The sequence below is a fragment of the Nicotiana tabacum genome, chromosome 15 (assembly GCF_000715075.1).
Source record: "Nicotiana tabacum cultivar K326 chromosome 15, ASM71507v2, whole genome shotgun sequence".
Classification (NCBI taxonomy): domain Eukaryota; kingdom Viridiplantae; phylum Streptophyta; class Magnoliopsida; order Solanales; family Solanaceae; genus Nicotiana; species Nicotiana tabacum.
Window position 1 is genome coordinate 75548931 of NC_134094.1, and position 72089 is coordinate 75621019.

Sequence of the window (72089 nt, forward strand, 5' to 3'; positions counted from 1 at the left end):
GTCCGTAGCCAGGAGCGTGGAGAGAGGGAGTCCAAGAGGGCTCGTGGATCGGGTGGTTTCAGCGGTGTTCCTTCTGGAGGTCAGTTCTACCACGGTAGGGGTCGTCCTTACAAGCATGCTTAGACGGCTCGTCCAGTTCACCGTGGTGCATCATCCAACTATGGTTCATATAATACTCATCAGGTCACTCATCGCCTAGTGCCCTTCCAGCCCAGAGTTTGTCCCGTGCTCCTTCAGTTTAGGGTTCATCTGCACCGAGTGCTTCTAGCAGTTATTATGGTTCTTGGGGCCCAATTCAGTCCCCACCACCACCAGTACCGGGGAGTTACTTTGAGTGCGGGGAGTTTGGGCATATGTGGAGGCAATGTCCTCGTCACTCGGAAGGCCCAGTATAACAGAGGAGTCAGGTTGTGACTTCAGCACTGGTCACTTCACCACCCGCCCAACCAGTTTGGGGTGGGGCTCAGTCATTTAGGGGTCGCCCAAGAGGGGGAGGCCGATCAGGTGGAGGCCAGGACCGATTCTATGTTATTCTTTCCAGACCAAATATTGTTGCTTCCGATGCAGTGATCACAGGTATTCTTTCCAGACCGTATGTATCATCGTATTTTGCTCATTATATGGATATTCCTCGTGAGTCCTTAGTTTCATATGTTCATGTATCTACGCCGGTAGGCGATACTATTGTTATGGACTGTGTGTATCGGTCGTGTGTAGTGACTATTGAGGGATTGAAGACTAGAGTTGATCTTTTATTGCTTAGTATGGTTGACTTCGATGTGATCTTGGGGTATGGATTGGTTGTCTCCATGTCATACTATTCTGGATTGTCACGCTAAGACCGTGACATTGGCGATGCCGGGGTTGCGAAGGTTTGAGTGGAGAGGTTCTTTAGACTATGTTCCCAGCAGATGGTTGGGAAGGGTTATTTATCTTATTTGACCTTTTTGAGGGATGTTGGTGCTGATACTCCTACTATTGATTCTGTTCCGGTGGTACAAGATTTTCTAGATGTGTTTCATGTAGACCTGTCAGGCATGCTGCCCGACAGGGATATTGACTTTCATATTGACTTAGTGACGGGCACTCAACCCATTTTTATTCCACCGTATCATATGGCACTAGCTAAGTTGAAGGAATTGAACGAGCAACTTCAGGAACTTCTTGATAAGGGGTTTATTAGGCCCAATGTGTCGCCTTGGGGTGCACCCATACTGTTTGTGAATAAGAAGGATGGTAATATGTGGATGTGCATTGATTACAATCAGTTGAACAAAGTTACAATCAAGAACAAGTATTATTTGTCGTGCATTGTTGATCTATTTGACCAGCTTCAAGGAGTGAGGGTGTTCTCTAAGATTGACTTGAGGTCTGGGTATCACCAGTTGAAGATTCGGGACTCGGATATTCTAAAGACAACATTTAGGACTCGTTATGGTCATTATGAGTTCCCCATGATGTCTTTTGGGCTGACCACCCCCCGGTAACATTCATGCATCTCATGAACAGTGTATTTTAGCCTTATCTCGACTCGTTTGTCATATTGTTCATTGATGATATCCTGGTGTACTCTCGTAGCCAGGAGGAACATGCCCAGCATTTGAGGATTGTGTTGCAGCGGTTGAGGGAGGAGAAGCTTTATGCTAAGTTCTCCAAATGTGAGTTTTGGCTTAGTTCGGTGGCGTTCTTGGGGCATGTGGTGTCCAGTGAGGGTATTCAGGTGGATCCGAAGAAGATAAAGGCGGTTCAGAGTTGGCCCGGACCATTCTCAGCTACGGAGATTCAGAGCTTTCTCTGCTTGGCCAGTTATTATCGTCATTTCATGGAGGGTTTCTCGTCTATTGCATTGCCTTTGACCAAATTAACCCAAAAGGGTGCTATTTTCAAGTGGACGGATGAGTGTGAGCAGAGCTTTTAGAAGCTAAAGACCGCCTTGACTACACCTCCAGTTCTAATTTTACCTTCAGCTTCAGGCTCTTATACAGTGTATTGTGATGCTTCTCGGATTGGTATTGGATGTGTTTTGATGCAGGAGCGTAGAGTGATTGCTTATGCTTCGCATCATTTGAAGCCCCATGAGAAGAACTACCCTGTCCACGATTTGGAGTTAGCTGCCATTGTTCATCCATTGAAGATTTGGAGGCATTATCTTTACGGTGTGTCTTGTGAGGTGTTTACAGATCATCGGTGTCTCCAGCACTTGTTCAAACAAAAGGATCTAAATTTGAGGCAGCAGAGATAGTTGGAGCTACTAAAGGACTATGATATCACTATTCTGGATTATCTCGAGAAGGACAATGTGGTTGCCGATGTCTTGAGTAGAAAGGGAGTGAGTATGGGTAGCCTTGCATTCATTTATGTTGGTAAGAGACCTCTTGTAGTTGATGTTCAGGCCTTGGCCAACCAGTTCGTGAGATTAGATGTTTCGAATACCAGTCGGGTTCTAGCTTGTGTAGTTTCTCGGTCTTCCTTATATGATCGCATCAGAGAGCGTCAGTATGATGATTCCCATTTCCTTGTCCTTAAGGACACGGTTCAACATGGTGATGCTAGAGATGTTACTATTGGGGATGATGGAGTATTGAGGATGCAAGGTCGGATTTTTGTGCCTAATGTTGATGGGCTACATGAGTTGATTCTTGAGGAAGCCCACAATTCGCGGTATTCCATTCATCCGGGTGCCACAAAGATGTATCAGGACTTGAGGCACCATTATTGGTGGAACAGAATGAAAAAGGATATAGTGGGGTTTGTAGCTCGGTGCCTCAACTGTCAGCAGGTGAAGTATGAGCATCAGAGACCGGGCGGATTGCTTCAGAGGTTAGAGATTCCAGAATGGAAATGGGAGCGGATCACCATAGATTTTGTAGTTGGCCTCCCACGGACTTCGAGAAAGTTCGATGCTATTTGGGTGATTGTGGATCGGCTAACCAAGTCCGCGCACTTCATTCCTGTTAGGACTACTTATTCTTCGGAGCGGTTGGCTGCGATTTACATCCGAGAGATTGTCTGCCTCTACGGCGTGCCAGTGTCCATCATTTCAGATCGAGGCACACAGTTTTGGAGAGACGTGAAGCGAGAGTTGGGTACCCAGGTTGAGTTGAGCACATCGTTTCACCCTCAGATGGACGGACAGTCCGAGCGCACTATTCAGATATTGGAGGACATGCTACGCGCTTGTGTCATTGATTTTGGGGGTTCATGGGATCAGTTTCTGCCGTTCGCGGAGTTTACCTACAACAAAAACTACCAGTCGAGTATTCAGATGGCTCCATATGAGGCTTTGTATGGGAGATGGTGTAGATCTCTTGTGGGTTGGTTTGAGCTGGGTGAGACTAGGCTATTGGGTACTAACTTGGTTCAGGATGCTTTGGACAAGTTTAAATTGATTCAGGATCGGCTTCGCACGATGCAGTTTAGACAGAAGATTTATGCCGACAGGAAGGTCCGTGATGTTTCTTACATGGTTGGGGAGAAGGTTCTGCTCAAGGTTTCACCCATGAAGGGTATTATGAGGTTCGGTAAGAAGGGCAAGTTGAGCCCTCGATATATTAGGCCATTTGAGGTACTTCAGAGGATTGGAGAGGTGGCTTACAAGCTTGCCTTGCCACGTAGTTTGTCTAATGAGCATCCAGTATTTCATGTTTCTATGCTCCGAAAGTATGTTGGCGATCCGTCTCATGTTTTGGATTTCGGCACAGTTTAGTTGGATGGTGATCTGACTTATGATGTGGAACCGATGGTCATTTTGGATCGATAGGTTCAAAAGTTGAGGTCAAAGGACATAGCTTCGGTGAAGGTGCAGTGGAGAGGTCAGCCAGTTGAGGAGGCTACTTGGGAGACCGAGCGGGAGATGCGGAGCAGATATCCACACCTATTTGAGACTCTAGGTATATTCCTAGACTCGTTCGAGGACGAACGTTTGTTTAGGGGGGGGGGGAGGGATGTAACGACCCAGCCGGTCTTTTTGAGAGTTGTAGCCCCGTTTCCCCATTTACTGCTCATTTTGTAATTTATAGCTATTATGTGACTTGTTGGGATAGTTGGTTTGGGTCCGGAGTGAATTCAGAATGAAATGAGACACTCAGTCTTAAAGTTGTAAGCTTAAGTTAAAATAATTAACCGGTTGTTGATCTATGATTAAACAACTTCGGAATGAAGTTTTGATGGTTCCGTTAGCTCTGTTGGGTGATTTTGGACTTATGAGTGTGTCTGGATTATGATTTGGAGATCCGTAGTGGAATTAGGCTTGAAATGGCAAAAATTAAATTTTTTGAAAGTTTGACCGGGGATGGACTTTTTGATATTGGGGTCAAATTCCAATTCCGGAAGTTGGAGTAGGTCCGTAATGTCATTTGTGACTTGTGTGCAAAATTTGGGGTTAATTGGACGTGTTTTGATAAGTTTCGTCGTCGTTTGTAGAAGTTGAATTTCCCTAGTTTCAATAGGCTTGAATTGGGGTGCGATTCGTGTTTTTGAAGTTGTTTGATGTGATTTGAGGGCTCGACTAAGTTCGTATGAGGTTTTAGGACTTGTTGGTATGTTTAGTTGAGGTCCCGGGGGCCTCGGGTTGATTCCGGATGGTTAACGGATCAAAAGTTGAAGTTGAGTGATTGCTGAAGTTGGACCTCTACCGGTGTAACCGCACCTGCAGAGCGCAGGTGCGGGCTGGCTTGCGCAGGTGCGAGTTGGAGGAGAGTGTGCAGGGGGTCGCATGTGTGAGGAGTTTTCAGCAACTGCGTGGCCGCATGTGCGGTGAGAGGTGCGCAGAAGCGGAAGGCATGCGGGTGCGATAGTGAGTTCCGCATCTGCGTGACCGTAGATGCGGCAGGGGAACCGCAAAAGCGAAACTGGGCAGATGGGCTTGGTCGGCAGATACGACTTGGGTTCTCGCAGAAGCGAGTACACAAAAGCGGAGTGAGGGACCGCAGGAGCGGAATGAGCTGCAGATGCGTGTGTGATGTCGCTTCTACGACGCCACAGAAGCGGAAGTGCTGGGCAGCTTATTAAAACAAGGGTTCGTGAGGCAAGATTCGAGGCATTCAGAGGCCGTTTCGCGAGGCAAGAGTGTATTGGAGTAGAGATTTTCTTGGATTGAGGTAAGTAACAGTTCTAAATTTGGTTCTGAGCGTACGAAACCCCGTATTATGTGTCATGTATTTGGTTTTGAGGTGACACACATGCTAGGTGATGGGCGTGTGGGCGTGCACCGTAAGAATTGTGACTTGGTCAAATTCCATGGAATTGTGTAATTGAGTAATCTGTTGTTGTCTATACATTTTCCATATATTAGAGAAATTGAACCACATATCATGTTAGCAATCATGTTTAGACTATGTGTTGGCACTGTAGGGACCCATAGAGGTCGTGTACATATTGAATTATCTGCTAAATTGTTGTTTTGTACTCAGTCACAATTATACTCGTATATTACATCTCAGTGTCTATTGTTCATCATTGATGCATCATATTATTGCTGTTTGGGCTGCTTATTATGATTTCTGAGAGCCTGAGAGACTGGAGAGGTTGATGAATGAGTGAGGCCGAGGGCCTGATTGTGAGGATGTTTATGGGATCGGGTTGCACGCTGAAACATGTTTCACTGAGGTATGCCATGATTGGATTGTTATAGTGCTTGGGCTAAAGGAGCCCCTCCGGAGTCTGTACACATCCCCAGTGAGCGCATGTACCTACTGAGTGCCGAGTGCCGGGTGCTGAGTGATTGAGAGAAATGAGTGACTGTGAGCAAAGAGTGAATGTGAGGTTGGAGTGAATGGGAGGACTGAGTGACTGTTGCTCTGAGAGGATGCATTGACTTCTTTATTTTTGCACTTCAGCTGTCATATATCACTGTCTTGAAATTTCTGAGAGATATTATCTTCTGTTTTAGTTGAACTTGACATGAATTTACTGTTTTGGTCTTAATTGTCAAACTTGAAAGCATGCCTACCTCCCTATGTTGAAATTACTGTAATTGGACTATAACTGTGAAGCTCGTCACTATATTCAGTTCTTTATTTAGTATTGTTAATTACTGAGTTGGTTGTACTTAAGCTACATCCTGTACTTCGTGTGCAGATCCAGGTATTCCGGACATGGTGGGTGTTGATTCTATCGCACAGTTGATCTTTTGGAGATTCCAAGCCCCAAGGTAGCTGCCCGGCGTTTCGTAGACCTTGTCACTCCATTCCTATCTTTCCGTTTATTGTATTTAATTTTAGACTATCATAGACAATATATTATAGACTTGTGATGTATAGATGCTCATGTACTCTGTGACACGCCGATAGTTGGGAACTTCCGCGTTGTGTTTTGGGTTTCTATCCCTGTTTTATTAGAACTTTTATTATTAAAACTGCTTTAATTTATTTCTATTAAAGGTGTTGGAATTATTTCGAAAGGTCGGCTTGCCTAGTACCACGATAGGCGCCATCACGATAGTTTAGGATTTTGTGTTGTGACATGATGCAATTAAGAAAATTGGGATTCTAATCCCTTCTGTTTGTAGTTGTTGTACTAGACACAGGAGGAAACAATGTCCCATATATTCAGAGATAGCCAAATTGCTAGACAGGTTTGGTTCTTCATACGTAATTATTTTTTGGGGTTTGATTTAGCACTGGTCATCTAAGACAAACCATCATGAATTGGTGGTTAGCTAAAGAAAGAAATGGAGTTCACTCAGTGTTACTCCAATGTATACCGTCTATGATTTGTTGGAAAATATGGTTGAACAGATATGCAGCAATTTGATAATAAATCCATGTCAGGGTGGCATATCATCATCTCAAAGTGCTTAACATTAATCCTTAACTGTTAGTTCCCTAGTCTAAAACTTTCACAACTCTGGATCGACAAGTGTAAGTATGTGGAGAAGTTACAACTTTCTATTCACTCCCAGGCTATTAAATGGAACAAACCCGATAGAGATTGGGTAAAATTGAATGTTGATGGGTGCAACAAATATAATCTTGGTTCAGCAGGAGGAGGGGGTATCATAAGTGATCATCACGGCAACATGATGAAGGCTTTTGCAGAATTCTATGGCCAGTTTAATAGAAGCCAAGGCACTATTGCATGGCATTAAGTTTATGTAGTAATTCTGGTTTTTTGAAAGTTCATATGGAATCCGATTCAATGTTTACTATCAATATGATTAATAGAAAGATGGTATAGACCTTCTTGGCAAATCAAACATATTATTGAGCAGATTTGGGAGGTAATTACGACTGGAGATTTTAAGTTTACACACGCATTTAGAGAAGGCAACATGGTCGCAGATCAACTTGCGAACCTAGGAGTAAACTCACATAATTGTGTTATCTTCAATGAAGTTGTTTCACTACATAGAAATGTTAGGGCTTCAATGAAGTTAGAACAAGATGATTTACCAAATTTTCGATTCGAGCCCAAAAGAAATCATTTTGTTGTTAATGATGATATCTCTTGACAGTACATTGCTTAGAGTGCTTATGACTAGATTGTATGTAGTTATGTATGATATGAACTATCCAACTTGTAAGGAGGTGTCCTCAACTCTCAAAGAATTCTTTGTGATCAACGACAAACTAGATTGGGTTCCACCAATCTATACTTTGTAATTGAGGTCAAGGTTTATATCCTCCTTCATGTAATTGTGATTTTTGGAATACGTATGTTGGAGTCTGGCCTAACTCCTCTATCCCTGTGATGGAACTTTGATTAGAAAAACAGTTCAATTGTCCAAAAATTACAATTCAAACTTTAGCAAACTTCCATATATAATAGCTCTTCTGAAACTGAAAGAATTATCCTAAAATTCTGCATCTCTGCCTTGCAATAAACAGGCAGGATATAGCACATAATTTAACATCTAAAAATTCAAATTGGCAGTATCGATCAGGTGTAGAAGCGATAAGTCTTGGCTGATTTGATGATACTCAATAATCCACCAATAGGAGATGTAAGAGTCAAAAGTACACCCACTATAATGCAAAGCTGCAACATGAAGAGAAAAAAAGAAGAGATAGTGGTAAGTAGGGAAAAAGCTTGCACGAAACGTTGCATGTACAAAATTATATTAATTTATCACAATTAATTTATATATTGATGTGAGAATCTACATTTATTAACAATGATAAGATGCTATATCTTATGCAAAAGACACTTGTTATGTACTTATTGCTTTGATGCATATCATCGAGTGTATAAAAAGTTTTCCCCTAAATAATTTGTATAGACATCGCTATTTATATCAAATCAATAAATATGTAAGATATTTGTCTTTCATAAATATATTTTTAACTTAACTATGGTGAAGTTATATGCACTCTCATTTTAATTTTTAATCGCTGAGTTTTATTGATTAGTTTGATGTAAACACGTAAATTTCATGATTACATTTACAAGTTCTGGTAAACTTACCCAGTTCGTACACCATGACAAGCCAAACCGTCTGGGCTTTTTTATAATAAGCCAGATGATGCATGGAAGCTGTAGGTAGAAATCAAAAACATAGTAAATGTTAAATATGTTTGTCATATGAGTATTATATAGTCATAACTTCTGATTTAATGAAGTAAAAATTTAATGAGTTATCTATGAAATATACTTACATAATACGAGGTTGGTGCCAGAGCAAAACCTCCAAAGAATCCCATCAAACCACCAAAGAATGGTATTGTCATGCCCACAACCAATGTAAATGCTACAATAACAGAAGACCATAGCAAGAATAAAAAAAAAATACATAGAAAAGAGCAATTAAACAACTTTTTCAGTTTATTTTCTAATTGTGCAAAAATATTTTCTGATAAACAAGTAAATAACTTACCAACAAAAATCGTACGCACACAAACACGTAGAAGAGTGGAAGGATTATATTTCAATAACTTCACAGCGTATGTCTCTATCATATCAAACACTGGCATTGCATAAACCTGAAATGTAAATTAAGTAATATACAACAGATTAATTAGGTAAATTACTAACATCTAAGTTGCTCATAATATATTATCAATTGAGGCACATCAAAGACTTAAAGAGTCTATACAGTTGAAGTAGGTTTCCTCAATTACATATAAAGGATTAAATTTATATATATGCACTGACAATGTAAATTTTTTATTATACTAACTATTTTAGTCTATTAAAACAAGTTATGTACTCTTTTTTTAGGTTAACATATTTTATTTGTATTGAGTAGTTACTTGTTATTATTGTAGACAGTGGCAGAGACATCCCTTAGTATGGGGTGTATCTGACACGAGTTAATTTGCAACGAACTTTTCTAGCTAGTATATATGAAAATCGACACCATTTGAAAATTATGCAGAGTCACTGTTAGATTAAGACGTAAAGACTTAAAAGAACCACAGTCCTAGGTCTAAAAGTTGCGGCAATAGACCTATACTACTTGATTAAAACCTCTTTATAACAGCCTCATTTGTTCCAGATTATTTTGGTTGTTATAACGAATTGTTGTTATAAAGAAAATATATTATAACATAGCATAAAAATTGGTTCCATAAAAACTTGACTTTTACGGTGAATGGTTGTTATATTGCGATGATGTTATAGAGAGGTCTGACTGTAATTAAAAGTAGCGAAAGATACCTGGTAACTCCCAATGACATGAGCGACAACAAATATGTTAGCAGTTGCAATAAGCCATGTAGGTCTATGTAGTGTGAGCAAGATGTTATCATCAACTCCATTACCAAACACCCAATATCCAATGAAAGTCACAGGCAAATAACACAAGGCCACTATAATATAAGCTGTGAATACACCTTTCCACATTGCTTTTTTTTGAAGGTGCATCTTCTGTCGAAGGAATTGTAGCTTGAATTTTAAGAACTACATTATGTCCAGCATATGCAAATGCTACATTTCCTAATGCACTCAGAAACATAAACACATTATCTGATGTTTTTTCACTTTTTGGACCATAACTAACTTCTCTCTCACTTTTTCCTAATTCCTTTAGTGACACAGTCCATGCTATAGCAGAGTGAGTCATGGACAAAATCGCCGCGACGAAGGAGACAGAAGAGATGGAGTTGAAATTTGGCAAGTGAGAGAGGACAAATTGGAAAGAGGAGAAAATCATAATGAAGTAAGTGAGTTTGATAGGTTTGGCATTTGGGAAAAGAATTTCTTAGAATTTTTTCAAGGATTTGCCACCAGTGACCATGTAAATAATGCAAGTGCTAACTTCAACTACAATTTGTTGGGGTACAACAATCCAGAGACCAAGTTTATCACCAAAAGCATATTGGCCAAGCTCATGGTACCTGTCAAATCTCTTGCCTGGTATCATTTCATGACAGTAACATTATAATGTAGAATGTTACTGATAATTAAAAAATAGTCACAGTTTCAAAAATAATCGAAATTTAGTTACTTTTTATGTAAAGATAAAATCTGAACAAAAATACTCTTAAAAATCCGGAAATATTCCAGTATAATATGCTGAAGTTCAAATTTTTTACATACGAACTTCCACCATAATATGCTGGAATTTTATAATGTACTGGAGTTCCATCATGATATGTTTGAAGTTTATATGCAAGAGCTCCATAATCTCGCATATTATGCTGGAACTTTTCATGTGCTGGAGTCCCAACATAATATGTTGGATGTTTATACGCAGAAGCTCCATAATCCAGCATATTATGCTGGAGCTTTTCGTGTTTCAGTAAAATAATGATTATTTTTTAATTACCAGTTCGAAAACTAGCTAGCCCATGTTATTTTTACCCAAATATGCCCATGCACTATTTGGAATTGCTCAACCTTTAGATGCCTTTCGTTTTGCTCCATTCATACTTTTACATTTAACAAATCATTTTGTATTTGCCCTTGCCATAAACGAAGCTCCAGCATATTTGCCCTTCTCATAAACGAAGTTCCAGCTTAAAATGGGTGGACATCACGTACCCAAATTGTTCAAGTAATTATTTTAAAAAAAAAATCTATATCAATTCAAATTAAATCCATAAGATCAAACTATATCACGGAGAAAGTTAATGGCTCCTTTGTTGGATAAAAATAAGTTATTTCTTAACGTCTCATTGGCGATTAAATAAGCCGCGATTCTATCGACCGAAACTGGTGAGATAGATAAAGCTATTTTAAGGCGAACATAAAAACTAAGTACTGGTTGTCTCATTCAAAATTGGACCACTGAAATTTGTCAATTGTCACAGTCACAGGCAACGGTGCCTAAGCTATATCTACCACTCCAGTTTTCCACCACATAGCCAAAAATAGAACACAATTATTTCACCTTTTGGATTAATGGAACAAAGTGTAATACACCACATGAGTACTGTGTAACGTTATGATCCTTTTGTTCCTGATATTTCGAGTTTGAGTCCTAATAATATAAAACTTATGCTCAATAGGCCACTTTACTTCTGTATCTACTAGACACAAATTCAAATTAATCAAATTAATGAGCAATGATTGAGATACTTCACTATTCTTTAATCAGATAGGAATGTTTCACGTTTTAGTCTTGTGATACAAAAAAAAAAAAATCTCAATAGGAAGCTCTTTACTTCATAATTGGCCAATTTGGCTCTAAATTTAATCACCAAAATTACACTCAATAACCTTGAAAATGAATTGTGTCAATTGTTTAACCCCCACTTGCTTCATAGGTAAACTTTTAGGGTGAAAAGTCAAAGTGTTGCTAGTTGGATTTCGCCAAACTTCTCGACATGCCAAAAGTTTTTTTTTTTCTTTTAAAAATTATTTTTTCCCTAACTTGATTTGCCAGATTGTGTAGAATGTTATAATCCATGACAGTAACATTACCGTTACACCAGCTCCCCTGCAATATTTATTATAATTTAATACAATGATTAAATAAATGTGGTATCACTTGCAAATTTTAATTTGATCTTTCAGACAACAAATTTGTATAACAAGCTATAATTACCAAAATTAAAAAAGAAACAAAAGGAGATATCCTAGAATATATGTATGTCGACCGTAACTTTGGGGACATCCGATAAAAAGGTATATCAACTTAATTACCACAAATTTATTCATTATGTCAATAGTCGAAAGGAAAAAAAAAACTATATCATTAACTCAGAAGATATGCGCGCATGGATGAGGTAAAATTAATTGCATTGGGTGTTTGCATCAAATTATATTAACTAATTAACATGGTTAAATGACTTAATAAAATGATTATATATATAAAACTGCTAATTAGATGGTATCAAGCAGTTAGTTATACAAAACCGGAATTTGAGTATATCTAAATTTTAAAACATTCATAGTCAAGGCAATTCCTTATCAAAAAATTTGATAATGAAGAATAAAAACAAATCCCAAAGAAAAAGGAAGAATACAATACTACGACTCATGCATTCCCAAACTAATTTGTGGTTGAATCCTAATAAATTCAACTAATATAAAAAAAAAAACAAATTAAATAAAGAAAAGAAAAAGAGAAATAAATAAAGTTACCATCCCATCTCAGACATGGCATAAGGTAGACTAAGAACAGCAGCACCAACCATGGCAGTAACATTGTGCATGGTTGAATACCACCACTTTGCATTCCGGTCCGACGTTATCGGTAGACATTCATCTATTGCTTTCTCCCTCCTCTTTTCTTCACTATCTCCTCCCTTTTCCATATTAAATTAAACTAACTATGCTTAGGCAATAGAATAAGAATGAAAAGTTTGTGACTCAAAGAGTAAGGAGATTTAACATCAATTTCGAGTCCTTTAAAATAGACAAAGAGAAAGTCTTTTCTTTTTCTCGATATGCCTTTTCCTATTTATATAGGTGATTGCCATAAAACCTAAATCTAGTAGTAATGACCTAAATATTTCCTAATCCTTTTAGATATATGCAATATGTAAAGTTTTTATGTTTTTAAGGAAAATAAACTACTTTCTATACTTACTCTGTACCTGTTATCCAACAATATTTGGAATTTTTTAAAAAGCGAATCGTATTAATTATGCACTTGTCCTTTCCAAATGCTCTACGTGTGAAATATATGTGGATATAAATAAATAACATCATATCTTTGTTAAAACTACTGCATTATATGCAAATTATTGAGAATAATTCCTTAAGTGTCTCACAGGCTTTTTTGCTAATTGATCGAACAATAGAAAAGGTGATGATATTGACAATTTAAACCAATTCTACTTAAAGAAATAACAAATTTATGTGTTTTTACTTTTTATCATGCACTAATATTATACACCATTGATTTCTGAAGATTTACATTTCTTTAGTTGTTTTTTTTCCTTTTTCTTTTCAACTGGTGAACCGGAAAAAAAAATTAAGAAGCACACTGATATTTCACGTTGAAAAATTAAAATACAAAATTCAGTAAAGACGCAAAAGAAGTGATTTTTTTTTTGAAAATTTTACCTCTTATAGAAAAGCTTTATACCCTATTTATTATAAATAAAAACCCTTTAAAATATTATTTTCTTATGGTCACTTCCTACCGTGAAGCCATTAAATACGCTGTCTAATATTTTTTTCTCTCATTCTTTCAGTTTATTCTCTCTCAAAATCATCGTATCTTATTTCTCTCTACACGATCTCTCTCTCACAGCGCCATTGTCTTCCCCATTGTTGAACCACGATTCTCCTTTATCTTCAGGTTCTCTCTCTAGATTGTTCTCAAACCCTAGATCTCGATTTGTTGGATTTCATCTCTGTTAACATGAGTTTTAAAATGTCTTGATCAAAGTTTCTGATATGAGTTGTATCTTTTCCCAAAGTGGAGCGGACATGGTCTGTTCATAGCTGAATTGATTTTGAATGTTGATATGGAAGAGGTGATCACGCCCAACTATGCCTTATAAAAAATACAAGCGGTCGTCGCAAATATATTCTGGCTAATAAGTCCGGAGTCGAATCTCACAGGGAATTAACCTATCAACCACAGTTGCTAGACCCACATAAATTCACGCAATCAATCTTCAGAAATATTTGAATAATAATTTAGATGTTTATTAACTAAATGTTACGTAATGAAAATGCACTAACAAATGACTAACTACGAATTTTGTAAACAAGAATTGGAAAGATCTAAGGTTGTTATTTTTCCTATTGTCGGAATCTTTCTCGCTACGTTTTCTATAAATTTGCCTAAGTCTTCTCTATCGATCATGAGCACTATAACTGTCGTAACTCTCTCCCGAATAATTACCACAATTTACTAGATATATTCTGCCGAATTACGCTAGCTGGCATTAAGTACGGCTCACTCAGATCGCACCAAGGTTTTATTATCTCTAATCCCACCTTTAAACCCTTCGTATTGATCCCTCATATACGTTAGGAGTGATGTTATTCAACAACTACCTAAATATGCATTCTCTCCCGAGTAATACATACTAAATAGGCACAGCTAATTGAGGGCCCTTCAATCAACCACATGAATAGTATAGTTGAACAAATAGAAAAAATACTACGGCAAATTTATATTAACGTAACAAGAAAATTATCCTTCAATAGGTTCCATCAAAATTCTAGATTAGAAATTTTAGCTACTCATACTCATAGTAACAATATCACAAATATTTTTGCATAATTAAAGTACAAAGTAAAGATGAAAGGATATAGAAATCGATGATTCTAACTCCCAACAGGTGATTCCACAAGCTATTCTTGCCTCCGGTTGCAAAAGTCCCCCCAAAATGGCATTTTTAGGTCTATTTATATGTGTAGAAAAAGACCTAAACATGCAGGCAAAGTCCTAGTCAAACCCGGAGAGAAATAAATCTTCAAAACTCGGACTGTGCGTGCCCAGACCTGGCCTCACGAGGCCTAACGCCTGGTGGACCTCGCCCCAAGCCTGGCGTCGCCAGATATAAAGCCTGGTCTATCTCGCTCCTGCCTCACCTCGCCAGGTCTATCACCTGGCCTTAGCCTGGTGTCGCCAGGTAGAAGGCCTGCACTAGGCCTGGCTTTGCCAAGTATAACGCTTAGCGTACCTGGCTTCGTCAGATTCTCCTTTTCAACTCCTCCCGAGCACGCTTTCGACTTTTAAGTATCCTTTTTTCTCTACTTTCATCTCCAATTCACTTACACACATAAAATGGCATTCATTACGAGTAAATAAAGTGTAATTTATCATTAAAGAATATAAAATGCAAGGCGAATAGTGTGCTAAACCATGAATTATAGCCACACATCAATACCCCACACTTAAACATTGCTCGTCCTCGAGCAATCAGACCAACTTATAGACACAACCTCACTAAGCAATTCCCTTAACTCCTTGCACCAAGAATATTTAAAATAGTCTAAGCACCACAGTGTAATATCCTCGCCTCAAGATTTGACTCACATACCGTGACTTATTCACAAATTACTTACTTAGTCTAACATGGAGGTCAATGACATTACCTTTCCTTTATGAATCACGTTCCCTCACCCAACAAAGAGCTCAGTTCCAGACACGATGAATTTTAAGAACGTAGGAACTCAAGATAGGAAAAAATTCACTCGCTCTCAGAAATAACATTCATATGCCACAAATGATGCACCATAGGCTTGCCCGTAGTGTAATACTCTATTAATCGAGCTTATTTAGTCTAAGATCAAATAGGACTTTGATTGGTTGTAATGTACGCCGCGGGTCGGGTAGGATATATTTGGATATGTGAGTGACTACACCTCCCTAAGCACTTTAATACATATACTTTAACATTCCAGCCCATACTTATGTCAAATCAAAACTCCACCTTAACATCAATGTATATTACCCCATACTTCTTTAAGCACAATTACATTAAGAGTCACCACTTATCTAAGAATATTCTTTTTCATAGCAATACAACTATTTTTCTTTTTTTTTTCTTTTTTTTTTCCAATTCAAGCGGCTCTTAATTTTTCAAAACAATGCACCTTTCTCCTTATTTCATTAGTTCCACTCAAAAGCCAAACCAATCATCTCACTCTTTTACTTTTATAAAGTTCATAACAATTCAAGTGCTCATTAGAGGTTAAACGGTTCAAATAGATGGTTAATTCAAATAATTGGGTAAGGCTTGTAGTGTGGTTGCCAAAGAAACAGGATTACAGGCTCAAAGGGGTTAACTACGTTATATAACTTTTAGGTGGGTAAACTATATATATCTGGCTTAACAAAGAAACGCCTATATCACTTCTCAGAATGAACAAGACTACTATTTCGCTTTGCACACACACAGGGCAAGTTCTAGACATCAAATGCAATGCACAGAATACATACAAAACTCTCACACACATGGCACATAACTCACTCGGGATTGGTTTCATCGCGACACTCCAGTCAAAGCAGTTAAGCAAAATTAGGAATCTACGATTTAAGGTATTTATGCTAGAGTCAAAAATCGAGCCTAAGCGTCCTCTGAGGCTCTCCACTCTTCATCATGTGCGTCCTCCTCCTCATCATCATCGTCCTCATCATCTGACTGCTCCGGCTCAACCTAAGGCTGCTCAGGAGTGTTGATATCCTCATCATCGGGGAGTCTGTAGCCATCACCTATTCCAACCAGCTGCTGGCTATGAGCGTTGAGCGGGTACCGCTGCTCCAATAAGGTCCTCTCCTCAGATGTGGTTGGCTGACCTCCTATCCTTAGCTGCAAATCCATCATCCCATAGAGATGGGCCATAAAACTATCATATACCTGGTAAATTGGACAATGATGATATACATTGGCAAAATAATAATTAGTTGAAGGAATCCATATCTTGGTCTAGAGATAGATGATACACCTTTATGAAAACATATAAGTTTTCATGTGTAAACCCTGCAAGTGGATTTTGTATCCGTCACATGATATAAGTTAAGCAAAAGTCTAAAGGAAATAATCAATGAATTAAATTGTCAGTAATTAAATTTATTTGATTAGTATCTGAATCTTAACACGGGGAGCTAAATAAGGTTTAATGAAAGAATTTTAAAATTAAACTGAGAAGTGCAGTTACGAATTTTTAGTGGAATAATTCGTAATTTATTATGGCAGTATAAATTCAGATATTTTGAATTAATTCCATAATAAGAAGTCTCGTTAATTCGATATTGTGGTCTCTGTTGTGCCTGAATAATTAGGAATTAAAAAAAATCATATTTCTTGGTGGGAAAGGAAGACCCAACAGGTTTAGAAAAATATTTTAAACCCTAAAACCTGTGGCTATATTAAGAGGTCTTATTCCATAAGGAGGAAATATTTTTACTACATGGTTTTCCAAGGAGAAATTCGCCCACACGAATTTTGCTAATTTCGGGCATTATTCGGATCACACAATAAAAGACTGTGGAATTGAAAGATGACTTGAAGGCTCTTTTCGCGATAGCGGTCACGCTTCAAGAGATATGTTTGAGTAAAATCAGTGATTATGTGTTGTTTATATTATATGCAAGTGATCTTGGCTATTTGCTTCCGCTGTTCATACTTGTTTTTCATCAGTTGGTATCAGAGCCTGCTTGCGTCTAACTAGATAACATGATGTATATTTGTATATGTGGTCTGATTATTACTTTACTATTACTACTATATATAAGCGACTAAGGCTGTACAACACATCAATCCTGAATTGTACAAAATGCATTGTGTATTATACTTTTATTTGTGCATGTCTTATTAGCGAATTGACATGTGTACCGCACCTTTACTTTACCAAAACCACGTGTACTTTACTATTTCATATACAAACTCTCTGATTATCCATCTCTCCACTCCAATTCTCTCTCCTCAATTCCTCTTTGTGATTTTCTACTTGCTTCGCTATTTCAAGAATTCAAGATATAATCTTTTTGTTTTGGTAAGTTTTTCAATTATTGTGGGCTTCTCTGGATCTCTATGTTGGAGTTTTCTCCGCTTTCAATGTTCAGAATTCTTTCATGAGTTTTGTCCTTTTTTGCTTTTACCTTCTGCTTGCTATAATCTTCTAGTATGGTAACTTTTCTCTCTTGGTTCTTTCTCTTGCACCGTGTTCTAGTTTCACTTCTAATTTTTTCTGAAAGTTTGTCCATATTTGATTCAATTTTTTTTTTTTTTGCATAATTTATTGCCTAGATTTGCTACATGCATGTATGGAATTCTATCTGATTTTGATATATATGTTTGGCAAGAAATACTTAGGTTATTTTTTCTGTTATTTAAATTTTTGGTTGTGTTTAGATTTTGGTTGTGTAAAATGGTAATTTGGTGTAAATGTTTTGTTCTTTTGGAGTGGGTACACTACAACAAATATGAGCTACCACGATATTTAATTAATGACTTTATAATAAATGTCGGAAAAAGATAATTTATCGACATTTATTAAAAAATGTTACAAAAATACTGACATTTAATTAAAAATGACAAAAATGACATTTAGTTAGTGACATTTATAATAAATGTAAACAAATTACTATTTTTCCTTCCTTGGTAAAAAATAAAACTACTACTTACTTATTAATTTCAAAAGAGAAATTGTTTTGCAAAACTTCTCCCCAATATTTCCCTCTGAAAATCTCCCCAGAAAAAACCCTACTCCCTGCGATATCCCTCTCTCAGAAGTCATAATATTGTTCATTTCCCCTCCCCAATTTCTCTATCTCATCCAAATCCCTCCTCCCCCCACCACCGTGAACCTCAAGCACCTTCAGGAATAGCAGTATGAATGTATCATAGTGAACTATCTTCTTGCTTAATGTATCACTCTCTCAGAAGTCATAACATTGTGTATTGTCCTCTTTCTTCTTGTTAGGTGACGGGCGTGTGGGCGCGCACCATAGAAATTGAGACTCAGTCGATTCCGTAGAGTTGTGTAGTCAATTAACCTGTATTTTTCCAAGTATTTGTCATGTGTTAGAGAAACTGAGTTGTGACTCATGTTAGAAATCATGCTTAGGCAAATGCTGGTATTATTGGGACTCACTGAGGTCATTTCTGATGTCGAATTATATTTTTAAATTATAATTTCGTACTCAGTCATATACATTCATTGCATATCATATCTCAGTCCTTGTTGTTAATTGTTGATACATCACATCATCATTTTGGGCTAGTTTCATGATATAGTGAGCCCGAGAGACTGGAGAGATTGATGACTGAGTGAGGCCGAGGGCCTGATTGTGAGGTGATTGGCTTATTATAGCACGTGAGTTGTCCGTGCGGATCCAGATATTGATACTATAGTACGTGAGTTGTCCGTGCAACACGTGAGTTGTTCGTGCGGATCCAGATATCGATACTATAGCATGTGAGTTGTCCGTCCGGATTATAGAGCTTGGGCTGAAGGAGCCCCTCCGGAGTCTGCACGTCCAAAGTGAGCGCATGTACCTATTGAGTGCGAGTGCGAGTGCCGAGTGATTGGGAGGACTAAGTGGATTGATACTCTGAGAGTATGCATATGGTTGTTCACTATGTTGTACTACATTCGACATTCGCACTTGACATACAAGCATATAGATGCATTTTTCCTCATGTTGTACGGTATCACGTTATGCATGAATTCTCATACACATTGGCATCTAGGCATATAAATGTAATTTTCCTCATGCCATTTGAGAATGAAACATTTACCTGTAGAAATGTTTTGGAAGGAAAATCATGATTTTACAAACCTTATCATATTTTGGTACTTTCAGATAAAAGATTTGGGTTTTCATTGTTATACTTGAAAAGCATGTCTATTTTCTGAAATCGTGAACGAGATGAACATTATATTTCTGAGTTATTTTTTGTACCACTTTTATTATATTGTTATGAGATGTTATTGGCTATTGGTGTTGGACTTTGACATGTGTTCCAGCTCGTCACTACTTTCAACCTAAGGTTAGGTTTGTTACTTATTGAGTACATGAGGTCAGTTGTACTCATACTACACTTCTGTACCTTGCGTGCAGATATTGGATGTTGATGTTGCTGTGATCGATGGGAGCGGGATTTAAAGACGTACATGCGTTTCGATTGTAGTTGCTTCTTGTTCATGATAGCTATATATTTATAAAAAACTGTTTATGTACATTTCAAACAGATGATGTATTTATTTCATACCAGCTTGGTAAATTCTAATCTTAGAAGCTCATGATTTATACTACCAGTCCTTAGGGAATGTATAAGATTCTGATATTTTCTTTCACTTAATTGTCTTATTAAATTTCATGGAATTGGATAGTTGTTATTTGGCTTACCTAGCGAGTTGGGTTAGGTGTCATCACGACTAGTTGAATTTTGGGTCGTGACAAGGAGGTATCAGAGCTCTAGGTTCATAGGTTCTACAAGTCATGAGCAAGTGTCTAGTAGAGTCTTGCGGATCGGTATGATGACATCCATACCTATATTCGAGAGGCTACAGGGAATTTAGGATAATTTTCCATCTTTCTTTCCTTATCGTGCGGAATTGATTCAGTTTGAAACATAACTCTTTGAATTCCCTCCACGCATCCGTGTGCGCATGTAAGCGCTCGATATCGGTTGGTGATTCCATGGATGAGGTGCAAGTTGTCATTTCTGGGTGCTGATGATGGGCCAATCTGGAGGACTTGAGGCCGGGTTTTGAGTGTAGCTCGAGCATGCAGATTTTGGTTGTGTGGGCACGGTCTTTTGGGAACTTATGTGATCGATAGCGTCCCTATGAGTGGAATTTGTGACTCGGTGAGTGGCCAGATGGCTATATGATGAGCATGATGTGATTGTGGAATGTGTTCAGATGGTTTGATTGTGACGAGAATAGTTTGCTAGGGATGTAAGAAGGACAATGGGGTGCTAGATTGCTGTCTTGATGTGACACATAGCCTCGAGTTATGAGTGTGTTGAAAGATTTTTCGTGTTGATTAATTGTGGAGTGAAATAGATTTTCATGTCTTGTTGTGGGTTCAGACTCAGGAAGATTCAGTGATGGTGTAGTAATCATGGCTGCGAAAGGGTATAAATGTCAATTTTAGGCTAAGCAGGTGGGTTATCTCCTGCGGAGTAATCTACGGAGGTGTGATCATTATAATGTTGTGTGGAGAGTTTTCTTTCTACCAACGGGGTATATGTGTTAAGATTTGAATTTGAATTTGGTTGAGAAAGTTGACCTGATCGTCATGTGGATGTATGTGAGCTTAGTGGATTATTTGAGGTACTATATGGTTTGTGTTATGTGAGCTTTTGAAGGATTTAGTTGAATCTTCCTGCGGTATTATGGCAGTAATAGAGTATGGGTTTGGTGAGTTATCAGATGTTCTATTCTATGGCATTGAGTTAAGTGGGGGAGTTTGCTATCAACGATTTGATTGCATGGTTACGTGTAGTATTGGTTTTGGTCTGAAGCATACTTGTGGATCGGTTATGACTTGCAGAGGTTGAGATGAAGGATGACTCGAGTAAAGGAATTTCTGGATACGGGTTATGTTACACCTTATGGGTATATGGAAATCATGGAATGATTGAGTCGTTATTCGTGAAAGATGTAGTGCGCATGCAGTAGGAAATTGCTCGGTTTCTTAAAGGTGTGGATTACTTCTTTGGGTGTTTTTGTTCTAATGGGGCACATGTCGTTCGACCCGTTTGGCCGGTACAATTGAGATTTGAGTAGAGTGGATGACTCTCGAGAAGGTTCTAATGGGTTCAAGATTTATATGTAGCAATTGAGAATTTTGCGGAATTGTATATGGCTAGAATGTGAGATTTAAGTTGGATGGTGTCGAGGCTTGTGGCATTTCTATATTATTATGGATTCTACATTTCAGCATCAGTAAGATGAAGGAAATAGTTTTGGATTTACAGAAGGTCTCTTTAGAGTGGCTGTCTCGGTTGTGGCACTTTTGGGGTGCTTAAGAGGGAATGCAACGTCTTATGGGCCTTAGGATGGTGTTGTTTTATTTTAGGATCTCGCGGGGTGAGTTTTGGTTAAGGATCGTGGTGTTCTGGCAATAAGAAGTGTCACCTTGAGGGTAATTCAGAAGGAACTCAGAGGAATAGTACAACTTGATATTAGGTTGGAGCAGCAAGGCAATAAATACAATTGGTTCCTTGGGGTATTTATGATGTGGTGAGTCTCTACAGGTGTTTCGTGGCAATACTCTTGGGTTTGGAGACCTGTATGGCTTGGTTGAGTTAGAGGGATTCGGTTCTGATGGATTGGTTGCGTGTTAATGAGTTTCAAAGAGTTTCGATGTTTGCTACCACAGTTTGAGATGGATATTTCCTACCGGTGTGAGGAGCATGTTGCGTGTTGTGATTTTCTCCTGGATGAGATCCAATAGAAGGTTTCTGGCTAATTGAGTATGTAGTTTTCTTGTGACTCAGAATTGATTATGAGACTCTCGTACTTTTCATATTCATGATAGATGCGGTTTGTTGTGGGGAATTAAAATTTGAGTGTGCAAGGTCACAGTTTAGTTTTGAAAGGAAGGGCATGAATTCTTAGACAATATGGGCGGTTTCAGATGACTAGATGAATGATATTACCACTTGGTATTTCCTGAGGAGAGCGTACATTTCAGAAAGTGCACTAAGTGTTGACGTACGGATACTTCATTGGTATTGCGGTACTCATATGGTTGATCGGCTGCTGATATTCAGATTTTGTTATGTGGCACGGAAGGATTTTAGAAGTATTCCTCGTGGGATGATCGTGTATGAGAGACGTGTTAGACATTCGGGCGGTGGAGTTGGGATAAGATATGGTGATTCGTGTATTCTACGGATTCGGAGACCAGGAGTTCTCATAAGCAGATCTATTTGTGGTTGTGGACTGTGGAAACGTGGCCAAATCTATCCAGATGATAGTATATGTTATGGTTAGGTCATTATGGACTTTCGGAGGATTATTTATCTAATTCTGGATGACCATAGTTGATTTGGGGCCCATTGGTAGGCCCAACGATGATTTATATTCTACATCGGGTCATGTTGGTCGACTACATACTGCTATTGTTGGGGGATGTGCCATTCAGTTAGAGTGGTGCTTATTCGTGCTCTGATATGATCTATGTGTTTCTTTTCTATGCCACTAGGGGTTTGGATTTGTTGTTTATATGCACACATAGTGCGGTCCTATTTGGGCCTTATAGCAGAATTCGAGCAGAATGGTTATTGGGGTTCAGAATGGTTGATTACGCTTTGGTTATGGCCTTTGTCCGGTTATGATGTATGGTGCTATTTTCTTCTCGGTGGTTGCGGTCATGCACATTTGTTACTAGGCGTCAAATTGCACGTGGTTGTTGATTTTGAGCATGGTGGCTTGAGGTATTTCATATAGACCAGTGTTTGGATGGGGTCACGCATGTTGAGATATGATCCTTTGTGTTAGATTCGTGCATCTTGGTACTACTATGTAAGATGTCTTTGTAGCTTTGCGGTTGTGGTGGTACTTGTTGAAGATGTGGGATGGTTCTCTTATTTGAGTCATTTTCCATTTTGGGTACATTTGAGTTGTTGCTTATTGTGCACGGATTGCACAGGTCGTGATTCTAGGTAGTATTGGTGTGGCATGTCGATAGGATAGTTGGGCCTGATAAAGTTAGGTCATTGGACCTAGAATGGGGTGCCATCAGATTTGTTTGCAGCATATTTGGAACGTTAATATCGCTGATCGGCTTAGAAATTGGCTATAGTTCTTGTCAAAGGAGAGGGAGCTCCATGGATTGTTGATCTGATGAGTGGTTATGAGTTTCTGCGTGCTTATTTTATCGTCGACAGTGTACGAAGGTTTTTTAACGAGGTTTTGTTTGAAATGAGGTTATTACCGGTAATGAGTTGTTTTGAGTAGCAATTGTGATCGGAAGTAATTGCTATTAGTATTTGAGTTATGTGGTATATCATGTGATTTTGTTCTAGGTTATGGTTATGATTTGATGCAGTCGGTTCAGACTAATACAGTGTATAGATGCGAGATTCGACACTTATAGAAAATTTCGGATGTTGGAAATTGGATTATGTGGTTTACGGGCTTAGGTTGAAGTAATGATCTTAAGTTATGTTGGGTTGTCAGGCCTATATGGAATAGGGTGACGTGGGTTCACCCCCGAGTATGTGCAGGGTAAGGTTACATGGAGGATTGATAACTTTGGAATGACTCTTGGCACGTTCGAGGACAAACGTATGTTTAAGTGGGGGAGGATGTAACGACCCGACCGCAGAAGCGGCATGTGGCACAGAAGCGAAAATTGTTTGGGGCACCTCCCCGTGCGCAGAAGTGGAAAATGTCCGCAAGTGCGAAAGGGACGGTTTTCATGGGGCTTAGCAGAGGCGAGATTTTATCCGTAGAAGCGGAGGTCGCAGATGCAACATTTTGACCGCATATGCGAAAACCGCTAGGCAGAAGCTATAAAAATCGAGGTTTTGGTTCTTTTTTCATATTTTGAGATGTGGGACTCGGATTGTGGCGACTTTTGAAGCAATTTTCATCACAAGGACTGGGGTAAGTGTTCTACACTTGGTTTTCATTATATTCCATGAATCTATCTTCGTTTTTGGTAATTGGTTTGTGAATTTAAAGAGGAATTTGGGGGGGGGTGCCTAAAGTTTCATAATGTGAATTTTTGAGTTTTGAACATCGATTTGGAGCCGGATTTGAGTAAAACTAGTATGGTTGGACTCGTAATTGAATGAGTTATCGGATTTTGTAAGTTTCATCTGGTTCCGAGGCGCGGGCCCGGGTTGACCTTTTGGCTGATTTTGGGCTTTTGATTAAGGATTCGATCTTTACCATTTGGAATTGTTTTCTTGGGCTTTATTTGATGTATTTGAGTTCCTTTTGGCTAGTTTTGAGCCGTTCGGAGGTCGGTACGCGTGGGATGGCATTTTTGGAGCATCGCTTGGCTTACTCGGTATTGGATTTGGCTTGTTCGAGGTAAGTAACACTTCTAAACTTAGTGTTGAGGGTATAAAACTCTAAATTACGTGTTATGTGATTTGTTTGGAGGTGATGCACATGCTAGGTGACGGGCGTATGGGCGCGCACCGTAAAAATTGAGACTGAGTCAATTCCGTAGAGTTGTGTAGTTAATTAACTTGTATTTTTCCCAGTATTTGTCATGTGTTAGAGAAACTGAGCTGTGACTCATGTTAGAAATCATGCTTAGGCAAATGCTGGTATTATTGGGACCCACTGAGGTCATTTCTCCTGTCGAATTATATTTTTAAATTATAATTTCGTACTCAGTCATATACATTCATTGCATATCATATCTCAGTCCTTGTTGTTAATTGTTGATACATCACATCATCATTTTGGGCTAGGTTCATGACATAGTGAGCCCGAGAGACTGGAGAAATTGATGACTGAGTGAGGTCGAGGGCCTGATTGTGAGGGTATTGATACTATAACACGTGAGTTGTCCGTGCCGATCCAGATATTGATACTATAGCACGTGAGTTGTCCGTGCTATTTTCTCCGCATCTCCCGCTCGGTCTCCCAAGTAGCTTCCTCAACTGGCTGACCTCTCCACTGCACCTTCACAGAAGCTATGTCCTTTGACCTAAACTTTCGAACCTATCGATCCAAAATGGTCATCGGTTCCATATCATAAGTCAGATCACCATCCAACTGAACTGTGCCGAAATCCAAAACATGAGACGAATCGCCGACATACTTTCGGAGCATAGAAACATGAAATACTGGATGCACACTCGACAAACTACATGGCAAGGCAAGCTTGTAAGCCACCTCTCCAATCCTCTGAATACTTCAAATGGCCTAATATATCGAGGGCTCAACTTGCCCTTCTTCTCGAACCTCATAACACCCTTCATGGGTGAAACCTTGAGAAGAACCTTCTCCCCAACCATGTAAGAAACATCACGGACCTTCCTGTCGGCATAACTCTTCTGTCTAAACTGCGCCGTGCGAAGCCGATCCTGAATCAATTTAACCTTGTCCAAAGCATCCTGAACCAAGTCAGTACCCAATAGCCTAGTCTCACCCAGCTCAAACCAACCCACAGGATATCTACACCGTCTCTCATACAAAGCCTCATATGGAGCCATCTGAAGACTCGAATAGTAGCTGTTGTTGTAGGCAAACTCCACGAGCGGCAGAAACTGATCCCATAAACCCCCAAAATCAATGACACAAGCACGTAACATGTCTTCCAATATCTGAATAGTGCGCTCGGACTGTCCGTCCTTTTGAGGGTGAAACGTCAACTCAATCTGGGTACCCAACTCTCGCTACACGTCTCTCCAAACCTGTGTGCCTCGATCTGAAATAATGGACACTGGCACGCCGTGGAGGCGGACAATCTCTCGGATGTAAATCGCAGCCAACCACTCCGAAGAATAAGTAGTCCCAACAGGAATGAAGGTTGCGGACTTGGTTAGCCGATCCAAAATCACCCAAATAGCATCGAACTTTCTCGAAGTCCGTGGGAGGCCAACTACAAAATCCATGGTGATCCGCTCCCATTTCTACTCTGGAATCTCTAACTTCTGAAGCAATCCGCCCGGTCTCTGATGCTCATACTTCACCTGCTGACAGCTGAGGCACGGAGCTACAAACCCCACTATATCCTTTTTCATTCTTTTCCACCAATAATGGTGCCTCAAGTCCTGATACATCTTTGTGGCACCCAGATGAATGGAGAACCGCAAACTGTGGGCCTCCTCAAGAATCAACTCATGTAGCCCATCCACATTAGACACAGAAATCTGACCTTGCATCCTTAATACTCCATCATCCCCAATAGTAACATCTCTGGAATCACCATGCTGAACCGTGTCCTTAAGGACATGTAAATGGGAATCATCATACTGACGTTCTCTAATGCGATCATATAAGGAAGACCGAGAAACTATACAAGCTAGAACCCGACTGGTATCCGAAACATCTAATCTCACGAACTGGTTGGCCAAGGCCTGAACATCAACTGCAACAGGTCTCTCACCAACATGAATGAATGCAAGGCTACCCATACTCACCGCCTTTCTACTCAAGGCATCGGCCACCACATTATCCTTCCCGGGATAATCCAAAATAGTGATATCATAGTCCTTTAGTAGCTCCAACCATCTCCGCTGCCTCAAATTTAGATCTTTCTATTTGAACAAGTGCTGGAGACACCGATGATCTGTAAACACGTCACAAGACACACCGTAGAGATAATGCCTCCAAATCTTCAATGGATGAACAATGGCAGCTAACTCCAAATCATGGACAGGGTAGTTCTTCTCATGGGGATTCAACTGATGCGAAGCATAAGCAATCACTCTACGCTCCTGCATCAAAACACATACAATACCGATCCGAGAAGCATAACAATACACTGTATAAGAGCCTGAAACTGAAGGTAAAACTAGAACTGGAATTGTAGTCAAGGCGGTCTTTAGCTTCTGAAAGCTCTCCTCACACTCATCCGTCCACCTGAAAATAGCACCCTTTTGGGTTAATTTGGTCAAAGGCAATGTGATAGACGAGAAACCCTCCATGAAACGACGATAATAACCAACCAAGCTGAGAAAGCTCCGAATCTCTATAGCTAAGAATGGTCTGGGCCAACTCTGAACCGCCTCTATCTTCTTCGGATCCACCTGAATACCCTCACTGGACACCACGTGCCCCAAGAATGCCACCGAACTAAGCCAAAACTCACATTTGGAGAACTTCGCATAAAGCTTCTCCTCCCTCAACCACTGCAACACAATCCTTAAATGATGGGCATGTTCCTCCTGGCTACGATAGTACACCAAGATATCATCAATGAACACTATGACAAACGAGTCAAGATAAGGCTGAAATACACTATTCATTAGATGCATGAATGTTACCGGGGCGTTGGTCAGCCCAAAAGATATCATGGGAACTCATAATGACCATAACGAGTCCTGAATGTTGTCTTTAGAATATCCGAGTCCCGAATCTTCAACTGGTGATACCCAGACCTCAAGTCAATCTTAGAGAACACCCTCTCTCCCTGAAGCTGGTCAAATAGATCATCAATGCACGACAAATAATACTTGTTCTTGATTGTAACTTTGTTTGGGTCGAATTCTAATTTCGAAAGTTGGAGTAGGTCCGTAATGTCATTTGTGACTTGTGTGCAAAATTTGGGGTCAATCAGACCTTTTTTGATAAGTTTCGTCGTCGTTTGTAGAAGTTGAATTTTCTTAATTTTAATAGGCTTAAATTGGGGTGCGATTCGTGTTTTTGAAGTTGTTTAATATGATTTGAGGGCTCAACTAAGTTTGTATGAGGTTTTAGGACTTGTTGGTATATTTAGTTGAGGTCCCGGGGGCCTCGGGTTGATTTCGGATGGTTAACGGATCAAAAGTTGAAGTTGAGTGATTGCTGAAGTTGGACCTCTACTGGTGTAACCGCACCTGTGGAGCTTTGATAGCAGCTGCGGGCTGGCTTGCACAGGTGCGAGTTGGAGGGGAGTGTGCAGGGGGTCGCATGTGCGAGGAGTTTTCAGCACCTGCGTGGCCGCATGTGCGGTGAGAGGTGCGCAGAAGCGGAAGGCGCGCATGTGCGATAGTGAGTTCCGCATCTGCGTGACTGCAGATGCGGCAGGGGAACCGCAAAAGCAAAACTGGGCAGATGGGCTTGGGTTCTCACAGAAGTGAGTACACATAAGCGGAGTGAGGGACCGCAGGAGCGGAATGAACGGCAGATGCGTGTGTGATGTCACTTCTACGACGCCGCAGAAGAGGAAGTGCTGGGCAGATTATTAAAACAAGGGTTTATGAGGCAAGATTCGAGGCATTCAGAGGCCGTTTCGCGAGATAAGAGTGTGTTGGAGTAGAGATTTGCTTGGATTGAGGTAAGTAACAGTCCTAAATTTGGTCCTGAGGGTACGAAACCCCGTATTATGTGTCATGTATTTGGTTTTGAGGTGACACACATGCTAGGTGACGGGCGTGTGGGTGTGCACCGTAAGAATTGTGACTTGGTCAAATTTCATGGAACTGTGTAATTGAGTAATCTGTTGTTGTCTGTACATACTCCATATATTAGAGAAATTGAACTACAAATCATGTTAGCAATCATGTTTAGACTATGTGTTGGCACTGTAGGGACCCATAGAGGTCGTGTACATATTGAATTATTTGCTAAATTGTTGTTTTGTACTCAGTCACAATTATACTCATATATTACATCTCAGTGTCCATTGTTCATCATTGATGCATCATATTACTGCTGTTTGGGCTGCTTATCATGATTTCTGAGAGCCTGAGAGACTGGAGAGGTTGATGACTAAGTGAGGCCGAGGGCCTGATTATGAGGATGTTTATGGGATCGGGTTGCACGCTGAAACATGTTTCACTGAGGTATGCCATGATTGACTTGTTATAGCGCTTGGGCTGAAGGGGCCCCTCCGGAGTCTGTACACATCCCCAGTGAGCGTATGTACCTACTGAGTGCCGAGTGCCGGGTGCTGAGTGATTGAGAGAAATGAGTGACTGTGAGGAAAGAGTGAATGTGAGGTTGGAGTGAATGGGAGGACTAAGTGATTGTTGCTCTGAGAGGATGCATTGACTTCATTATTTTTGCACTTCACCTGTCATATATCACTGTCTTGAAATTTCTGAGAGATATTATCTTATGTTTTAGTTGAACTTGACATGAATTTACTGTTTTGGTCTTAATTGTCAAACTTGAAAGCATGCCTACCTCCCTATGTTGAAATTACTGTAATTGGACTATAACTGTGAAGCTCGTCACTACTTTCAGTTCTTTATTTAGTATTGTTACTTACTGAGTTGGTTGTACTCACGCTACATCCTGCACTTCGTGTACAGATCCAGGTATTTCCGGACACGGTGGGTGTTGATTCTATCGCACGGTTGATCTTTTGGAGATTCCAAGGTAGCTGCCCGACATTTCGCAGACCTTGTCACTCCATTCCTATCTTTCCGTTTATTGTATTTAATTTCAGACTATCATAGACAGTATATTCTAGACTTGTGATGTATAGATGCTCATGTACTCTGTGACACCCCGATAGTTGGGAACTTCCGCGTTGTGTTTTGGGTTTATATCCCTGTTTTATTAAAACTTTTATTATTTAAACTGCTTTAATTCATTTCTGTTAAAGGTATTGGAATTATTTCGAAAGAACGGCTTGCCTAGTACCATGATAGGCGCCATCACGACAGGTTAGAATTTTGGATCGTGATATGATGCAATTAAGAAAATTGGGATTCTAATCCCTTCTGTTTGTAGTTGTTGTACTAGAAACAGGAGGAAACAATGTCCCATATATTCAGAGATAGCCAAATTGCTAGAATGGTTTGGTTCTTCAAACGTAATTATTTTTTGGGGTTTGATTTAGCACTGGTCATCTAAGACAAACCATCATGAATTGGTGGTTAGCTAAATAAAGAAATGGAGTTCACTCAGTGTTACTCCAATGTATACCGTCTATGATTTGTTTGAAAATATGGTTGAACAGATATGCAGCAAGATTTGATAATAAATCCATGTCAGGGTGGCATATCATCATCTCAAAGTGCTTAACATTAATTCTTAATTGTCAGTTTCCTACTCTAAAACTTTCACAACTCTGGATCGACAAGTGTAAGTATGTGGAGAAGTTACAATTTTCTATTCACTACCAGGCTATTAAATGGAACAAACCCGATAGGGGTTGGGTAAAATTGAATGTTGATGGATACAACAAAGGTAATCTTGGTTCAGCAGGAGGAGGGGATATCATTAGTGATCATCGCGACAACATGATGAAGGCTTTTGCAGAATTCTATGGCCAGTTTAATAGAAGCCAAGGCACTATTGCACGACATTAAGTTTATGTAGTAATTCTGATTTTCTGAAAGTTCATGTGGAATCTGATTCAATATTTACTGTCAATATAATTAATAGAAAGATGGTACCTTCTTGGCAAATCAAACATATTATTGAGCATATTTAATTTGGGAGGTAACTACGACTGGAGATTTCAAGTTTACACACGCATTTAGAGAAGGCAACATGGTCGCAGATCAACTTGCTAACCTAGGAGTAAACTCACATAATTGTGCTATCTTCAATGAAATTGTTTCACTGCATAGAAATGTTAGGGCTTCAATGAATTTAGAACCAGATGGTTTACCAAATTTTCGATTCGAGCCCAAAAGAAATCATTTTATTGTTAATGATGATATCTCTTGGCAGTGCATTGCTTAGAGTGTTTATGACTAGATTGTATGTAGTAATGTATGATATGAACTATCCAACTTATAAGAAGGTGTCCTCAACTCTCAAAGAATTCCTTTGGAATACGCATGTTGGAGTCTGGCCTAACTCCTCTATCCCTGTGATGGAACTTTGATTAGAAAAACAGTTTAATTGTCCAAAAATTACAATTCAAACTTTAGCAAACTTCCATATATAAAAGCTCTTCTAAAACTGAAAGAATTATCCTAAAATTCTGCATCTCTGCCTTACAATAAACAGGCAGGATATAGCACATAATTTAACATCTAAAAACTCAGATTGGCCGTATCGATAAGGTGTAGAAGCGATAAGTCTTCGCTGATTTGATGATACTCCATAATCCACCAATGGGAGATGTTAGAGTCAAAAGTACACCCACTATAATGCAAAGCTGCAACATAAAGAGAAAAAAATAAGAGATAGGGGTAAGTAGGGAAAAACCTTGCAAGAAACGGTGCATGTACAAAATTATATTAATTTATCACAATTAATTTATATATTAATGTGAGAATCTACATTTATTAACAATGATATAAGCTGTGAATACACCTTTCCACATTGCTTTTTTTTGAAGATGCATCTTCTGTCGAAGGAATTGTAGCTTGAATTTCAAGTCATGGACAACATCGCCGCTACGAAGGAGACAGAAGAGATGGAGTTGAAATTTGGCAAGTGAGAGAGGACAAATTGGAAAGAGGAGAAAATCATAATGAAGTAAGTGAGTTTGATAGGTTTGGCATTTGGGAAAAGAATTTCTTGGAATTTTTTCAAGGATTTGCCACCAGTGACCATGTAAATAATGCAAGTGCTAACTTCAACTATAATTTGTTGGGGTACAACAATCCAGAGACCAAGTTTATCACCAAAAGCATATTGGCCAAGCTCATGGTACCTGTCGAATCTCTTGCCTGGTATCATTTCATGCATCTCCACCATTTGCCAGATTGTGTAGAATGTTATAATCCATGTCAGTAACATTATCGTTACACCAGCTCTCCTGCAACACTTATTATAATTTAATACAATGATTAGTTGAATGTGGTATCACTTGCAAATTTTAATTTGATCTTTCATACAACAAATTTGTATAACAAGCTATAATTACCAAAATTAAAAAAGAAACAAAAGGAGATATCCTAGAATATATGTATGTCGACTGTAACTTTGGGGACATCCGATAAAAAGGTATGTCAACTTAATTACCACAAATTTATTCATTATGTCAATAGTCGAAAGGTATGTCATTAGATGCACCTAGTATCAATTATTATTCTTTGAAACTGAAAACCTGGACATAAGCAATTAGTCAAGATTTGCAGACTCAGTTTTTAAAAAAACAAATAACGAGATCTCCGGAGTCCCAAAAAAATAGTTCTACTATTTTCCAGATTTCCAGAATCAGTTTTTTAAAATTTTAAAAAATTATAAAAATAGGTTAGAAAAACTGCTAATTAGATGATATCAAGCAGTTAGTTATACAAAACCGGAATTTGAGTATATCTAAATTTTAAAACATTCATAGTCAAGGAGATTTAACATCAATTTCGAGTCCTTTAAAATAGACAAAGAGAAAGTCTTTTCTTTTTCTCGATATGCCTTTTCCTATTTATTTAGGTGATTGCCATAAAACCTAAATCTAGTAGTAATGACCTAAATATTTCCTAATCCTCTTAGATATATGCAATATGTAAAGTTTTTTATGTTTTTAAGGAAAATAAACTACTTTCTATACTTACTCCCTGTTATCCAATAATATTTGAAATTTTTTAAAAAGTGAATCGTATTAATTATGCACTTGTCCTTTCCAAATGCTCTACGTGTGAAATATATGTAGATATAAATAAATAACATCATATCTTTGTTAAAACTACTGCATTATATGCAAATTATTGAGAATAATTCCTTAAGTGTCTCACAGGCTTTTTTGCTAATTGATCGAACAATAGAAAAGCTGATGATATTGACAATTTAAACCAATTCTACTAAAAGAAATAACGAATTTATGTGTTTTTACTTTTTATCATGCACTAATATTATACACCATTGATTTCTGAAGATTTACATTTCTTTAGTTGTTTTTTTTCCTTTTTTCTTTTCTACTGGTGAACCGGAAAAAAAAAATTAAGAAGCACACTAATATTTCACGTTGAAAAATTAAAATACAAAATTTAGTAAAGACGCAAAAGAAGTGATTTTTTTTTTTGAAAATTTTACCTCTTATAGCAAAGCTGTATACCCTATTTATTATAAATAAAAACCCTTTAAAATATTATTTTCTTTAGCTACCTTTTAGTTTTTATAACAATATATGTACTTATGGTCACTTCCTACCGTGAAGCCATTAAAGACGTTGTCTAATATTTTTCTCTCTCATTCTTTCAGTTTATTCTCTCTCAAAATTACAGTATCTTATTTCTCTCTACACGATCTCTCTCTCACAGCGCCATTGTCTTCCCCATTGTTGAACCACGATTCTCCTTTATCTGCAGGTTCTCTCTCTAGATTGTTCTCAAACCCTAGATCTCGATTTGCTGGATTTCATCTCTGTTAACATGAGTTTCAAAATGTCTTGATCAAAGTTTCTGATATGAGTTATATCTTTTCCCAAAGTGAAGCGGACATGGCCTGTTCATAGCTGAATTGATTTTGAATGTTGACATGGAAGAAGTAATCACGCCCAACTATGCCTTATAAAAAATATAAGCGGTCGTTGCAAATATATTCTAGCTAATAAGTCCAAAGTCGAATCCCACAAGGAATTAACCTATCAACCATAGTTGCTAGACCCGCATAAATTCACGCAATCAATCTTCAAAAATATTTGAATAATAATTTGGATGTTTATTAACTAAATATTACATAATGAAAATGCACTAATAAATGACTAACTACGAACGGTTTGTAAACAAGAATTGGAAAGATCTAAGGTTGTAATTTTCCCTATTGTCGGAATCTTTTCCGCTACATTTTCTATAAATTCGCCTAAGTCTTCTCTATCGATCATGAGCACTATAACTGTCGTAACTCTCTCCCGAATAATTACCACAATTTACTAGATATATTCTGCCGAATTACGCTAGTTGGCATTAAGTACAGCTCACTTAGATCGCACCAAGGTTTCATTATCTCTAATCCCACCTTTAAACCCTTCGTATTGATCCCTCATATACGTTAGGAGTGATGTTGTTCAACAACTACCTAAATATGCACTCTCTCCCGAGTAATACATACTAAATAGGCACAGCTAATTGAGGGCCCTTCAATCAACCACATGAATAGTATAGTTGAACAAATAGAGAAAATACTACGGCAAATTTATATTAACGTAACAAGAAAATTATCCTTCAATAGGTTCCATCAAAATCCTAGATTAGGAATTTTAGCTACTCATACTCATAGTAATAATATCCCAAATATTTTGCATAATTAAAGTACAAAGTAAAGATGAAAGAATATAGAAATCGATGATTCTAACTCCCAACAGGCGATTCCACAAGCTATTCTTGCCTCCGATTGCAAAAGTCCCCCAAAATGGCATTTTTAGGTCTATTTATGTGTAGAAAAAGACTTAAATGTGTAGGCAAAGTCCTAGTCAAACCCGGAGGCGAAATAAGTCTTCAAAACTCGGACTGTGCGTGCCCAGACCTGGCCTCGCGAGGCCTAACGCCTGGTGGACCTCTCCCCAAGACTGGCGTCGCCAGGTATAAAGCCTGGTCTATCTCGCTCCTGCCTCACCTCGCCAGGTCTATCACCTGGCCTTAGCCTGGTGTCGCCAGGTATAAGGCCTGAACTAGGCCTGGCTTCGCCAGGTATAACGCTTAGTGTACCTGGCTTCGTCGCTTCTCCTTTTCAACTCTTCCCGAGCACGCTTTCGACTTTTAAGTATCCTTTTTTCTCTACTTTCATCTCCAATTCACCTACACACATAAAATGGCGTTCATTACGAGTAAATAAAGTGTAATTTATCATTAAAGCGTATAAAATGCAAGGCGAATAGTGTGCTAAACAATGAATTATAGCCACACATCAATACCCCACACTTAAACATTGCTCATCCTCGAGCAATCAGACCAACTTATAGACACAACCTCACTAAGCAATTCCCTTAACTCCTTGCACCAAGAATATTTAAAATAGTCTAAGCACCACAGTGTAATATCCTCGCCTCAAGATTTGACTCACATACCGTGACTTATTCACAAATTACTTACTTAGTCTAACATGGAGGTCAATGACATTACCTTTCCTTTATGAATCACGTTCCCTCACCCAACAAAGAGCTCAGTTCCAGACACGATGAATTTTAAGAACGTAGGAACTCAAGATAGGAAAAAATTCACTCGCTCTCAGAAATAACATTCATATGCCACAAATGATGCACCATAGGCTTGCCCGTAGTGTAATACTCTATTAATCGAGCTTATTTAGTCTAAGATCAAATAGGACTTTGATTGGTTGTAATGTACGCCGCGGGTCGGGTAGGATATATTTGGATATGTGAGTGACTACACCTCCCTAAGCACTTTAATACATATACTTTAACATTCCAGCCCATACTTATGTCAAATCAAAACTCCACCTTAACATCAATGTATATTACCCCATACTTCTTTAAGCACAATTACATTAAGAGTCACCACTTATCTAAGAATATTCTTTTTCATAGCAATACAACTATTTTTCTTTTTTTTTTCTTTTTTTTTTCCAATTCAAGCGGCTCTTAATTTTTCAAAACAATGCACCTTTCTCCTTATTTCATTAGTTCCACTCAAAAGCCAAATCAATCATCTCACTCTTTTACTTTTATAAAGTTCATAACAATTCAAGTGCTCATTAGAGGTTAAACGGTTCAAATAGATGGTTAATTCAAATAATTGGGTAAGGCTTGTAGTGTGGTTACCAAAGAAATAGGATTACAGGCTCAAAGGGGTTAACTACGTTACATAACTTTTAGGTGGATAAACTATATATATCTGGCTTAACAAAAAAATGCCTATATCACTTCTCAGAATGAACAAGACTACTATTTCGCTTTGCACATACACAGGGCAAGTTCTAGACATCAAATGCAATGCACAGAATACATACAAAACTCTCACACACATGGCACATAACTCACTCGGGATTGGTTTCATCGCGATACTCCAGTCAAAGCAGTTAAGCAAAATTAGGAATCTACAATTTAAGGTATTTATGCTAGAGTCAAAAATCGAGCCTAAGCGTCCTCAGAGGCTCTCCACTCTTCATCATGTGCGTCCTCCTCCTCATCATCATCGTCCTCATCATCTGACTGCTCCGGCTCAACCTAAGGCTGCTCAGGAGTGTTGATATTCTCATCATCGGGGAGTCTGTAGCCATCACCTATTCCAACCAGCTGCTGGCTATGAGCGTTGAGCGGGTACCGCTGCTCCAATAAGGTCCTCTCCTCAGATGTGGTTGGCTGACCTCCTATCCTTAGCTGCAAATCCATCATCCCATAGAGATGGGCCATAAAACTATCATCCCGAGCATTGCGTTCAGTACTTGTCAAAGATATCTTGATTATGGGAATGATTTAATTTTGACTTCTTGTGCTACTACAATTTGTATGTATTGAACGGACCAAGTAGGGATAAGTATTTTATACTGACTTAATAAAATAACTTCTCTAGCCACTAAACGTACTTATACTCTTAATCTTGATATAATTGTTATTGGTTGTGTATATTATTTATTGTTTTGATTTATTAAAAGGCGAGATTTTTTTGTGGGTCAATATACCTGGTAAATTGGACAATGATGATATACATTAGCAAAATAATAGTTAGTTGAAGGAATCTATATCTTGGTCTAGAGATAGATGATACACCTTTATGAAAACATATAAGTTTTCATGTGTAAACCCTGCAAGTGCATTTTGTATCCGTCACATGATATAAGTTAAGCAAAAGTCTAAAGGAAATAATCAATGAATTAAATTGTCAGTAATTAAATTTATTTGATTAGTATCTGAATCTTAACACGGGGAGCTAAATAAGGTTTAATGAAAGAATTTTAAAATTAAACTGAGAAGTGCAGTTACGAATTTTTAGTGGAATAATTCATAATTTATTATGGCAGTATAAATTCAGATATTTTGAATTAATTCCATAATAAGAAGTCTCGTTAATTCGATATTGTGGTCTCTGTTGTGCCTGAATAACTAGGAATTAAAAAAATCATATTTTTTGGTGGAAAAGGAAGACCCAACAGGTTTAGAAAAATATTTTAGACCCTAAAACCTGTGGCTATATCAAGAGGTCTTATTCCATAAGGAGGAAATATTTTTACTACATGGTTTTCCAAGGAGAAATTCGCCCACACGAATTTTGCTAATTTCGGGCATTATTCGGGTCACACAACAAAAGACTGTGGAATTGGAAGATGACTTGAAGGCTCTTTTCGCGATAGCGGTCACGCTTCAAGAGATATGTTTGAGTAAAATCAGTGATTATGTGTTGTCTATATTATATGCAAGTGATCTTGGCTATTTGCTTCCGCTGTTCATACTTGTTTTTCATCAGTTGGTATCAGAGCCTGCTTGCGTCTAACTAGATAACATGATGTATATTTGTATATGTGGTCTGATTATTACTTTACTATTACTACTATATATAAGCGGCTAAGGCTGTACAACACATCAATCCTGAATTGTACAAAATGCATTGTGTATTATACTTTTATTTGAGCAAGTCTTATTAGCGAATTGACATGTGTACCGCACCTTTACTTTACCAAAACCATGTGTACTTTACTATTTCATATACAAACTCTCCGATTATCCATCTCTCCACTCCAATTTTCTCTCCTCAATTCCTCTTTGTGATTTTCTACTTGCTTCGCTATTTCAAGAATTCAAGATATAATCTTTTTGTTTTGGTAAGTTTTTCAATTATTGTGGGCTTTTTGGATCTATATGTTGGAGTTTTCTCCGCTTTCAATGTTCAGAATTCTTTCATCAGTTTTGTCCTTTTTTGCTTTTACCTTCTGCTTGCTATAATCTTCTAGTATGGCAACTTTTCTCTCTTGGTTCTTTCTCTTGCACCGTGTTCTGGTTTCACTTCTAATTTTTTCTGAAAGTTTGTCCATATTTGATTCAATTTTTTTTTTGCATAAATTATTGCGTAGATTTGCTACATGCATGTATGGAATTCTATCTGATTTTGATATATATGTTTGGCAAGAAATACTTAGGTTATTTTTTCTGTTATTTAAATTTTTGGTTGTGTTTAGATTTTGGTTGTGTAAAATGGCAATTTGGTGTAAATGTTTTGTTCTTTTGGAGTGGGTACACTACAACAAATACGAGCTACCACGATATTTAATTAATGACTTTATAATAAATGTCGGAAAAAGATAATTTATCGACATTTATTAGAAAATGTTACAAAAATACTGACATTTAATTAAAAATGACAAAAATGACATTTAGTTAGTGACATTTATAATAAATGTAAACAAATTACTATTTTTCCTTCCTTGGTAAAAAATAAAACTACTACTTACTTACTAATTTCAAAAGAGAAATTGTTTTGCAAAACTTCCCCCCAAAATTTTCCTCTGAAAATCTCCCCAGAAAAAACCCTATTCCCTGCGATATCCCTCTCTCAGAAGCCATAATATTGTTCATTTCCCCCTCCCCAATTTCTCTATCTCATTCAAATCCCCCCTCCCCCCACCACCGTGAACTGCAAGCACCTTTAGGAATAGCAGTATGAATGTATCCTAGTGAACTATCTTCTTGCTTAATGTATCACTCTCTCATAAGTCATAACACTGTGTATTGTCCTCTTTCTTCTTGCTAGGTGACGGGCGTGTGGGCGCGCACCATAGAAATTGAGACTCAGTCGATTCCGTAGAGTTGTGTAGTCAATTAACCTGTATTTTTCCAAGTATTTGTCATGTGTTAGAGAAACTGAGTTGTGACTCATGTTAGAAATTATGCTTAGGCAAATGCTCGTATTATTGGGACTCACTGAGGTCATTTCTGATGTCGAATTATATTTTTAAATTATAATTTCGTACTCAGTCATATACATTCATTGCATATCATATCTCAGTCCCTGTTGTTAATTGTTGATACATCACATCATCATTTTGGGCTAGTTTCATGATATAGTGAGCCCGAGAGACTGGAGAGATTGATGACTGAGTGAGGCCGAGGGCCTGATTGTGAGGTTATTGATACTATAATACGTGAGTTGTCCGTGCGGATCCAGATATTGATACTATAGCACGTGAGTTGTCCGTGCAATACGTGAGTTGTCTGTGTGGATTCAGATATTGATACTATAGCACGTGAGTTGTCCGTGCTGATTATAGAGCTTGGGCTGAAGGAGCCCCTCCGGAGTCTGCACATCCAAAGTGAGCGCATGTACCTATTGAGTGCGAGTGCGAGTGCGAGTGCCGAGTGATTGGGAGGACTAAGTGGATTGATACTCTGAGAGTATGCATATGGTTGTTCACTATGTTGTACTACATTCGACATTCGTACTTGACATACAAGCATATAGATGCATTTTTTCTCATGTTGTACGGTATCACGTTATGCATGAATTCTCATACACATTGGCATCTAGGCATATAAATGTAATTTTCCTCATGCCATTTGAGAATGAAACATTTACCTGTAGAAATGTTTTGGAAGGAAAATCATGATTTTACAAACCTTCTCATATTTTGGTACTTTCGGTAAAAGATTTGGGTTTTCATTGTTATACTTGAAAAGCATGTCTATTTTCTGAAACCGTGAACGAGATGAACATTATATTTCTGAGTTATTTTTTATACCACTTTTATTATATTGTTATGAGATGTTATTGGCTATTGGTGTTGGACTTTGACATGTGTTCCAGCTCGTCACTACTTTCAACCTAAGGTTAGGTTTGTTACTTATTGAGTACATGAGGTCGGTTGTACCCATACTACACTTCTGTACCTTGCGTGCAGATATTGGATGTTGATGTTGCTGTGATCGATGGGAGCGGGACTTAAAGACGTACATGCATTCCGATTGTAGCTGCTTCTTGTTCATGATAGCCATATATTTATAAAAAACTGTTTATGTACATTTCAAACAGATGATGTATTTATTTCATACCAGCTTGGTAAATTCTAATCTTAGAAGCTCATGATTTATACTACCAGTCCTTAGGGAATGTATAAGATTCTGATATTTTCTTTCACTTAATTGTCTTATTAAATTTCATGGAATTGGATAGTTGTTATTTGGCTTACCTAGCGAGTTGGGTTAGGTGTCATCACGACTAGTTGAATTTTTGGTCGTGACAAGGAGGTATCAGAGCTCTAGGTTCATAGGTTCTACAAGTCATGAGCAAGTGTCTAGTAGAGTCTTGCGGATCGGTATGGTGACATCCATACCTATATTCGAGAGGCTACAGGGAATTTAGGATAATTTTCCATCTTTATTTCCTTATCGTGCGGAATTGATTCAGTTTGAAACATAACTCTTTGAATTCCCTCCACGCATCCGTGTGCGCATGTAAGCGCTCGATATCGGTTGGTGATTCCATGGATGAGGTGCAAGTTGTCATTTCTGGGTGCTGATGATGGGCCAATCTGGAGGACTTGAGGCCAGGTTTTGAGTGTAGCTCGAGCATGAAGATTTCGGTTGTATGGGCACGGTCTTTTGGGAACTTATATGATCGATAGCGTCCCTATGAGTGGAATTTGTGACTCGGTGAGTGGCCGGATGGCTATATGATGAGCATGATGTGATTGTGGAATGTGTTCAGATGGTTTGATTGTGACGAGAATAGTTTGCTAGGGATGTAAGAAGGACAATGGGGTGCTAGATTGCTGTCTTGATATGACACATAGCCTCAAGTTATGAGTGTGTTGAAAGATTTTTCGTGTTGATTAATTGTGGAGTGAAATAGATTTTCATATCTTGTTGTGGGTTCAGACTCAGGAAGATTCAGTAATGGTGTAGTAATCGTGGCTGCGAAAGGGTATAGATGTCAATTTTAGGCTAAGCAGGTGGGTTATCTCCTGCGGAGTAATCTACGGAGGTGTGATCATTATAATGTTGTGCGGAGAGTTTTCTTTCTACCAACGGGGTATATGTGTTAAGATTTAAATTTAAATTTGGTTGAGAAAGTTGACCTGATCGTCATGTGGATGTATGTGAGCTTAGTGGATTATTTGAGGTACTATATGGTTTGTGTTATGTGAGCTTTTGAAGGATTTAGTTGAATCTTCCTGCGGTATTATGGCAGTAATAGAGTATGGGTTTGGTGAGTTATCAGATGTTCTATTCTATGGCATTGAGTTAAGTGGGGGAGTTTGCTATCAACGATTTGATTGCATGGTTACGTGTAGTATTGGTTTTGGTCTGAAGCATACTTGTGGATCGGTTATGACTTGCAGAGGTTGAGATGAAGGATGACTCGAGTAAAGGAATTTCTGGATACGGGTTATGTTACACCTTATGGGTATATGGAAATCATGGAATGATTGAGTCGTTATTCGTGAAAGATGTAGTGCGCACGCAGTAGGAAATTGCTCAGTTTCTTAAAGGTGTGGATTACTTCTTTGGGTGTTGTTGTTCTAATGGGGCACATGTCGTTCGACCCGTTAGGCCGGTACAATTGAGATTTGAGTAGAGTGGATAACTCTCGAGAAGGTTCTAATGGGTTCAAGATTTATATGTAGCAATTGAGAATTTTGCGGATTTGTATATGGCTAGAATGTGAGATTTAAGTTGGATGGTGTCAAGGCTTGTGGCATTTCTATATTATTATGGATTCTACATTTTAGCATCAGTAAGATGAAGGAAATAGTTTTGGATTTACAGAAGGTCTCTTTAGAGTGGCTGTCTCGGTTGTGGCACTTTTGGGGTGCTTAAGAGGGAATACAACGTCTTATGGGCCTTAGGATGGTGTTGTTTTATTTTAGGATCTCGCGGGGTGAGTTTTGGTTAAGGATCGTGGTGTTCTGGCAATAAGAAGTGTCACCTTGAGGGTAATTCAGAAGGAACTCAGAGGAATAATACAACTTGATATTAGGTTGGAGCAGCAAGGCAATAAATACAATTGGTTCCTTGGGGGTATTTATGATGTGGTGAGTCTCTACAGGTGTTTCGTGGCAATACTCTTGGGTTTGGAGACCTGTATGGCTTGGTTGAGTTAGAGGGATTCGGTTCTGATGGATTGGTTGCGTGTTAATGAGTTTCAAAGAGTTTCGATGGTTGCTACCACAGTTTGAGATGGATATTTCCTACCGGCATGAGGAGCATGTTGCGTGTTGTGATTTTCTCCTGGATGAGATCCAATAGAAGGTTTCTGGCTAATTGAGTATGTAGTTTGCTTGTGACTCAGAATTGATTATGAGACTCTCGTACTTTTCATATTCATGATAGATGCGGTATGTTGTGGGGAATTAAAATTTGAGTGTGCAAGGTCACAGTTTAGTTTTGAAAGGAAGGGCATGAATTCTTAGACAACATGGGCGGTTTCAGATGACTAGATGAATGATATTACCACTTGGTATTTCCTGAGGAGAGCGTACATTTCAGAAAGTGCACTAAGTGTTGACGTACGGATACTTCATTGGTATTGCGGTACTCATATGGTTGATCGGCTGCTGATATTCAGATTTTGTTATGTGGCACGGAAGAATTTTAGAAGTATTCCTCGTGGGATGATCGTGTGTGAGAGATGTGTTAGACATTCGGGCGGTGGAGTTGGGATAAGATATGGTGATTCGTGTATTCTACGGATTCGGAGACCAGGAGTTCTCATAAGCAGATCTATTTATGGTTGTGGACTGTGAAAACGTGGCCAAATCTATCCAGATGATAGTATATGTTATGGTTAGGTCATTATGGACTTTCGGAGGATTATTTATCTATTTCTGGATGACCATAGTTGATTTGGGGCCCATTGGTAGGCCCAACGATGATTTATATTCTACATCGGGTCATGTTGGTCGACTACATACTGATATTGTTGGGGGATGTGCCATTCAGTTAGAGTGGTGCTTATTCGTGCTCTGATATGATCTATGTGTTTCTTTTCTATGCCACTAGGGGTTTGGATTTGTTGTTTATATGCACACATAGTGCGGTCCTATTTGGGCCTTATAGCAGAATTCGAGCAGAATGGTTATTGGGGTTCAGAATGGTTGATTACGCTTTGGTTATGGCCTTTGTCCGGTTATGATGTATGGTGCTATTTTCTTCTCGGTGGTTGCGGTCATGCACATTTGTTACTAGGCGTCAAATTGCACGTGGTTGTTGATTTTGAGCATGGTGGCTTGAGGTATTTCATATAGACCAGTGTTTGGATGGGGTCACGCATGTTGAGATATGATCCTTTGTGTTAGATTCGTGCATCTTGGTACTACTATGTAAGATGTCTTTGTAGCATTGCGGTTGTGGTGGTACTTGTTGAAGATGTGGGATGGTTCTCTTATTTGAGTCATTTTCCATTTTGGGTACATTTGAGTTGTTGCTTATTGTGCACGGATTGCACAGGTCGTGATTCTAGGTAGTATTGGTGTGGCATGTCGATAGGATAGTTGGGCCTGATAAAGTTAGGTCATTGGACCTAGAATGGGGGCCATCAGATTTGTTTGCAGCATATTTGGAGCGTTAATATCGCTGATCGGCTTAGAAATTGGCTATAGTTCTTGTCAAAGGAGAGGGAGCTCCATGGATTGTTGATCTGATGAGTGGTTATGAGTTTCTGCGTGCTTATTTTATCGTCGACAGTGTACGAAGGTTTTCTAACGAGGTTTTGTTTGAAATGAGGTTATTACCGGTAATGAGTTGTTTTGAGTAGCAATTGTGATCGGAAGTAATTGCTATTAGTATTTGAGTTATGTGGTATATCATGTGATTTTGTTCTAGGTTATGGTTATGATTTGATGCAGTTGGTTCAGACTAATACAGTGTATAGATGCGAGATTCGACACACATAGAAAATTTCGGATGTTGGAAATTGGATTATGTGGTTTACGGGCTTAGGTTGAAGTAATGATCTTAAGTTATGTTGGGTTGTCAGGCCTATATGGAATAGGGTGACATGGGTTCACCCCCGAGTATGTGCAGGGTAAGGTTACATGGAGGATTGATAACTTTGGAATGACTCTTGGCACGTTCGAGGACAAACGTATGTTTAAGTGGGGGAGGATGTAACGACCCGACCGCAGAAGCGGCATGTGGCACAAAAGCGAAAATTGTTTGGTGCACCTGCCCGTGCGCAGAAGTGGAAAATGTCCGCAAGTGCGAAAGGGACGGTTTTCATGGGGCTTCGCAGAGGCGAGATTTTATCCGTAGAAGCGGAGGTCGCAGATGCAACATTTTGACCGCATATGCGAAAACCGCTAGGCAGAAGCTATAAAAATCGAGGTTTTGGTTTTTTTATCATATTTTGAGATGTGGGACTCGGATTGTGGCGACTTTTGAAGCAATTTTCATCACAAGGACTGGGGTAAGTGTTCTACACTTGGTTTTCATTATATTCCATGAATCTATCTTCGTTTTTGGTAATTGGTTTGTGAATTTAAAGAGGAATTTTAGGGGGGGGGGGTTGCCTAAAGTTTCATAATATGAATTTTTGAGTTTTGAACATCGATTTGGAGCCGGATTTGAGTAAAACTAGTATGGTTGGACTCGTAATTGAATGAGTTATCGGATTTTGTAAGTTTCATATGGTTCCGAGGCGCGGGCCCGGGTTGACCTTTTGGCTGATTTTGGGCTTTTGATTAAGGATTCGACCTTTACCATTTGGAATTGTTTTCTTGGGCTTTATTTGATGTATTTGAGTTCCTTTTGGCTAGTTTTGAGCCGTTCGGAGGTCGGTACGCGTGGGATGGCATTTTTGGAGCATCGCTTGGCTTACTCGGTATTGGATTTGGCTTGTTCAAGGTAAGTAACACTTCTAAACTTAGTGTTGAGGGTATAAAACTCTGAATTACGTGTTATGTGATTTGTTTGGAGGTAATGCACATGCTAGGTGACGGGCGTATGGGCGCGCACCATAAAAATTGAGACTGAGTCGATTCCGTAGAGTTGTGTAGTTAATTAACTTGTATTTTTCCCAGTATTTGTCATGTGTTAGAGAAACTGAGCTGTGACTCATGTTAGAAATCATGCTTAGGCAAATGCTGGTATTATTGGGACCCACTGAGGTCATTTCTCCTGTCGAATTATATTTTTAAATTATAATTTCGTACTCAGTCATATACATTCATTGCATATCATATCTCAGTCCCTGTTGTTAATTGTTGATACATCACATCATCATTTTGGGCTAGGTTCATGACATAGTGAGCCCGAGAGACTGGAGAGATTGATGACTGAGTGAGGTCGAGGGCCTGATTATGAGGTTATTGATACTATAACACGTGAGTTGTCCGTGCGGATCCAGATATTGATACTATAGCACGTGAGTTGTCCGTGCAGCACGTGAGTTGTCTGTGCGGATCCAGATATTGATACTATAGCCCGTGAGTTGTCCGTGCGGATTATAGAGCTTGGGCTGAAGGAGCCCCTCCGGAGCTTGCACATCCAAAGTGAGCGCAGGTACCTATTAAGTGCGAGTGCGAGTGCCGAGTGATTGGGAGGACTAAGTGGATTGATACTCTGCGAGTATGCATGTGGTTGTTCACTATGTCGTACTACATTCGACATGCGCACTTGACATACAAGCATATAGATGCATTTTTCCTCATGTTGTACGGTATCATGTCATGCATGAATTCTCATACACATTGGCATCTAGGCATATAAATGTACTTTTCCTCATGCCATTTGAGAATGAAACATTTACCTGTTGAAATGTTTTGGAAGGAAAATCATGATTTTACAAACCTTCTCATATTTTGGTACTTTCGGTAAAAGATTTGGGTTTTCATTGTTATACTTGAAAAGCATGTCTATTTTCTGAAACCGTGAACGAGATGAACATTATATTTCTGAGTTATTTTTTGTACCACTTTTATTATATTGTTATGAGATGTTATTGGCTATTAGTGTTGGACTTTGACATATGTTCCAGCTCGTCACTATTTTCAACCTAAGGTTAGGTTTGTTACTTATTGAGTACATGGGGTCGGTTGTACTCATACTACACTTCTGCACCTTGCGTGCAGATATTGGATGTTGATGTTGATGTTGCTGTGCTCGATGGGAGCGGGATTTAAAGACGTACATGCGTTCCGATTGTAGCTGCTTCTTGTTCATGATAGCCATATATTTATAAAAAACTGTTTATGTACATTTCAAACAGATGATGTATTTATTTCATACCAGCTTGGTAAATTCTAATCTTAGAAGCTCATGATTTATACTACCAGTCCTTAGGGAATGTATAAGATTCAGATATTTTTTTTCACTTAATTATCTTATTAAATTTCATGGAATTGGATAGTTGTTATTTGGCTTACCTAGCGAGTTGGGTTAGGTGTCATCACGACTAGTTGAATTTTGGGTCGTGACAAAGAGGTATCAGAGTTCTAGGTTCATAGGTTCTACAAGTCATGAGCAAGTGTCTAGTAGAGTCTTGAGGATCGGTATGATGACATCCATACCTATATTCGAGAGGCTACATGGAATTTAGGATAATTTCCCATCTTTCTTTCCTTATCGTGCGGAATTGATTCTGTTCGAAACATAATTCTTTGAATTCCCTCCACGCATTCGTGTGCGCATGTATGCGCTCGGTATCGGCTGGTGATTCCATGGATGAGGTGCAAGTTGTCATTTCTGGGTGCTGATGATGGGCCAATCTGGAGGACTTGATGCCGGGTTTTGACTGTAGCTCGAGCATGTAGAGTTTGGGCTGCGTGGGCACGGTATTTTGGGAACTTATGTGATCGATAGCGTCCCTATGAGTGGAATTTGTGTCTCGATGAGTAGCCGGATGGCTATATGATGAGCATGATATGATTGCGGAATGTGTTCAGATGGTTTGATTGTGACGAGAATAGTTTGCTTGGGATGTAAGAAGGACTATGGGGTGCTAGATTGCTGTCTTGATGTGACACATAGCCTCAAGTTATGAGTGTGTTGAAAGATTTTTCGTGTTGATTAATTGTGGAGTGAAGTAGATTTTCATGTCTTGTTGTGAGTTCAGACTCAGGAAGATTCAGTGATGGTGTAGTAATCGTGGCTGCGAAAGGGTATAGATGTCAATTTTAGGCTAGGTGGATTATCTCCTGCGGAGTAATCTACGGAGGTGTGATCCTTATAATGTTGTGAGGAGAGTTTTCTTTCTACCAACGGGGTAAATGTGTTAAGATTTGAATTTGAATTTGGCTGAGAAAGTTGACCTGATCATCATGTGGATGTATGTGAGCTTAGTGGATTATTTGAGGTACTATATGGTTTGTGTTATGTGAGCTTTTGAAGGATTTAGTTGAATCTTCCTGCGGTATTATGGCAGTAATAGAGTATGGGTTTGGTGAGTTATCAGATGTTCTATTCTATGGCATTGAGTTAAGTGGGGGAGTTTCCTATCAACGATTTGATTGCATGGTTACGTGTAGTATTGGTTTTGGTCTGAAGCATACTTGTGGATCGGTTATGACTTGCAGAGGTTGAGATGAAGGATGACTAGAGTAAATGAATTTCTGGATACGGGTTATGTTACACCTTATGGGTATATGGAAATCATGGAATTATTGAGTCATTATTCGTGAAAGATGTAGTGCGCATGTAGTAGGAAATTGCTCGGTTTCTTAAAGGTGTGGATTACTTCTTTGGGTGTTGTTGTTCTAATGGGGCACATGTCGTTCGACCCGTTTGGCCGGTACAATTGAGATTTGAGCAGAGTGGATGACTCTCGAGAAGGTTCTAATGGGTTCAAGATTTATATGTAGCAATTGAGAATTTTGTGGATTTGTATATGGCTAGAATGTGAGATTTAAGTTTGATGGTGTCGAGGCTTGTGGCATTTCTATATTATTATGGATTCTACATTTCAGCATCAGTGAGGTGAAGGAAATAGTTTTGGATTTACAGAAGGTCTCTTTAGAGTGGGTGTCTCGGTTGTGGAACTTTTGGGGTGCTTAAGAGGGAATACAACGGCTTATGGGCCTTAGGATGGTGTTGTTTTATTTTAGGATCTCGCGGGGTGAGTTTTGGTTAAGGATCGTGGTGTTCTGGCAATAAGAAGTGTCACCTTGAGGGTAATTCAGAAGGAACTCAGAGGAATAGTACAACTTGATATTTGGTTGGAGAAGCAAGGCAATAAATACAATTGGTTCCTTGGGGTATTTATGATGTGGTGAGTCTCTACAGGTGTTTCGTGGCAATACTCTTGGGTTTGGAGACCTGCATGGCTTGGTTGAGTTAGAGGGATTCGGTTCTGATGGCTTGGTTGCGTATTAATGGGTTTCAAAGAGTTTCGATAGTTGCTACCACGGTTTGAGATGGATATTTCCTACCGGCGTGAGGAGCATGTTGCGTGTTGTGATTTTCTCCTGGATGAGATCCAATAGAAGGTTTCTGGCTAATTGAGTATGTAGTTTGCTTGTGACTCAGAATGGATTATGAGACTCTCGTACTTTTCATATTCATGATAGATGCGGTATGTTGTGGGAATTAAAATTTGAGTGTGCAAGGTCACAGTTTAGTTTTGAAAGGAAGGGCATGAATTCTTAGACAACATGGGCGGTTTCAGATGACTAGATGAATGATATTACCACTTGGTATTTCATGAGGAGAGCGTACATTTCAGAAAGTGCACTAAGTGTTGACATACGGATACTTCATTGGTATTGCGATACTCACATGGTTGATCGGCTGCTGATATTCAGATTTTGTTATGTGGCACGAAAGAATTTTAGAAGTATTCCTCGTGGGATGATCGTGTATGAGAGATGTGTTAGTCATTCGGGTGGTGGAGTTGGGATAAGATATGGTGATTCGTGTATTCTACGGATTCGGAGGCCAAGAGTTCTCATAAGCTGATCTATTTGTGGTTGTGGGCTGTGAAAACATGGCCAAAGCTATCCAAATGATAGTATATGTTATGGTTAGGTCATTATGGACTTTCGAAGGATTATTTATCTATTTGTGGATGACCATAGTTGATTTGGGGCCCATTGGTAGGCCCAACGAGAATTTGTATTCTACATCGGGTCATGTTGGTCGACTACATACTGCTATTGTTAGGGGATGTGCCATTCAGTTAGAGTGGAGCTTATTCGTGCTCTGATATGATCTATGTGTTACTTTTCTATGCCACTAGGGGTTTGGATTTGTTTTTTATATGCACACATAGTGTGGTCCTATTTGGGCCTTATAGCAGAATTCGAGCAGAATGGTTATTGGGGTTCAGAATGGTTGATTACGCTTTGGTTATGGCCTTTGTCCGGTTATGATGTATGGTGCTATTTTCTTCTCGGTGGTTGCTGTCATGCACATTTGTTACTAGGCGTCAAATTGCACGTGGTTGTTGATTTTGAGCATGGTGGCTTGAGGTATTTCATATAGACCAGTGTTTGGATGGGGTCACGCATGTTGAGATATGAACCTTTGTGTTAGATTCGTGCATCTTGGTACTACTATGTAAGATGTCTTTGTAGCATTGCGGTTGTGGTGGTACTTGTTGAAGATGTGGGATGGTTCTCTTGTTTGAGTCATTTTCCATTTTGGGTACATTTGAGTTGTTGCTTATTGTGCACGGATTGCACAGGTCATGATTCTAGGTAGTATTGGTGTGGCATGTCGATAGGATAGTTGGGCCTGATAAAGTGAGGTCATTGGACCTAGAATGGGTTCCATTAGATTTGTTTGCAGCATATTTGGAACGTTAATATCGCTAATCGGCTTAGAAATTGGCTATAGTTCATGTCAAAGGAGAGGGAGCTCCATGGATTGTTGATCTGATGAGTGGTTATGAGTTTCTGCGTGCTTATTTCATCGTCGACAGTGTACGAAGGTTTCTGAACGAGGTTTTGTTTGAAATGAGGTTATTACCGGTAATGAGTTATTTTGAGTAGTAATTGTGATCAGAAGTAATTGCTATTAGTATTTGAGTTATGTGGTATATCATGTGATTTTGTTCTAGGTTATGGTTATGATTTGATGCAGTCGGTTCAGACTAATACCATGTTTAGATGCGAGATTCGGGACTTACAGAAAATTTCGGATGTTGGAAATTGGATTATGTGGTTTACGGGCTTAGGTTGAAGTAATGATCTTAAGTTATGTTGGGTTGTCAGGCCTATATGGAATAGGGTGATGTGGGTTCACCCCCGTGTATGTGCAGGGTAAGGTTACACGGAGGATTGATAACTTTGGAACGACTCTTGGCACGTTCGAGGACAAACGTATATTTAAGTGGGGGAGAATGTAACGACCCGACCGCAGAAGCGGCGTGTGGCACAGAAGCAAAAATTGTTTGGAGCACCTGCCCGTGCGTAGAAGCGGAAAATGTCCGCAAGTGCGAAAGGGACAGTTTTCATGGGGCTTCGCAGAGGCGAGATTTTATCCGTAGAAGCGGAGGTCGCAGATACAACATTTTGACCGCATATGCGAAAACCGCTAGGCAGAAGCTATAAAAATCGAGGTTTTGGTTCTTTTATCATATTTTGAGATGTGGGACTCGGATTGTGGCGACTTTTGAAGCAATTTTCATCACAAGGACTGGGGGTAAGTGTTCTACACTTGGTTTTCATTATATTCCATGAATCTATCTTCGTTTTTGGTAATTGGTTTGTGAATTTAAAGAGGAATTTGGGGGGGTTTGCCTAAAGTTTCATAATGTGAATTTTTGAGTTTTGAAAATCGATTTGGAGCCGGATTTGAGTAAAACTAGTATGGTTGGACTCGTAATTGAATGAGTTATCGGATTTTGTAAGTTTCATCTGGTTCCAAGTCGCGGGCCCGGGTTGACCTTTTGGCTGATTTTGGGCTTTTGATTAAGGATTTGACCTTTACCATTTGGAATTGTTTTCTTGGGCTTTATTTGATGTATTTGAGTTCCTTTTGGCTAGTTTTGAGCCGTTCGGAGGTCGGTACGCGTGGGATGGCATTTTTGGAGCATCGCTTGGCTTACTCGATATTGGATTTGGCTTGTTCGAGGTAAGTAACACTTCTAAACTTAGTATTGAGGGTATAAAATTCTGAATTACGTGTTATGTGATTTGTTTGGAGGTGACGCACATGCTAGGTGACGGGCGTATGGGCGCGCACCGTAAAAATTGAGACTGAGTCGATTCCGTAGATCTGTGTCGTTAATTAACTTGTATTTTTCCCAGTATTTGTCATGTGTTAGATAAACTGAGTTGTGACTCATGTTAGAAATCATGCTTAGGCAAATGCTGGTATTATTGGGACCCACTGATGTCATTTCTGCTGTCGAATTATATTTTTAAATTATAATTTCGTACTCAGTCATATACATTCATTGCATATCATATCTCAGTCCCTGTTGTTAATTGTTGATATATCACATCATCTTTTTGGGCTAGGTTCATGACATAGTGAGCCCGAGAGACTGGAGAGATTGATGACTGAGTGAGGTCGAGGGCCTGATTGTGAGGTTATTGATACTATAACATGTGAGTTGTCCGTGCGGATCCAGATATTGATACTATAGCACGTGAGTTGTCCGTGCTATTTGCTCTACATCTCCCGCTCGGTTTCCCAAGTAGCTTCCTCAACTGACTGACCTCTCCACTACACCTTCACCGAAGCTATGTCCTTTGACCTGAACTTTCGAACCTATCGATCCAAAATAGTCATCGGTTCCACATCATAAGTCAGATCACCATCCAACTGAACTGTGCCGAAATCCAAAACATGAGACGGATCGCCGACATACTTTCGGAGCATAGAAACATGAAATACTGGATGCACACTCGACAAACTACGTGGCAAGGCAAGCTTGTAAGCCACCTCTCCAATCCTATGAAGTACTTCAAATGGCCTAATATATCGAGGGCTCAACTTGCCCTTCTTCCCGAACCTCATAACACCCTTCATGGGTGAAACCTTGAGCAGAACCTTCTCCCCAACCATGTAAGAAACATCACGGACCTTCCTGTCGGCATAACTCTTCTGTCTAAACTGCGCCGTGCGAAGACGATCCTGAATCAATTTAACCTTATCCAAAGCATCCTGGACCAAGTCAGTACCCAATAGCCTAGTCTCACCCAGCTCAAACCAACTCACAGGAGATCTACACCGTCTCTCATACAAAGCCTCATATGGAGCCATCTGAAGACTCGACTGGTAGATGTTGTTGTAGGCAAACTCCACGAGCGGCAGAAACTGATTCCATGAACCCCCAAAATCAATGACACAAGCACGTAGCATGTCTTCCAATATCTGAATAGTGCGCTCGGACTGTCCGTCCTTCTGAGGATGAAACGTCAACTCAACCTGGATACCCAACTCTCGCTACACGTCTCTCCAAACCTGTATGCCTCGATCTGAAATGATGGACACTGGCACGCCGTGGAGGCGAACAATCTCTCGGATGTAAATCGCAGTCAACCGCTCCAAAGAATAAGTAGTCCCAACAAGAATGAAGTGTGCGGACTTGGTTAGCCGATCCACAATCACCCAAATAGCATCGAACTTTCTCGAAGTCCATGGGAGGCCAACTACAAAATCCATTGTGATCCGCTCCCATTTCCACTCTGGAATCTCTAACTTCTGAAGCAATCCGCCCAGTCTCTGATGCTAATACTTCACCTGCTGATAGCTGAGGCACCGAGCTACAAACCCCACTATATCGTTTTTCATTCTTTTCCACCAATAATGGTGCCTCAAGTCCTGATACATCTTTGTGGCACCCAGATGAATGGAGAACCACAAACTGTGGGCCTCCTCAAGAATCAACTCATGTAGCCCATCCATATTAGACACAGAAATCCGACCTTGCATCCTCAATACTCCATCATCCCCAATAGTAACATCTCTGGCATCACCATGCTGAACCGTGTCCTTAAGGACAAGTAAATGGGAATCATCATACTGACACTCTCTGATGCGATCATATAAGGAAGACCGAGAAACTACACAAGCTAGAACCCGACTGATATCCGAAACATCTAATCTCACGAACTGGTTGGCCAAGGCCTGAACATCAACTGCAAGAGGTCTCTCACCAACATGAATGAATGCAAGGCTACCCATACTCACCGCATTTCTACTCAAGGCATCGGTAACCACATTATCCTTCCCGGAATAATCCAGAATAGTGATATCACAGTCCTTTAGTAGCTCCAACCATCTCCGCTGCCTCAAATTTAGATCCTTCTGTTTGAACAAGTGCTAGAGACACTGATGATCTGTAAACACCTCACAAGACACACCGTAGAGATAATGCCTCCAAATCTTCAATGGATGAACAATGGCAGCTAACTCCAAATCGTGGACAGGGTAGTTCTTCTCATGGGGCTTCAACTGATGCGAAGCATAAGCAATCACTCTACGCTCCTGCATCAAAACACATACAATACCGATCCGAGAAGCATAACAATACACTGTATAAGAGCCTGAAGCTGAAGGTAAAACTAGAACTGGAGTTGTAGTCAAGGCGGTCTTTAGCTTCGGAATGCTCTCCTCACACTCATCTGTCTACCTGAAAACAGCACCCTTTTGGGTCAATTTGGTCAAAGGCAATGCGATAGATGAGAAACTCTCCATGAAACGACGATAATAACCGACCAAGCTGAGAAAGATCCGAATCTCTATAGCTGAGAATGGTCTGGGCCAACTCTGAACCGCCTCTATCTTCTTCGGATCCACTTGAATACCCTCACTGGACACCACATGCCCCAAGAACGCAACCGAACTAAGCCAAAACTCACATTTGGAGAACTTAGCATAAAGCTTCTCCTCCCTCAACCGCTGCAACACAATCCTCAAATACTGGGCATATTCCTCCTGGCTACGATAGTACACCAAGATATCATCAATGAACACTATGACAAACGAGTCGAGATAAGGCTGAAATACACTATTCATCAGATGCATGAATGTTACCGGGGTGTTGGTCAGCCCAAAAGATATCATGGGGAACTCATAATGACCATAACGAGTCCTAAATATTGTCTTTAGAATATTCGAGTCCCGAATCTTCAACTGGTGATACCCAGACCTCAAGTCAATCTTAGAGAACACCCTCGCTCCCTGAAGCTGGTCAAATAGATCATCAATGCACGACAAATAATACTTATTCTTGATTGTAACTTTGTTTGGGTTGAATTCCAATTTCGAAAGTTGGAGTAGTTCCGTAATGTCATTTATGACTTGTGTGCAAAATTTGGGGTCAATCAGACCTGTTTTGATAAGTTTCGTCCTCGTTTGTAGAAGTTGAATTTTCTTAGTTTCAATAGGCTTGAATTAGGGTGCGATTCGTATTTTTGAAGTTGTTTGATGTAATTTGAGGGCTCAACTAAGTTTGTATGAGGTTTTAGGACTTATTGGTATATTTAGTTGAGGTCCCGGGGGCCTCGGGTTGATTTCGGATGGTTAACGGATCAAAAGTTGAAGTTGAGTGATTCCTGAAGTTGGACCTCTACTGGTGTAACCGCACCTGTGGAGCTTTGATCGTAGGTGCGAGTTGGAGGGGAGTGTGCGGGTCGCATGTGCGAGGAGTTTTCAGCACCTGCGTGGCTGCATGTGTGGTAAGAGGTGCGCAGAAGCGGAAGGCGCGCAGGTGCGATAGTGAGTTCCGCATCTGTGTGACCGCAGATGCGGCAGGGGAACCGCAAAAGCGAAATTGGGTGTGATGACCCAAAATGTTATCTTTAAATTTAATAATTAATTCTATGTTCTAAGACCTCAAAAAGCACTATTTATCATTACTCGACTTGCATGTGCAGTCCGTAAAAATTTTTCGGAAAGTTTTTAGGTGAAAAATGAATTAAAATGTGAATTAGAGCTTTAAAACTCAACTAACTTGACTTTGGTCAACATTTTGAGCAAACGGACTCGGATCAGTGTTTTGATAATTTTGGTAGGTCCATGTCGTGATTTGGGACTTAGACGTATGCCCGAAATCAAATTCCGAGGTCCCTAGCCCGAGATATGGAATTTTGATGAAAACTTAAAAGTTTAAGTTCAAATAGTGACCGGATGTCAAATTATGTGCAAACGACCCCGGAATAGAATTTTGATGATTCCAACAGCTCCGTATGGTGATTTTGGACTTAGGAGCGTTATCGGAATTTTATTTGAAAGTTCGTAGTGGAATTAGGCTTGAAATGCCGAAAGTTAAATTTTTGGGAAGTTTGACCGAGGGGTTGACTTTTTGATATCGGGGTCGAAATCCGATTTTGAAAATTTTTATAGCTCTTTTATGTCATTTATGACTTGTGTGCAAAATTTGAAGTCATTCCGAATTGATTTGATGTGTTTCGACACAAGATATAGAATTTGAAAGTTCAAAGTTCATAGATTTTGATTTGAGGTGCGATTCGTCGTTTTGATGTTGTTTGATGTAGTTTGAAGCCTCGACTAAGTTTGTATGGTATTTTGGGACATGTTGGAATAATTGCTTAAGGTCCCGAGGGTCTCGGGTGGATTTCGGAAGGTAAACGGAATGGATTTCGGACAAAGAGTGCTGGAAATTTCTGTTGCAGAAATTTCGTGCGTGGAGCCAACTTTGGAAGCTTATATCTCGCAATTCATAAGGAATCAGAAAATGTGCAAAACATAAAAGTTGTAGTAGTTTGATTATAGTTTCTAGAAAGTTAAACTCTGAATTATTTGGACATTTGTACAGAAAGTTATGATGGATTGAATGAAGGCTGGTAGAGTAGTTTTGCCAGAAATTTCGTCAGAAATTCTGATGCATGCAGCCGATTTTGGGAGCTTATATCTCACAATACATAAGGAATCAGAATAATTACAAAACATAAAAGTTGTAGTCGATAGATTATAGTTTCCAGAAAGTTAAACCATTTATCAATTGGACATTTGTACATAAAGTTATGATCAATTGAAGTAAGACTGGTAGAGCTGTTTCTGGTGGACTTTTAATGACGGATTGACAGAAACTTAAGGACCAAAAATGGTCATTTCATTCATTTCGATTTGGATTTTTGGAGCACGGTTCTTGGGCGATTTTTGGGCGATTTTCACGGAAAAACATTGGGGTAAGTGTTCCTTATCCTATATTGATTATATTTCATGATTCCATACTCATTTACATCATGAATCCGTGAATTTATGGAAGAAAAATCAAGATTTTTGCAAAAATCTCCTAAAAACGAAAATTTAAGATTTGGAGGTCGAGTTCTTATCGGATTTTGGTAAAATTAGTATGGGTGGACTCGTAATTGAATGGGTTGTCGGATTTTATAAGTTTTGCCGGATTCCGAGATGTGGGCCCCACGGGCAAATTTTGAGCTAATTTCGGATTTTAATGAAAATGTAATATTTTCTTATGAAATTGATAACTATAATTTTTGTTGACTGTATCGAATTAATTATGACTAGATATGAGTCGATCAGAGTCGGAAAATCGAGGAAAAAGCATAATACTTGATTAAATTGGAGCAAGTCGAGGTAAGTGACTTGTCTAGCCTTGTGTGGGGAAAATTTCCCCTAGGATCGGTATTGATGTGATTATTGAAATGTGTTGAAAGTCGTGTGCACGAGATGACGAGTGTGTACACGGGCTAAATTGCGAAAGATTATATTTTAAAATTGTGTAGATCACTGTTGCGCATTTATTAAATTATTTTATCTTGGTATATTCTTCATCATTGATGTGAGATATATACTTCAAATTTGTTTGATCTTTTCTTACTAATTGTTTTACCTGTTTAGTTGAAACTTGGTTTCTTTTATTCTGTGCATTATTTGAAGGTTGATTTTCTTTAAATTAAATATTATTAATATGAAGTATTTGACATTTTTAAACTTGATATTGAAGCAACGTAGTAAAGATTTTGAAATATTATTTTCCTAAATTATTTACTCCTGAATATTTTTATACTCATTGTGAGGGAGCCGTGAGCTCTTTATTATGGAAAACTATTATTAATGATTTATTTTGGCATGAGCCGTAAGCTCTTTATTGTGGAAAAATATTATTGTTGAATTATTTTGGCAAGTTAAATTATTTGATCACTTGAGGTGCAAATTGTGATATTGATACGCATGCGGTGGTATAAGGTCTGGGTGTTGAAATGCATGCGGTGAGATAAGGGTGGCTTGATACGCGTGGCTAGTAGGGGAACTACTAGAAGTCATGCGGCGTGATAAGGGCGGCTAAAACGCGGGATGCTATTTCGGGAAAAAATATTTTCTTTAAATAAATTGTGAAGGCTCCAGCGATGATATAAGGAAATGAGATATTGTGAATTTATTTATAATTTAGGACTACGAGGCGGTACCTCGGGAGTGCCCTTGTTGATATTGATTTATGGCCATAGTTGCTTTCGATTAATTGTTGTGATTTTCATAAAGTTGAAGGAAATTCTGTTTTGATTCCACGAGATATTATTTGTAATTATTTGATGTCATTAAATGTGACATACTATTTGATTCATTTCCAATGTCATTTTATTTTACTACATTGATAAATATTTTACCATGCCATTATTATATTCCAGTAGGGCCTCACCTGACCTCGTCACTACTCTTCCGAGGTTAGGCTTGGCACTTACTGGGTACCGCTGTGGTGTACTCATACTACGCTTCTGCACATCTTTTTGTGCAGATCCAGGTACATTTTACCAGCCTTGACGTCAGTGAGTTACCTGCGCACGGAGACTTCGAGGTATATCTGCCAGCGTCCGCAGACTCCGGAGTCCCCTTCTATCATTTTATGTTGCTTCCTTATATTTTATTTAGACCTTGACATATAGAGACGTTGAGAATAAATTCTTAGAAGTTTGTGACTTATTTCTACCGGGTTTTGGGAGTTGAAATTGTTTGAATTGTAATTTATTTATTTCAGATATTTATTATTATTCCGCATTGATAGGCTTACCTAGTCTTAGAGACTAGGTGCCATCACGACATCCTATGGAGGGAATTTGGGGTCGTGACAGAAAGATACCTGGTAACTCCCAATGACATGAGCGACAACAAAAATGTTAGCAGTTGCAATAAGCCATGTAGGTCTATGTAGTGTGAGCAAGATGTTATCATCAACTCCATTACCAAACACCCAATATCCAATGAAAGCCACAGGCAAATAACACAAGGCCGCTATAATATAAGCTGTGAATACACCTTTCCACATTGCTTTTTTTGAAGGTGCATCTTCTGTTGAAGGAATTGTAGCTTGAATTTCAAGAACTACATTATGTCCAGCATATGCAAATGCTACATTTCCTAATGTACTCAGAAACATAAATACATTATCTGATATTTTTTCACTTTTTGGACCATAACTAACTTCTCTCTCACTTTTTCCTAATTCCTTTAGTGATGGAGTTGGAGTTGAAATTTGGCAAGTGAGAGAGGACAAATTGGAAAGAGGAGAAAATCATAATGAAGTAAGTGAGTTTGATAGGTTTGGCATTTGGGAAAAGAATTTCTTGGAATTTTTTCAAGGATTTGCCACCAGTGACCATGTAAATAATGCAAGTGCTAACTTCAACTATAATTTGTTGGGGTACAACAATCCAGAGACCAAGTTTATCACCAAAAGCATATTGGCCAAGCTCATGGTACCTGTCGAATCTCTTGCCTGGTATCATTTCATGCATCTCCACCATTTGCCAGATTGTGTAGAATGTTATATTCCATGACATTAACGTTACCGTTACACCAGCTCCCTTGCAACATTTATTACAATTTACAATTTTATAAATTCAACTAATATAAAAAAAAACAAATTAAATAAAGAAAAGAAAAAGAGAAATAAATAAAGTTACCATCCCATCTCAGACATGGCATAAGGTAGACTAAGAACAGCAGCACCAACCATGGCAGTAACATTGTGCATGGTTGAATACCACCACTTTGCATTCCGGTCCGACGTTATCGGTAGCCATTCATCTATTGCTTTCTCCCTCCTCTTTTCTTCACTATCTCCTCCCTTTTCCATATTAAATTAAACTAACTATGCTTAGGCAATAGAATAAGAATGAAAAGTTTGTGACTCAAAGAGTAAGGAGATTTAACATCAATTTCGAGTCCTTTAAAATAGACAAAGAGAAAGTCTTTTCTTTTTCTCGATATGCCTTTTCCTATTTATTTAGGTGATTGCCATAAAACCTAAATCTAGTAGTAATGACCTAAATATTTCCTAATCCTCTTAGATATATGCAATATGTAAAGTTTTTTTATGTTTTTAAGGAAAATAAACTACTTTCTATACTTACTCCCTGTTATCCAATAATATTTGAAATTTTTTAAAAAGTGAATCGTATTAATTATGCACTTGTCCTTTCCAAATGCTCTACGTGTGAAATATATGTAGATATAAATAAATAACATCATATCTTTGTTAAAACTACTGCATTATATGCAAATTATTGAGAATAATTCCTTAAGTGTCTCACAGGCTTTTTTGCTAATTGATCGAACAATAGAAAAGGTGATGATATTGACAATTTAAACCAATTCTACTAAAAGAAATAACGAATTTATGTGTTTTTACTTTTTATCATGCACTAATATTATACACCATTGATTTCTGAAGATTTACATTTGTTTAGTTGTTTTTTTCCTTTTTCTTTTCTACTGGTGAACCGGGAAAAAAAATTAAGAAGCACACTGATATTTCACGTTGAAAAATTAAAATAAAAAATTCAGTAAAGACGCAAAAGAATTGATTTTTTTTTTTGGAAATTTTACCTCTTATTGCAAAGCTTTATATCCTATTTATTATAAATAAAAACCCTTTAAAATATTATTTTCTATAGGTACCTTTTAGTTTTTATAACAAAATATGTACTTATGGTCACTTCCTATCGTGAAGCCATTAAATACGCTGTCTAATATTTTTTTCTCTCATTCTTTCAGTTTTTTCCCTCTCAAAATCACTGTATCTTATTTCTCTCTACACGATCTCTCTCTCACAGCGCCATTGTCTTCCCCGTTGTTGAACCACGATTCTCCTTTATCTCCAGGTTCTCTCTCTAGATTGTTCTCAAACCCTAGATCTCGATTTGCTAGATTTCATCTCTGTTAACATGAGTTTCAAAATGTCTTGATCAAAGTTTCTGATATGAGTTGTATCTTTTCCCAAAGTGAAGCGGACATGGTCTGTTCATAGCTGAATTGATTTTGAATGTTGACATGGAAGAGGTGATCACACCCAACTATGCCTTATAAAAAATACAAGCGGTCGTCGCAAATATATTCTGGCTAATAAGTCCGAAGTCGAATCCCATAAGAAATTAACCTATCAACCATAGTTGCTAGACCCGCACAAATTCACGCAATCAATCTTCAGAAATATTTGAATAATAATTTGGATGTTTATTAACTAAATATTACATAATGAAAATGCACTAACAAATGACTAACTACGAACGGTTTGTAAACAAGAATTGGAAAGATCTAAGGTTGTGATTTTCCCTATTATCGGAATCTTTTCCACTACGTTTTTTATAAATTTGCCTAAGTCTTCTCTATCGATCATGAGCACTATAACTGTCGTAACTCTCTCCCGAATAATTACCACAATTTACTAGACATATTCTGCCGAATTACGCTAGCTGGCATTAAGTACGTCTCACTCAGATCGCACCAAGGTTTCATTATCTCTAATCCCACCTTTAAATCCTTCGTATTGATCCCTCATATACGTTAGGAGTGATGTTGTTCAACAACTACCTAAATATGCACTCTCTCCCGAGTAATACATACTAAATAGGCACAGCTAATTGAGGGCCCTTCAATCAACCACATGAATAATATAGTTGAACAAATAGAGAAAATACTACGGCAAATTTATATTAACGCAACAAGAAAATTATCCTTCAATAGGTTCCATCAAAATCCTAGATTAGGAATTTTAGCTACTCATACTCATAGTAACAATATCCCAAATATTTTGCATAATTAAAGTACAAGTAAAGATTAAAGGATATAGAAATCGATGATTATAACTCCCAACAGGTGATTCCACAAGCTATTCTTGCCTCCGGTTGCAAAAGTCCCCCAAAATGGCATTTTTAGGTCTATTTATGTGTAGAAAAAGACCTAAACATGTAGACAAAGTCCTAGTCAAACCCGGAGACGAAATAAGTCTTCAAAACTCGGACTGTGAGTGCCTAGACCTGGCCTCGCGAGGCCTAACGCCTGGTGTACCTCACCCCAAGCCTAGCGTCGCCAGGTATAAAGCCTGGTCTATCTCGCTCCTGCCTCACCTCGCCAGGTCTATCAACTGGCCTTTGCCTGGTGTCGCCAGGTATAAGGCCTGCACTAGGCCTGGCTTCGCCAGGTATAACGCTTAGTGTACCTGGCTTCGTCGGCTTCTCCTTTTCAACTCCTCCCGAGCACGCTTTCGACTTTTAAGTATCCTTTTTTCTCTACTTTCATCTCCAATTCACCTACACACATAAAATGGCGTTTACGAGTAAATAAAGTGTAATTTATCATTAAAGCATATAAAATGCAAGGCGAATAGTGTGATAAACCATGAATTATAGCCACACATCAATACTGCACACTTAAACATTGCTCGTCCTCGAGCAATCAGACCAACTTATAGACACAACCTCATAATGCAATTCCCTTAACTCCTTGCACCAAGAATATTTAAAATAGTCTAAGCACCACGGTGTAATATCCTCGCCTCAAGATTTGACTCACATACCATGACTTATTCACAAATTACTTACTTAGTCTAACATGGAGGTCAATGACATTATCTTTCCTTTATGAATCACGTGCCCTCACCCAACAAAGAGCTCAGTTCCACACACGATGAATTTTAAGAACGTAGGAACTCAAGATAGGAAAAAATTCACTCGCTCTCAGAAATAACATTCATATGCCACAAATGATGCACCATAGGCTTGCCCGTAGTGTAATACTCTATTAATCGAGCTTATTTAGTCTAAGATCAAATAGGACTTTAATTGGTTGTAATGTACGTCGCGGGTCGGGTAGGATATATTTGGATATGTGAGTGACTACACCTCCCTAAGCACTTTAATACATATACTTTAACATTCCAGCCCATACTTATGTCAAACCAAAACTCCACCTTCACATCAATGTATATTACCCCATACTTCTTTAAGCACAATTATATTAAGAGTCACCACTTATCTAAGAATATTCTTTTTCATAGCAATACAACTATTTTTCTTTTTTTTTTCATTTTTTTTTCAATTCAAGCGGCTCTTAATTTTTCAAAACAATGCACCTTTCTCCTTATTTCATTAGTTTCACTCAAAAGCCAAACCAACCATCCCACTCTTTTACTTTTACAAAGTTCATAACAATTCAAGTGCTCATTAGAGGTGAAACGATTCAAATAGATGGTTAATTCAAACAATTGGATAAGGCTTGTAGTGTGGTTGCCAAAGAAACAGGATTACAGGCTCAAAGGGGTTAACTACGTTACATAACTTTTAGGTGGGTAAACTATATATATCTGGCTTAACAAAGAAACACCTATATCACTTCTCAGAATGAACAAGACTACTATTTTGCTTTGCACACACACAAGGCAAGTTCTAGACATCAAATGCAATGCACAGAATACCTACAAAACTCTCACACACATGGCACATAACTCACTCAGGATTGGTTTCATCGCGACACTCCAGTCAAAGCAGTTAAGCAAAATTAGGAATCTATGATTTAAGGTATTTATGCTAGAGTCAAAAACTGAGCCTAAGCGTCACGACCATAGTCCTAACTATTCTCAAGGCATAACAAAGCTAAGAGATATTGCTACAATTAAATGCATAGCTTCGTGGTTCCTACTCCTAAAATTAAAAACTAACTACAACCAGTTCAACTAAAAGCTCTTGGAAAAGAACTGCGGCCCAAAGAAAAACCAAGGGGGAATTACTACATTACCTAAAAAAATTCTTCTTCTTTTTTCTCTAGACTTACATCCCTCAGGAAAACTATCTAGGAGATCCATCATCGGGAAGAGTCCAGTTATGTTTTTTTAATAACTAAACAAATAACAAAAACAAATCACTAAACCAAATTCTTAAAACAAATAACTAAAACAAGTATCTAACGAAAACGACACTTACTAAAACAACAAAACAAATAACAAGAAGTAATTTCTACAAGTCCCCACCCCACACTTAGATCATGCATTGTCCTCAGTGCATACACAAATTGACAAAACAAGAAAAATGAGTAGGGTGCAAAGAAACTCCCTGATCAAATTGCGTCTTCATCCTCTGAGGCTCTCCACTCTTCATCATGTGCTTCCTCCTCCTCACCATCATCGTCCTCATTATCTGACTGCTCCGGCTAGACCTAAGGCTGCTCAGGAGTGTTGATATCCTCATCATCGGGGAGTCTGTAGCCATCACCTATCCCAACCAGCTGCTGGCCATGAGCGTTGAGCGGGTACCGCTGCTCCAATAAGGTCCTCTCCTCAGATGTGGTTGGCTGACCTCCTATCCTTAGCTGCAAATCCATCATCCCATAAAGATGGGCCATAAAACTATCATCCCGAGCATTGCGTTCGGTACTTGTCAAAGATATCTTGATTATGGAAATAATTTAATTCCGACTTTCTGTGCTAGTACAATTTGTATGTATTGAACGGACCAAGTAGGGATAAGTATTTTATACTGACTTAATAAAATAACTTCTCTAGCCACTAAACGTACTTATACTCTTAATCTTGATATAATTGTTATTGGTTGTGTATATTATTTATTGTTTTGATTTATTAAAAGGCGATATTTATTTGTGGGTCAATATACCTGGTAAATTGGACAATGATGATATACATTGGTGAAATAATAGTTAGTTGTAGGAATCCATATCTTGGTCTAGAGATAGATGATACACCTTTATGAAAGCTTATAAGTTTTCATGTGTAAACCCTGCAAGTGGATTTTGTATCCTTCACATGATATAAGTTAAGCAAAAGTCTAAAGAAAATAATAAATGAATTAAATTGTCAGTAATTTAATTTATTTGATTAGTATCTAAATCTTAACACGGGGAGCTAAATAAGGTTTAATGTAAGAATTTCAAAATTGAACTGAGAAGTGCAGTTACAAATTTTTAGTGGAATAATTCATAATTTATTATGGCAGTATTAATTCGAATATTTTGAATTAAGTCCATAATAAGAAGTTTCATTAATTAGATATTGTGGTCCCTGTTGTGCCTGAATAATTAGGAATTAAAAAAAAAATCATATTTCTTGGTAGAAAAGGAAGACCCAACAGGTTTAGAAAAAGGTTTTAAACCCTAAAACCTGTGGCTATATTAAGAGGTCTTATTCCATAAGGAGAAAATATTTTTACTACATGGTTTTCCAAGGAGAAATTCGCCCACACGAATTTTGCTAATTTCGGGCATTATTCGGGTCACACAACAAAAGACTGTGGAATTGGAAGATGACTTGAAGGCTCTTTTCGCGATAGCGATCACGCTTCAAGAGATATGTTTGAGTAAAATCAGTGATTATGTGTTGTCTATATTATATGCAAGTGATCTTGGCTATTTGCTTCCGCTGTTCATACTTGTTTTTCATCAGTTAGTATCAGAGCCTGCTTGCGTCTAACTAGATAACATGATGTATATTTGTATATGTGGTCTGATTATTACTTTACTATTACTACTATATATAAGCGGCTAAGGCTGTACAACACATCAATCCTGAATTGTACAAAATGCATTGTGTATTATACTTTTATTTGAGCCTGTCTTATTAGCAAATTGATATGTGTACCGCACCTTTACTTTACCAAAACCACGTGTACTTTACTATTTCAGATACAAACTCTCCGATTATCCATCTCTCCACTCCAATTCTCTCTCCTCAATTCCTCTTTGTGATTTTCTACTTGCTTCGCTATTTCAAGAATTCAAGATCTAATCTTTTTGTTTTGGTAAGTTTTTCAATTATTTTGGGCTTCTCTGGATCTCTATGTTGGAGTTTTCTCCGCTTTCAATATTCAGAATTCTTTCATGAGTTTTATCCTTTTTTGCTTTTACCTTCTCCTTGCTATAATCTTCTAGTATGGTAACTTTTCTCTCTTGGTTCTTTCTCTTGCACCGTGTTCTGGTTTCACTTCTAATTTTTTCTGAAAGTTTGTCCATATTTGATTTAATTTTTTTTTTTGCATAATTTATTGCCTAGATTTGCTACATGCATGTATGGAATTCTATCTGATTTTGATATATATTTTTGGCAAGAAATACTTAGGTGATTTTTTCTGTTATTTAAATTTTTTGTTGTGTTTAGATTTTGGTTGTGTAAAATGGCAATTTGGTGTAAATGTTTTGTTCTTTTGGAGTGGGAACACTACAACAAATATGAGCTACCACGATATTTAATTAATGACTTTATAATTAATGTCGGAAAAAAGATAATTTATCGACATTTATTAGAAAATATTACAAAAATACTGACATTTAATTAAAAATGACAAAAATGATATTTAGTTAGTGACATTTATAACAAATGTAAACAAATTACTATTTTTCCTTCCTTGATAAAAAAGAAAACTACAACTTACTTACTAATTTCAAAAGAGAAATTGTTTTGCAAAACTTCCTCCCAAAATTTCCCTCTGAAAATCTCCCCAGAAAAAACCCTACTCCCTGCGATATCCCTCTCTCAGAAGTCATAACATTGTTCATTTCCCCCTCCCCAATTTCTCTATCTCATCCAAATCCCCCTTCCCCCACCAACCGTGAACCTGAAGCACCTTCAGGAATAGCAGTATGAATGTATCCTAGTGTACTGTCTTCTTGCTTAATGTATCACTCTCTCAGAAGTCATAACATTGTGTACTGTCCTCTTCCTTCTTGCTAGGTGACGGCCGTGTGGGCGCGCACCATAGAAATTGAGACTCAGTCGATTCCGTAGAGTTGTGTAGTCAATTAACTTGTATTCTTCCAAGTATTTGTCATGTGTTAGAAAAACTGAGTTGTGACTCATGTTAGAAATTATGCTTAGGCAAAATGCTGGTATTATTGGGACTCACTGAGGTCATTTCTAATGTCGAATTATATTTTTAAATTATAATTTCGTACTTAGTCATATACATTCATTGCATATCATATCTCAGTCCCTGTTGTTAATTGTTGATATATCACATCATCATTTTGGGCTAGTTTCATGATATAGTGAGCCCGAGAGACTGGAGAGATTGATGACTGAGTGAGGCCGAGGGGCTGATTGTGAGGTTATTGATACTATAGCACGTGAGTTGTCTGTGCGGATCCAGATATTGATACTATAGCACGTGAGTTATCCGTGCGGATTATAGAGCTTGGGCTGAAGGAGCCCCTCCGGAGTCTGCACATCCAAAATGAGCGTAGGTGCCTATTGAATGTGAGTGCCGAGTGATTGGGAGGACTAAGTGGATTGTTACTCTGAGAGTATGCATATGGTTGTTCACTATGTTGTACTACATTCGACATGCGCACTTGACATACAAGCATATAGATGTATTTTTTCTCATATTGTACGGTATCACATCATGCATGAATTCTCATACACATTGGCATCTAGGCATATAAATGTACTTTTCCTCATGCCATTTGAGAATGAAACATTTACCTGTTGAAATGTTTTGGAAGGAAAATCATGATTTTACAAACCTTCTCATATTTTGGTACTTTCGGTAAAAGATTTGGGTTTTCATTGTTATACTTGAAAAGCATGTCTATTTTCTGAAACCGTGAACGAGATGAACATTATATTTCTGAGTTATTTTTGTACCACTTTTATTATATTATTATGAGATGTTATTGGCTATTGGTGTTGGACTTTGACATGTGTTCCAGCTCGTCACTACTTTCAACCTAAGGTTAGGTTTGTTACTTATTGAGTACATGGGGTCGGTTGTACTCATACTACACTTCTGCACCTTGCGTGCATATATTGGATGTTGATGTTGCTGTGATTGATGGGAGCGGGATTTAAAAACGTACATGCATTCCTATTGTAGCTGCTTCTTGTTCATGATAGCCATATATTTATAAAAAACTGTTTATGTACATTTCAAACAGATGATGAATTTATTTCATACCAGCTTGGTAAATTTTAATCTTAGAAGCTCATGATTTATACTACCAGTCCTTAGGAAATGTATAAGATTCAGATATTTTCTTTCACTTAATTGTCTTATTAAATTTCATGGAATTGGATAGTTGTTATTTGGCTTACCTAGCGAGTTGGGTTAGGTGTCATCACGACTAGTTGAATTTTGGGTCGTGACAAGTAGGTATCAGAGCTCTAGGTTCATAGGTTCTACAAGTCATGAGCAAGTGTCTAGTAGAGTCTTGTGGATCGGTATGATGACATCCATACCTATATTCGAGAGGCTACAGGGAATTTAGGATAATTTCCCATCTTTCTTTCCTTATCGTGCGGAATTGATTCAGTTTGAAACATAACTCTTTGAATTCCCTCCACGCATCCGTGTGCACATGTAAGCGCTCGGTATCGGCTGGTGATTCCATGGATGAGGTGCAAGTTGTCATTTCTGGGTGCTAATGATGGGCCAATCGGGAGGACTTGAGGCCGAGTTTTGACTGTAGCTCAAGCATGTAGATTTAGGCTGTGTGGGCACGGTCTTTTGGGAACTTATGTGATCGATAGCGTCCCTATGAGTGGAGTTTGTGACTCGATGAGTGGCCGGATGGCTATATGATGAGCATGATGTGATTGCGGAATGTGTTCAGATGGTTTGATTGTGATGAGAATAGTTTGCCTGGGATGTAAGAAGGACTATGGGGTGCTAGATTGCTGTCTTGATGTGACACATAGCCTTAATTTATGAGTGTGTTGAAAGATATTTTGTATTGATTAATTGTGGAGTGAAGTAGATTTTCATGTCTTGTTGTGAGTTCAGACTCAGGAAGATTCAGTGATGGTGTAGTAATCGTGGTTGCGAAAGGGTATAGATGTCAATTTTAGGCTAAGCAGGTGGGTTATCTCCTGCGGGGTAATCTACGGAGGTGTGATCCTTATAATGTTGTGTGGAGAGTTTTCTTTCTACCAACGAGGTATATGTGTTAAGATTTGAATTTGAATTTGGTTGAGAAAGTTGACCTGATCGTCATGTGGATGTATGTGAGCTTAGTGGATTATTTGAGGTACTATATGGTTTGTGTTATGTGAGCTTTTGAAGGATTTAGTTGAATCTTCCTGCGGTATAATGGCAGTAATAGAGTATGGGTTTGGTGAGTTATCAGATGTTCTATTCTATGGCATTGAGTTAAGTGGGGGAGTTTGCTATCAACGATTTGATTGCATGGTTACGTGTAGTATTGGTTTTGGTCTGAAGCATACTTGTGGATCGGTTATGACTTGCAGAGGTTGAGATGAAGGATGACTTGAGTAAAGGAATTTCTGGATACGGGTTATGTTACACCTTATGGGTATATGGAAATCATGGAATGATTGAGTCATTATTCGTGAAAGATATAGTGCGCATGCAGTAGGAAATTGCTCGGTTTCTTAAAGGTGTGGATTACTTCTTTGGGTGTTGTTGTTCTAATGGGCACATGTCGTTCGACCCGTTTGGCCGGTACAATTGAGATTTGAGTAGAGTGGATGACTCTCGAGAAGGTTCTAATGGGTTCAAGATTTATATGTAGCAATTGAGAATTTTGCGGATTTGTATATGGCTAGAATGTGAGATTTAAGTTGGATGGTGTCGAGGCTTGTGGCATTTCTATATTATTATGGATTCTACATTTCAGCATCAGTAATGTGAAGGAAATAGTTTTGGATTTACAGAAGGTCTCTTTAGAGTGGGTGTCTCGGTTGTGGCAGTTTTGGGGTGCTTAAGAGAGAATACAACGGCTTATGGGCCTTAGGATGGTATTGTTTTATTTTAGGATTTCGCGGGGTGAGTTTTGGTTAAGGATCGTGGTGTTCTGGCAATAAGAAGTGTCACCTTGAGGGTAATTCAGAAGGAACTCAGAGGAATAGTACAACTTGATATTAGGTTGGAGCAGCAAAGCAATAAATACAATTGGTTCCTTGGGGTATTTATGATGTGGTGAGTCTCTACAGGTGTTTCGTGGCAATACTCTTGGGTTTGGAGACAAGCATGGCTTGGTTGAGTTAGAGGGATACGGTTCTGATGGCTTGGTTACGTGTTAATAGGTTTCAAAGTGTTTCGATGGTTGCTACCATGGTTTGAGATAGATATTTCCTACCGGCGTGAGGAGCATGTTGCGTGTTGTGATTTTCTCCTGGATGAGATCCAATAGAAGGTTTCTGGCTAATTGAGTATGTAGTTTGGTTGTGACTCAGAAGTGATTATGAGACTCTCGTATTTTTCATATTCATGATAGATGCGGTATGTTGTGGGGAATTAAAATTTGAGTGTGCAAGGTCACAGTTTAGTTTTGAAAGGAAGGGCATGAATTCTTAGACAACATGGGCGGTTTCAGATGACTAGATGGATGATATTACCACTTGATATTTCCTGAGGAGAGCGTACATTTCAGAAAGTGCACTAAGTGTTGACGTACGGATACTTCATTGGTATTGCGGTACTCATATGGTTGATCGGCTGCTGATATTCAGACTTTGTTATGTGGCACGGAAGAATTTTAGAAGTATTCCTCGTGGGATGATCGTGTATGAGAGATGTGTTAGACATTTTGGCGGTGGAGTTGGGATAAGATATGGTGATTCGTGTATTTTACGGATTCGGAGACTAGGAGTTCTCATAAGCAGAGCTATTTGTGGCTGTGGACTGTGAAAACGTGGCCAAAGCTATCCAGATGATAGTATATGTTATGGTTAGGTCATTATGGACTTTCGGAGGACTATTTATCTATTTGTGGATGACCATAGTTGATTTGGGGCCCAACGAGGATTTGTATTCTACATCGGGTCATGTTGGTCGACTACATACTGCTATTGTTGGGGGATGTGCCATTCAGTTAGAGTGGAGCTTATTCGTGCTCTGATATGATCTATGTGTTACTTTTCTATGCCACTAGGGGTTTGGATTTGTTGTTTATATGAACACATAGTGCGGTCCTATTTGGGCCTTATAGCAAAATTCGAGCAGAATGGTTATTGGGGTTCAGAATGGTTGATTACGCTTTGGTTATGGCCTTTGTCCGGTTATGATGTATGGTGCTATTTTCTTCTCGGTGGTTGCGGTCATGCACATTTGTTACTAGGCGTCAAATTGCACGTGGTTGTTGATTTTGAGTATGGTGGCTTGAGGTATTTCATATAGACCAATGTTTGGATGGGGTCACACATGTTGAGATATGATCCTTTGTGTTAGATTCGTGCATCTTGGTACTACTATGTAAGATGTCTTTGTAGAATTGCGGTTGTGGTGGTACTTGTTGAAGATGTGGGATGGTTCTCTTGTTTGAGTCATTTTCCATTTTGGGTACATTTGAGTTGTTGCTTATTGTGCACGGATTGCACAGGTCGTGATTCTAGGTAGTATTGGTGTGGCATATCGATAGGATAGTTGGGCCTGATAAAGTGAGGTCATTGAACCTAGAATGGGTGCCATCAGATTTGTTTGCAGCATATTTGGAACGATAATATCGCTGATCGGCTTAGAAATTGGCTATAGTTCTTGTTAAAGGAGAGGGAGCTCCATGGATTGTTGATCTGATGAGTGGTTATGAGTTTCTACGTGTTTATTTTATCGTCGACAGTGTATGAAGGTTTTTGAACGAGGTTTTGTTTAAAATGAGGTTATTACCGGTAATGAGTTGTTTTGAGTAGCAATTGTGATCGGAAGTAATTGCTATTAGTATTTGAGTTATGTGGTATATCATGTGATTCTGTTCTAGGTTATGGTTATGATTTGATGCAGTCGGTTCAGACTAATACAGTGTATAGATGCGAGATTCGGGACTTATAGAAAATTTCGAATGTTGGAAATTGGATTATGTGGTTTACGGGCTTAGGTTGAAGTAATGATCTTAAGTTATGTTGGGTTGTCAGGCCTATATGGAATAGGGTGACGTGGGTTCACCCCCGGGTATGTGCAGGGTAAGGTTACACGGAGAATTTTGGCCCCGGGTTGACCTTTTGGCTGATTTTGGGCTTTTGATTAAGGATTCGACCTTTACCATTTGGAATTGTTTTCTTGGGCTTTATTTGATGTATTTGAGTTCCTTTTGGCTAGTTTTGAGCCGTTCAGAGGTCGGTACGCGTGTGATGGCATTTTTGGAGCATCGCTTGGCTTACTCGGTATTTGATTTGGCTTGTTCGAGGTAAGTAACACTTCTAAACTTAGTGTTGAGGGTATAAAATTCTGAATTACGTGTTATGTGATTTGTTTGGAGGTGACGCACATGCTAGGTGACGGGCGTATGGGCGCGCACCGTAAAAATTGAGACTGAGTCGATTCCGTAGAGCTGTGTGGTTAATTAACTTGTATTTTTCCCAGTATTTGTCATGTGTTAGATAAACTGAGCTGTGACTCATGTTAGAAATCATGCTTAGGCAAATGCTGGTATTATTGGGACCCACTGATGTCATTTCTGTTGTCGAATTATATTTTTAAATTATAATTTCGTACTCAGTCATATACATTCATTGCATATCATATCTCAGTCCCTGTTGTTAATTGTTGATACATCACATCATCATTTTGGACTAGGTTCATGACATAGTGAGCCCGAGAGACTGGAGAGATTGATGACTGAGTGAGGTCGAGAGCCTGATTGTGAGGTTATTGATACTATAACACGTGAGTTGTCCGTGCGGATCCATATATTGATACTATAGCACGTGAGTTGTCCGTGCTATTTGCTCTGCATCTCCTGCTCGGTTTCCCAAGTAGCTTCCTCAATTGGCTGACCTCTCCACTGCACCTTCACCGAAGCTATGTCCTTTGACCTAAACTTTCGAACCTATCGATCCAAAATGGTCATCGGTTCCACATCATAAGTCAGATCACCATCCAACTGA

General features: G+C 38.7%; 2 pseudogenes; both read right to left on the minus strand.

Moving 5' to 3' along the window:
• Positions 1–7761: 7761 nt before the first annotated feature.
• On the minus strand, positions 7762–12833 carry LOC107824426 (lysine histidine transporter-like 2; annotated as a pseudogene).
• Positions 12834–16448: 3615 nt separating this feature from the next.
• LOC142169684 (lysine histidine transporter 1-like) lies at positions 16449–59269 on the minus strand (annotated as a pseudogene).
• Between the last annotated feature and the right edge of the window lie 12820 nt (positions 59270–72089).